We start from the raw sequence: 72,089 nt of genomic DNA on the forward strand, positions 1-72,089 counted from the left end.
CTCAGTTTAACTCCAATTATATTGCTAAATTTCTAGCTAAATTAGCTGAAGGGGGAGTTCAGCAAGTCCTGGAAGGACCACCCTCCCGACTGGTCCACGATCGGGATGTGACTTAACAGGATGTATCTCGATTACTTTTAATCAAATCTGGTAGGCGTCTGCCTAACTCCAGCTTGCCTTTCAAAAAAAAAAAACCTTTAGTTCGTGTTTGGGAGCCTTGAATGTGAGGTTGTGTTGTGGTTTCTGCCGTGCTCTCATAGCCTCTTGCTATTTGAGAGCAGTGGTGTTTAGGGATGTCAATGGGTCGGGTTTATCCGGACCCAACTCATATCAAACCCTATAGGGTTCGGGTATATTGATAAATAAGAAGACCCAGGTATGGATCCGGAGGACGTATTAATACATGGTAGTTTGTGAAAATTTATACCAGACCCAGACTCAACCCGAGTTTCGATTAAGACCCACTAATTTTCAATGTAAAAATGATAAAAAAAATATTTTATAAAGTATGGCCTGGGTCTGGTTCATGCAATTGATCTTATTGGGGCCAGGTATGATTTTTCTTATGATGGGTCTAATTAGACCTAGGTTCAGACCCAATACCATACCTGAAAATCAGAGTAAAGTCTGGTTCCACCTAGGTCCGAACCAAACCTGACCTGCTGACAGCCAGCAGGCCCAACACCACATTTCAACACCTTTAACAAGAGGATGTTTTTTTGGCCACTCCATCGCACGTTGGCAAAACAATATTCTGTCAACTCCATCCCATTGCAAGGCTCTCAAACATGGCCTTAATATCGAAATTAAAGAAACGGAATTTGTCAAATGACAGAGAAAGATCATAAAGATCAGACTCAATCAGAAATCATCAATAAAGCATCAAGAGAAAAGGATGATAAGGATAATGGTAATTTGGTGGTTAAGGATAACACTATCCTAAATAGTAGAAGTCCAGAAGATACAAGAAGTTCTAAATCTGGTATAACGTAGAAGAGTTCATAATATTAGAAGAGTTCAAAATATCAAGCTGAACTGATTTTTTATAAAACGATAATCATTATCGTTTAGCATTATCGTTTTGTAAGAGTCTGTTTGTTCCAGGTACTGTAATGTATTTTTTTATATATAAATATATGCCTCTCGGTGTACAAGAGAGAAAATTGAGCTTCTTGCAGTGTTTTAGAATTCGTTCATGGTATCAGAGCCCGCAACCTTAAACGAGTCATCAATGGCTTCTTCGTCGTCCCTCCCGTTCCCCATGACCCAATGGAATGCCATCACCGGTTTAGTCTCGATAAAACTAAGTCGAGACAATTACCTGTTGTGGAGATCTCAACTTGAATCTGTCATGATCAGCCAAGACCTCCTCAAGTTCGTTGATGTCTCTTGTCTTTAACCAGAACCATTCATTACTACAGTAGATGGAGGTAAGACCGAAAATCTAAGTTACCCTATTTGGATTCGTTTTGATCAATTAGCCCTCAGTTGGATTAAATCCATTGTGACTGAAGTTGTTCTCAAACAAATCATGAGAACAAAAATGGCTTGTGAAGTCTGGCTTGTTTTGAAAAAAGCATATGGATCTCAATCCCCTTTGAAACTCATGCTTCTAAAAAAAGATCTAACCTTTATTAAGAAATAGAGTATGGATATGTTGTCATATCTTGACTGCATAAAGTTTCTTGCCAACTCTCTTGTCGTTGCCAATCATTTTGTTGAAGATGAAGAATTAGTCAAAATCACTTTGAATGGCATCCCCCTTGAGTATGAAAGCTTTGTGACTTCTGTCACCACTAATATAGCCATGTATACTTTCACAAATCTATATGATATGTTGCTTAACTAAGAAAAATGTGTGCTTCTAATACATGTTAATCCCCTTGAAACCCTAGAACTGCAGCAAACTGCCTTCACAACATTCGGGGGGTGATGTCGTAGTCATGGTTTTTATCGCGATCGTGGAAGAGGACAAGGAAGAAACTTCTCACTGAACTCGTTCAATAATAACCCTGTCTCCCAAAATCAAGGTGGTCGTGAAGTAATTACATGTTAATATTGTGGCAAACGAGGGTATATTGCTAAAAATTGTTAGGATATCTCTAAAGCTTTCTCAGCCATGTCTCTTCAGCAATCCGTTGACGACATATCTTCAACTCACCATGGATGATCAACAACTCACCTATAAATCTCAATATCATGGTCGGTAATGGTAAGATGCTTTCCATCTCTCACACTGGTAATCTTACTTTGACAGCTCACATATCTTCATTTGATTTAAAGGATGTTCTTTATGTTCCTTCCATTACAAAGAATTTTTTATTTGTGGGTCAGTTTATTAAAGATAATGATTGTATCTTTGAATTCACTCATTCTGAATTCATTGTTAAAGATCGACAGACAAACAAGATTCGTCTCCGAGGACTGAAATCTAGCGCGGGACTATATCCAATCAAATTTGATGATACTATGCAGGTAGCAGCATATTCTAGTAGAACAACCTCTTTTGACACATGGCATCAACGCCTTGGGCATGCTAATAAGAAAATTGTCTCTTAAACTCTCACTATTCTATTTTTATTCTTAAAAATAACAAAATAAAAGTGTGTGAGAGTTGTCTCATAGGCAAAGCTCACAAACTTTCTTTTGGTCACTCTTGCTCCTCTATAACATCACATCTTGAACTTCTACATGCAGATGTCTGGGAGCCTGCTCCAGTTGCATCTCATGAAGGCTTTCGCTTTTATCTTCTTATAGTGGATGACTTTTCTTGTTTCTCTTGACTTTTTCCATTGCATGCTAAGTCACAAGTGTTTGAGTGCTTTAAGTCATTTAAGTAAGTCACCGAAAAACAATTTCAACTTGCTATCTGAGCTTTTCAAATTGACAATGGAGGTGAATTTACTAGTCGTGAATTTGAATATTTTTTACGAGACCATGGTATACTTCATCATTTTTTATACCTGCATGCTCTAGAACAAAATGGGCTTGTTGAGCGTAAACATCGACATGTCATTGAAACCCGACTTACTTTGTTACATACTGCCATTTTGCCTTATACCTTTTGGATTGATGCCTTTCGCATCGTTGTTTATATTATTAATCTACTCGCCCTTGTTCTTGATTGTAAAACCTCATATGAACTTCTTTTTCATAAAACTCCTGACTATCATCATCTTCGTGTCTTTAGTTCCCGTTGCTATCTCCCATTAACATCCTATCATACCTCCAAGTTTCAGCCAAAGACCACTCCCTATATTTTTCTTGGCTATGCCTCTCGTCGTAAGGGTTACCTTTATTGTAATCCCTCTTATCGTCGCACCTATATCTCTTGGCATGTTTACTTTAATGAATTCGTCTTTGGACCCATCACTCAGTCTTCTTGTTCTTCACTACCTAACCTTTCTGAGTGGGGCCTTTCTTCACTGGTTGTCCTACCTCCTCCTAAAAATATTTCACCGCCCCTTCCCCCACTGACGGCCTCATCTGATATCTCTCTGCCTCCTGCTTCACCCTGTCCATTCTCTCTTGTGAGCCCCACTCCTGCTCCTGATCCACCTAACTCATCCTTGTCTATGAACTCCTTTCTTGAACCTCTTATGAGTCATCCCTCTGACCATACTCACCCCATGATTACTCGGTCCATAACCAACTCTCTTAAACCTCGCATCTTCACCATCACCCACTATCCCCTTTCCTTTGATTTCTTTAGTTTTATCCTCCTCACACCCGAACCTTCTTCGTTTAAACAAGCTAGCCTTGACCCCAAATGGCGTGAGGCCATGATTGAAGAATTCCATGCTCTCCAACTTAACCACACTTGGCATCTTATTCCCCCTCTACCTCATTATAATGTTATTGGATCTAAGTAGGTGTTACGCATTAAACGACATGTTGATGGCCCTGTGACTCACTATAAAGCTAGATTAATTACAAAAGGTTTTCATCAAGAAGAGGGCATCAATTACTTTAAGACCTTTAGTTCTGTAGTGAAGCCCATCATCATTCGTGTTGTTCTTGCTCTTGTCGTTTCTTTAGACTGGCTGATTCATCAGTTGGATTTTAATAATGTATTTCTTAATGGACTCTTGACTGAAGATGTTTATATAGCACAACCTCAAGGTTTTGAAGATCCATCATGCCCTCAGTATGTTTGCAAAATTGATCTGGCATTGTACGACCTCAAACAAGCTCTACGTACCTAGTACGAGTGCCTCAGTTCCTACCTTCTGACTCGCGGCTTCCGTATCTCGCTTTCGGATACTTCAGTATTTATTTTTCGGGATAGAGGTTTAGTTATTTATTAGCGTGTCTATGTTAATGATATTATTATTACTAGCAGCTCTTATTTCTTGGGTATTGAAGTTCTTTATAAATCCTCTGGGCTTCTTCTTTATTAGCATACATATGCCCTTCAATTACTCCAACGTGCCTCCATGACTGCAGCTAAGCCGATCTCTACTCTATTAAGTTCTACTTCTTGGTTGGCCAAGGATGATGCTACTCCCTTTCATGATTCTACTTTATATCGCAGTGTTGTGGGTGGTCTCCAATATATCACCATCACTCGGTTAAACATTGTGTTTGCCGTCAACAAGGTTTACCAGTTCATGCATAGCCCTACGGTCATGCACTGGTCGGCAGTCAAATGCATTTTTCGGTATGTTAAGGCGACTATTCATCATGGGTTGTTCCTTGAACGGACTTCTCCTTTACATCTTAGTGCTTCTCTGATGCTTATTGGGCGGGCAGTATTGATGACTGCAAGTCCACAAGTGGTTTTGCAGTTTTTCTTAACTCTAATCTGGTTTTTTGGTCCTCCCTCAAGCAACGGACTGTTACCCAGTCCCGCACTGAGACTGAGTACAGGTCCTTGGCCTGTGCAGCTGCTGATATCCTTTGGCTCAAGTTACTTCTCACTGAACTTGACTTTGACACTTCCTCTCCACCAACTCTTTGGTGCGACAGTCTAGGAGCTTTATATCTCAAAGTGAATTCCGTCTTTCATGCACGCATCAAACACATTGAAATGGACTTTCACTTTGTTCGGGACCATGTGCAAAAGAGACATCTTCAAGTGCAGTTTATTAATTTCGCTAACCAGCTTGCTAATGGCCTGACTAAACCTCTTTCCAATTTACGGTTTACGTTCACTCGCGACAAACTCAACATTGTTGAACCCACGCCGAGCTTGCATGAGCATGATAAGGATAATGGTAATTCGATGGTTAAGGATAACACTATCCTACATATCAATCTAGAAGATATTAAACAAAAAACTGAATTCTAGTATCAACAAGAATTGGTTTTCCCTAAAGTCAAAGGTATTCTAGAAGATTGTAGAAGTCCAGAAGATACAAGAAGTTCTAAATCTGGTATAACGTAGAAGAGTTCATAATATTATAAGAGTTCGAAATATCAAGCTAAACCGAATTTTGATAAAACGATAATCATTATCGTTTTGTAAGAGTGTTTGTTCCCGGTATATATAAATATATGCTCGACCTCTCGGTGTACAAGAGAGAAAATCGAGCTTCTTGCAGTGTTTTAGTCTTTTAGAATTCGTTCAAAGGAAACCCCTGTCCGATCTTCACTGCGATCAGCAACAGGTGATAAGAGTTCCTCTCGACAGAAGATGGAAAGGAAAATTTGTTTACGCAGAATCAGTTGGCGGCTTTCAAGATTCCCATCTTTTTATGAATTCAATGGCAACGGCTAAAAAAATAGAAGCGAACGTAAGGTCTCTGAAATGTGAAAGAGAGAAAAAGAACCAAAAAACCAGAGAGAGTAGAGACATTGGATTTTTCTAATGAAAAAGATTTTAGAAGCCATTTTGAAATCCGGGAAGTTTTCAAAATTTTAGAAACTGGGATGTATACTTTGTTATTACAAAAAAGTTAAAAGCTTTTTTTAAGTACCTTTTGTTTTTCAGGGTAAAATGGTGATGACAGCATATATTTAACTGCAATCTTGATCCTTGAGAGTGGTGGGAAACGCTTTTAGCAATTTCTAAAAATGTTTGTTCAATGTTATCATCAAAATTTTTGGGTGCAATTTTAAAAAATTCTGCTCGTATTTTCATTGGAAAGAAGGAAGTTTTTCATAAAAATAAGAATGCAAAGTTGTATGGTGATTTATTGCGGTGTCACATCGTGGTTCGCATTGTGTCATCTCTATACTTCTTAAGAACGGACGAGGGGCAACTGTGAGACAAAAGAAAGGAAACTGTTCTTCACAATCTTTTTCAAAATGATACATTTTTCTACGTTGGAAGAGGTCTTGTCAGTTTGAGATTTGTTAGTTTTTTGGTATTTTCAGGTGTGACGGGTGCCATAGGTGTAAAAATAATGAAAAGTTTCTAGAGTCTTTTTTTAACTTTTTTTTTGTGTTGTGTCCAAGTATGAGTTTTCCTTTCCTTTGCAATGTCATCGTATCTAAACCCTACGAAGGTTCTGGACTCTCTCTCTACAATGCGTTCATCCACAAATCCTCATCCCATGTTTTTCTTCACAATTTTTTCCAATTTTTATGGTTACGCCTTCTTTTTCAGTGTTTATGGGATGTCTTTTATTTTGTTTTTTCCTTGTTTTCTCTATAATTTTCTTGTTTTCTATGGTTTTTCCTTTCTTTTTCTTTGTTACTATGATAATGGCAAATGCTTGATTTCAGGAAATGCTTCAGTCACATGTTACTTTCAAAGAGGTTACTTCACAAACGATCAATTTCTTTTCTTGTGTATTTTGTGCAAGTTTTTCCCATTTTTTTAACTCATCTCTTTTTTTTTCTTCTTCTGTCGCTACGTTAAATGCAAATGCTTTCACATTGTGGGGATGTTTTTGGCTGCATCTGGTTAGCCACATTGTATTCCATTCTTCATTTTTTGCCTGTTTTGCTGTTGATTTTCAGCATTTTGATGACTTCTTCCTGTTCTTTTCAATGTTTGGTTGAGAGCAGTACTTTTCCTGTTCTGTTCATGGTTTGGTTCAGACTTCAGAGAAGACTTCCATTGCCTAAGAGTTCGATTGGGCGTCTAATATTAGGAATGGTTGCAGCTGCGAGTAAAAAACCAATGGCAAAACAACCACTCTCTGAACTTGTGAAGCACAGACTTTCCTGTATTTTCTTTCATTCAGATGTCATTGAGTTTTCAATTGTGCAAGTTTCTTTCTGTATTTATCTCTGTGCTATTATTTTTTATACTTGAGATCACTGTCCTGACAGCGGAAAACTCCCTCAGCTTACCTCTTACCCTCAGGGAGTAGCTACGCTTGGGCAAGGGATGACGCCCATGGGATTTGAACCTTTGGCGTAGGCCCCATTCCACTTTGCCAAACTCCGTTGGGGCATCTGTCCTATTTGTTTGTGCTTCCGTGAGGATTGCATGTGCCAATATATAATTTAATCTATTAAAATATCCTATGTTTAGGTGCTTGTTGTATCCCAAGTTTCTGTGTTGTTTTATTGTACCGTTTTTATTCGTTTATCATATACCTTTTTCTTGAAAACTAAAAATGTTCAAATTGTTATACTCCAATATAATTTGTATTGAAAAGTATAATTTTTTATCTTCATGAAAGCTTGCTCTTGATCAGTTTTGAAAGAGCCTAGGATTCAAATAATTTTTTCCAATTTGGCTGAGGGAGTCTTATTATTGTGGTTCTGGTTTATTCTCATATTTTCAGCATCGATGGATGTCATATATTTGGCATTTGAATGTAAAACTAAATTGATTCTCATTTTTTCATATAAAGGAAGTCATCTTTTTGGATGTTCTCTTTTTTCTATGATTGCCTTTTTAATTTTGGTAACTTTTAATTGGTGGGAGTTATTTTTTTTAATTTGATAGGATTTTTTGAACCCGCTTGTGTGACCCTTGCTATTTATGATGGGGATTGACTTTGCTTTAAATTATCAAAGAAAGGGTTGCCAGTTTTACATTTTTAATGTAGAGAAAAACAAATCTTTTACATCTCTCTCTCTCTCTCTCTCTCTCTCTCTCTCTCTCTCTCTCTCTCTCGTTGTATCATGGTTGATAACGATATAGATCCAAATATTAGAACAGTGAATCGGGCTCCTCTCTAGACTAGAAGAGGTGGAATCTGATCAAGATCTGGTTTATGGGTTATAATATGAATCTAGCAAAGTGATTGAAAATAAGGATTTGTGAAAGCAAAGGGCATGTTGCATTTGATCTGGATCTGGAACCAACTCTGATGTAAAACACTGATCCTGACCTGAATCGCATATCTGACAGGACCTGTTTGTGTGCCCGAATCCAATACAAATAATCAAACAGATCCAATTACAGTGACGCAATCTGAGAGAAAAAGTGCTAGAATTAGAATTAGAGGTTGAGTTGAGCCAGATCCATTAGATGAAAGCTGCTCAAAGGCCAAAGCAGAGACTTTGACAATGCAACTTGCTGGTGCTATCTGCAAAAATGGGTCAGTCTATCTGGCATCTCATTATGCAGCTGTTTTTTTTTCTTTTGACAGAGAAAGCTGGGGTTAGGCAGACCCCTAACAGTTACACAACTACACCTTTGGGGTTCGAACTTGCAACATCCCAACACAAGGTGACGTGCACTAACCGCTCCTGCCAGACAAGGGCGCCCCCGTTGGTATTATGCAGCTGTCTTACTAAATCTCCAGCACACCTCTGAGTGTCAAACTCATGACATCCCTTCAGCTTGGTGCTGTTCATGAGTAGCCCTTACCAAACGATTGGAGCCCTCGTGAGCAGGGATTGGAACCTTTTACACCAATGGGCAAACGAGTGAGTGAGGTGTTGTCCCCTGGCTAATCGAGAAAAAAGAAAAAAAAAACTTTCATATAAAACATAAAGTTTCAAAGGAAGAATTAAACCAAGATCTTAGATGTTTGCGCCATCAAATCACCATGAACCTTAATACCAGAAAATATTTATAAGCAATTACTTCATCGCCTATGAGATCAATGTTCCCAAACATGGAGAGTACTACTTAGCAAGTTTTTTGTTCTAGTCAGAATGTGGGAGTAAAGAGATGATGGTTTAATGCAAGTCTTTTGAAGCTATTTATTGAAATTTAAGTCCATTGAAGATATTTTAGGTGCAATTTTGGCGGTAGCATACTTTTGAAATTTGTATTTAAATGGAACTTGAACTGCATATAACCAGCTTTGAAGAGATTTGGATAGGTTCATAGGTAAACAAAGCATGGCTTGATGTTATTTGTTGAAATTCAAGTCGGTAGAGTTATTAACCGAAACTTATTTGCAATGAAGATATTTAGGTGCAATTTTGGCGGTGGTATACATTCCAATTTCGTATTTAAAAGAGAACTTGGAAGCATATATGCAATAACCCTGCCCAGAGATTCAACCAAGTTCACAGGTAGAACATCAGCCCTTGGCGATTGGCTATTGAAGAATTCACAGTTTAGAGGACAGATCCAGAAATCGGCCAAGACACTTAACAAAGTACTCCAACCGGTGATGCCTCGCGTCCTAGGTCCCATCACCTCTGCATCCTTCGACAACTATTATATTCTCATCCAAGGAAAGCCACTTTTCCCTGAAAAGGATGCAGAGGGAAAGTGCTTCACTATTGGGGCGGTGTGCCTCGCAACATATTTCCCATGGAGATGTTTCTCACCCCCTCCCAGAAAGAAACCCTCTTTCCTATGAAAGAGACCTTTCATAGTAAAGGGCAAGAACAAAATGCCCTCTTAGGAAAGCCAAGAGAACATGAAGGCACCATGCTTTCCTACTCTATTCAAGAAATTAACCAAGTTGGTTATGCGGGTTGTGCTGACGTGGTTCAACTTCGACATGACTAGCAGGAAACACAAAAATCAGTAATAACTACAAAACTAAACGTACAGAAAATACAGGAAAATGGCATACATCTGGGAGGTGCAAAAAACTCATGCAAGCAGTGCCAAGCTCTTAAAAATTCTTACTTTTTCAATCAAACAAACCAACATTAACATAAAATTTTTGATGGCGGGTCATTCACTATCAGCATTCAAACAATGATGCCCGCATAAGTACCCCAAGCATGCCGATACACAAAGATGAGAATGACCGATATCGACCAGTTTTACAAGAGGACCACATAAACACCTCTCTTGAATGCTATTTTTAGGTTAGTCCTATGACGTGACATCCTAATCTATTCTTAAAACACACAAACTTTCATAACTATCAAAAAAGAACATCAGTTACTGGTGACGAAAAATAATGTAGATGAATTTTGCCCCAAGAACTAGACTGGGAATTCATATTGCATTTGACAGTAAGACTGACCTTTACCAAAAATAAACTTACTATCAATTATAAATTATATATTTTCATCACTGAAGTACACAGTTCTATTTACACATCCATTTCTATTTGGAGCTAAGAACTTTAGATCCTGCTATCTTTTCAATGAAGAAAAAGAGCTTGTGTTGTTAGCTTTGTACACGAATGATGATGATCACTTGATCTGCAGTACAGGTAATAAGAACGTAAGAAATTGCTATAAAGCCCAAGGCCTTGACCAAATGCAATGCCTGTTTGTCCCAAATAACCTTCAAATGCCTCACTAGTATAGATGCCACCTCCACCACTGCCATCACACCAGTATAATGATCATCATCATCAACAACCTACCACCACCACCGTCATAATCTCCATCATCATCAGAATGACACCACCACAACAAGCACCATAATCACCAAGGATCGCACAACTTTTTAGTTCGCCCTGCAATTATCCTACTCCATTCATTTTGCACCACTATCAAGATGCTCAAAAGTATAAAATGGTGAAAGAACATTATCCCACACAATAGGCATTATATTAGAGAGGCAAGGCATTATATAACAGTATATGACACGCAATCAACAAATAACAGTACCATCCTTGCCTTCTGACAATCGGATTCCTAGTGTTAGAAATCATGTTCAGCATCTCTCAGACTAATCTAGTCCAATACATAAATGAAGAGAAGAATGAAAGCCAACAGCCTGACATACAATATTAGATCCAGCAGTATGAGGAATTGCTCTCATATGAAGGGCAGGAAGAATATGTCTACGTTAAACACAGTCAGCTTAGAGAGAACCCCGAAATAATAGTACCCTTAAGAATTAACGAGCTGCTCATTGTCTATTCGCCAAACATTGCTTTATGTTCATGAATACATAGATCATCTCTTAACCATGCTATAATCAAAACTCTCCTTTCGGGTGAGATGCATCAATTAATATGTAATCACAAAGTCGAAGCTTTTAAACACCTTAGTTTTTTATGACAAAGTATATGACACGCAATCAACAAATAACAGTACCATCCTTGCCTTCTGACAATTGGATTCCTACTGTTAGAAATCATGTTCAGCATCTCTCAGACTAATCTAATCCAATACATAAATGAAGAGAAGAATGAAAGCCAACAGCCTGACATACCATATTAGATCCAGCAGTATGAGGAATTGCTCTCACATGAATGGCAGGAAGAATATGTCTATGTTAAACACAGTCAGCTTAGAGAGAACCCCCAAATAATCGTACCCTTAAGAATTAACGAGCTGCTCATTGTCTATTCGCCAAACATTGCTTTATGTTCATGAATACCTAGATCATCTCTTAAACATGCTATAATCAAAACTCTCCTTTGGGGTGAGATGCATTAATTAATATGTAATCACAAAGTCGAAGCTTTTAAACACCTTAGTTTTTTAAGTTCTAGCCGTGCTTGGACAGGACCAAGCAAGCCCACAAGCACCTATCCCCTTTACTAACAATCACCGATAAGCAAATGACTAACAGCACAAACCTAGAGGCGCTTGAATTAACGCGTGTCTCAGCCATTGATGTATTTTACTGTGAAGCAGAATAGACCATATGCATTATGGTTGTTCTAGCATAAAAAAATGCTTCTACTGATTGATATAAATGTCTTTCAAGTTTCAATGATTCATGTTTGTGGATCTCAATTTCATCAAACTCTGGATCCTATTGCTTGTCCCATAACATATCTAGCAGTAAACTGATTACCGAATATAATCTCTCACGTGAACGGATCTGATGTTATATTTACAGGTGGATTGTAATCATCATAGTCAGTGACACTAAAGACCAATATGTTTCAGTGGGAATTGACAATGTGTGTCTTCGTTCACGTGTTGGTACTGACCAATTCACTAGCAGACGTTAACAAGTTCAGACATGTTTCCTTCCTTACCTCTAAGGATTCATGAAATAACATATTGGAGGTGCCCAGAATTAGCTACTACCAAAAGTACTTTTAGTCTATATACACAAAAGTACAACTGACAAATGCACCTCATGCTCTTTTGAATAATAAAGTACCCTTGCAAGCCACCACCATTGTACTTCAAAAAGTTTGGGTGGAAAAATGGTTGGAAACTTGTTAATGTCCAAGAAAAGCACTTGGTGTGAACAAAAAGTATGTTGGGATCTCCATGTGCATGCATGTGCTTGGTAGTGGTGATACCATAAACATGGTTCTTTAGCTTAAAGATCACCAATACACCACCAGTTTCCAATCACACAAGCTTGTGTGCTGGTGGTATTGATGCCAACCAGCAAGGATTTCTAAAGTTGCATACCAAAGCCAAAAAAAGATACACCTGCCGGGGTTAAATCTGAGCACAGATGTCTAATCTATTCTTGAGCAGCATCTTACACAAAAGAAATGGAAGTTGAGGTACAGGTGAACAAATTGCACAATAAGAGTACATGTAAGTAAAAAATGTTGATGCAGCATGTAAGAACTTTACATTTCAGATATTAATATTGAGCATTTACATGGTATATTAACCAAAGATAACAGTACTACGTACATTTCGCACATACTTAAGTCCATATTGGGATGCAATAGCAATGACACTATTGACATACAGCCTATGTTTGGGAGCCTTGAATGGGAGATTGTGTTGTGGTTTCTGCCGTGCTCTCCTGGTCTCTTGCTGTTTGAGAGCAGTGGTATTGCTGAAACAATGCATTGAGACTGGTGTTGGCAGGCCCAACACCACATTTCAACACCTTTCACAAGAGGATGTTTTTGGCAACTCCGCCACTCAACATAACACATTGGCAAAACAATATTTTGTCAACATACTGAAACCGTGTTTCCATCCCATTGCAAGGCTCCCAAACAGTCATAAAAAAATCAACACAACCACAGTGAGAAACCACAGTGAGAAATATAATACACAGGAAATGAATCCATCATGCACAGTATTACACTAGCCTTCTAACGCACCAATCCATCATAAAGAATTCATATAGAAAAAAAGAGGGAACAGAGTGGAGCAGCATCACATAATGTTGCAACGAAAGCCAGCAGGTAGTGCTCAGGAACAGCTAGAATCTACTCAGTGGTACAAAATCTATAGACCCTGGTGCAAGATGAGACCCGAACCAGCAATAACTGAGTACTTCATCAGGTCATCAACCTTTCTCACCACCTGCTGCTCTAGCTACACACATGGAATTACACCTTGATATGCAATCAAACCAGAAAAATCCTTCTCCTAACAGAAAACCCATGGAATTGAAATGTAGAACACAATTAATGAAAAAGCACCTAAGATTTCTGAACTCACATGTTTTTCCAACCTCAGCAACACTAGGCCACGTCCTTCACAAATTTCAAGTGTTTCACCATCATGAGGATCTCATACAGGTCCAATGGTTCAGGCCATCCACAGCAAAAAACATATGCCACTTTTCATGTCATTTGGCCACCACTTTTCATGGCATTTGGCCATCACAAATATATGTATTAAATTTGTACACTGCTAAAATGATCACTGGCTGAACAAAAGCAATGGACAGCTACGAGGTTGACTGCTACAGAGAAGCAGAAGTCAAGAAAACACAATTCTGACCAATGAATTAGAGTACCTCCATGTTTAATTCAAAGTCGAACATTATACTCACACATCTAGATGGTGAGCTCAGCTTACTAATTAGTGTCATCAGTATTGTCAAAAAGAACATCAGATGCTTATCCAGCGTCAGCAGCAATCAGCTAGAATTTCATCAAATAATGAGAGCAATGTTGCTTCATACACTCTCAGTCATCACAGCTACAATCATGCTTTTCACGACCATATCACTACCAAAGTGAAGGATACGACCCATCACGAACATATCCTAACAGCTACATAGAAGATAACAGTAAATATGAATGAAAAACATCCAAATATGGTGTCTCAAAAAAGACATAGTTCAATGTCTAATCAACTCCACCTATATAAGTACATGAGAACAAAAACAAAACTTACGAATTAAAAGTAGTTTCAATCTACAACTATTCCCAATCACGAACTGCAAAAGTTTCTGATGGTTGATCAGCACCAACAAGCAGTCACAGAAACTAGAGTTCTATGGTGAAACTTGTGACTCTATGATAAGTCCCATAAAGTAAAAAAAACAAGCTACTTGCTCCGAACTGAGTTCATCACTGACAAAATTCATAACATAAATGCAGCAGACTAGAAAACACTGATTGAGCAACCAAAGTCCAACTGAAACAGGTTGATCAGGGCCATAGCAGCTTAATAATCCTGCAAAAGTACAAAATCAATAAAACAAAAAGATAGGTTTCACCATCAATAATTAACCTGTATCACATTTAATTTGTAATAAGTGGCATTGTTTCATGGAAACACACTCACAGATGCTGGAGACCTTTCGTTTGAACTTCTTCCAGAAGGACTGTATGGTGGGGACCTATTATCAGGGCTCCCCTTGGAAGGACTTTCATTTTGGTGGCTAGGAGGACTCTTGCTGCGAGATGGTCTTCTTCGAGGGCTAGGGCTTCTTCGAGGGCTAGGACTTCTGCGAGGAGGACTGCAACATAATAGCAATTTATTTGTAGTATGATGCTGTTAACACCCATATTTCTGTCCCTGAGCTTAGCAGAACCAAAACTCACCTAGCATAAGAGCCACTTCTGCTCCTTGGCTTATCAGATGCCTTTCCTCTATCACGCCCTTTACGATAATCAGGGCTCACACTCCGACTCCTGCTTCGGTAATGAGAACTCCTTTCCCTTCCACGGTCCCGATGGCGGTCATACCTTTCAGCACTGCGGCTACGACTTCGCCTCCTATAATCCCTATCACGATACCTGTACATATACAAGACTACCAAATTTGAGGCAGAACTATTTCATAGGTAAAACTGCTAGACAGATACAACATAGAAAAGGAAAAAAAAAGCATTTGAGGGTTCGTGATAAGGTAAGAAAAGCTATTTCCCATAATATGAAAGAGAATGAAACCAACAGAAACTATACTATAAATTATATGTGAAGTTAAAATTGCATAACTTTACCATATAAGTTTTATCTTTAATTACATCACTCAATATTGTACACAATCTAGTAAAACAATACCTGGGCCTAGGGCTGTAGCTTCTAGATCTGCCTCTTGACCTTGGGAAAATTTCAACAATCCTCCCCTTTTGTCTGATAATAAAAAAGGTAACATAAGACAAAATGTCATAAAGTATATGCTATTATAGCAGGCAAGCAAAGCAAACATGTTCAAACCCCAGAACTTGTTATTTGCAATGTTAATGAGAACTAACAGTTCAAGATGAAGGCAAAGAGATGATGACATAGCTGTCATAGCTCCTTACAATGCAAATTATAACAAAGTCAGGGCATGGACATTTATGTGCATATCTAAGTCGCTAATAGACACAAGATAATACAGACAGTAAGGTCAAAGATCAAGGGTCACAGTCTACTGGCATAAATAGAACAGGTGTCGGAGAGATGGTAAGAAGCCATTAAGGGTTCAGGCAACACATTAGTCACTACCAGTACTCCAGCTGAAAAAATGAGATGGTGCAAAGATTCAACCATTTACCGTTTGGCTAATGGAAGATCAATGCTAGAAAACAAAATAGCAGGAGATCGTAGAAAGCAAAGCCAGCATGGAAGTCTATTCAGAGTCAACTCCAGCATTCAGCAGCATTAACATTCCCCTTTGATTAGGAGTTAAATTATGCATGTCTAAAGGAAATAAGTATCACTCCCTTGGCACTTACCTATAAACCAGTTCAGATGCATCACTCCATAAAGAAACTATGAGAGATTTCATGCATAACACCTGTGCCATGAGAACTGTCATGTCAAGCCCATTATGGACAAGACACTGATCACCCTTGAGATGCCTCACAAAATTGTTTTCATATAATCTTACTTCTTTCAAAACTAATCTTGGAATGCGAACAAAGGAAGACATTTTGCAAAGGCCTGATTTGTAAGAAAACTTGTACATGACCTATTCCAATCAGAAAGCAGAGACAAAATTTTGTGTCTATTTTCCAAATCCTTGCACTCGATCACCATAATAATCAGCAATCACATTGAATATGCAGAAACATGTCCTCAGCACCATAAGAGTCATAACCAGACTGCAATTTTAAGTATCTATTAGTCATTCTAGATCCTTTTGATCTAGACCTATTAAGTTCTGAGGACAATATTCTTATTCTTGACTTCGTTAATGGCTTTCATGCATGGGATAGAGATTTTTTTTAGCGGATCAGAAGATGAAGCATACCGATGACATGGCCAAAGCAATCGCTCTAGATCCTTTTGATCTAGACCTATTAAGTTCTGAGGACAATATTCTTATTCTTGACTTCATTAATGGCTTTCATGCATGGGATAGAGATTTTTTTTTAGTGGATCAGAAGATGAAGCATACCGATGCCATGGCCAAAGCAATCGCTCTAGATCCTTTTGATCTAGACCTATTAAGTTCTGAGGACAATATTCTTATTCTTGACTTCGTTAATGGCTTTCATGCATGGGATAAAGATTTTTTTTTAGTGGATCAGAAGATGAAGCATACCAATGCCATGCCCAAAGCAATCGCTGATGCTAATGCAACAGAATCTTATATCAGAACCAGAAAACAATTCTACTAGAAAAATCGAGCATTGCAACTAGACTACTCCCTATTCTCTATACATAATAATAATGAACAAGATGCAGTAGAAAATGCAGGAAAAGAGCAGACGTAACTCCAATAAAACAGTGTTTTATGTGGTTAGCAGTTGCAAGGTGTTGCAGACACCAAGTAATGGCCATTAAATGGCCCATCTTAAGTGATGCTGCTCAAATAAGCAATCAGCACAGCTTTCTAGCAAGTTGGCCAGTCATAAATTAGATGAAAGGTATACTGTAGCAGGCTGAACAGGCAGGCAGCACATAAAGATAACAACACCAAAAGCCTGAGGATTCTCTTCTGAGGAGTAGATTATACCATCCAAAGAGTTAGGATGATCTCTAATTTAAATCAGGTAGGAACTTCCTTCTTAGTGTTAAAAATGTAATTCCTTTAGTCTTTTAGTCTAGTTGTGTTTTCTAGTTAGATTGTAATTAGGTTAGTTTTTACCTTTTTATTTTTTACATTCTTAGACCTTTTGCTTTTTGACCAAAAGTCAAAAAGCACTTTGTACCTAAGAGTCGTTGGACCGCTTCTTCCTTAGTGTATTATAAATATGGGGTGATACCCCCTTGTAACATATGACTCATGAGTGGGTGTTTTCCCATTTGAATAAAGATTATCTTTTTTCGCTGATTTGTGTACACTTTTTTTTGTATATTGTATGAACCCTAGTGATTCTTGTGAGTGTTTATTCTTTATGAACCTTCGTGGTTCTTATGAGAGATCTTTTGTGAGGATCATTTGAAGATTCGATTGTGGGTCTCATCTTCTTTCATGGTATTAGAGCTCGGTAGTGATCAAGCTATTTTTATGGGTGCATCAAGAAGCGTGCCATTCAAAATTTGAAAAGAAAAGTAACATTCTTTTCAAGTATATGTGAAGTTGTGATCGTGCAAAAGCTTGAGGAGCACTCGTACTCACTATCCATGGTGGAATACATATTCTCTCTTCTCTTCTTTTCCTTTACTCTTTTTTTTCTTTTCTTTATCATTTTCTTATCCAAACCTTGTAAAATGGATGATAATGGTAATGTCACCATTAAGATTCAAATTATGTTACATGGGCTTCAATTATGAAACACCTTACATAGAGAAAGGGGTTGCGGGAATTAGTGGATGGGACCGATTTAGAACCTATGCTAATTCTTACAAAGATTGAAAGAGAGAAAAAAATGTCTCTTATAAAAGTTGAAAAAACTAAAGTCATTACCAGTTACGAGGAAAAGTGAAAAGAATGAAGAATGGGACACACCAAGATTATGTCTTGCCTCATAAGTAGTGTGAATATGCTAATGATGCTTGAGACTATCTTAAGAGAATGTATTCTGTTAAAGATATTGCACATGTGTGCAATTTACAAAACCAAGTTCGAAATATGGTTCAAGGAGACAAAAGTATTAGAGAATACTACAATAGCTTGTCTGAATTATGAGAAGAGTTGGCTCTTCTTAAACCACAGCGGCATTTCCCACAAGACATAGAACTCCGCCAAAATCAAATTAATGCAGAGCACTTTTTCCAATTTGTTAATGTAGTAAGATCGGAATTCGAATCTACCAAGTTCATTGTTCTTCATCGATGGAAGGTTCCCTCAATAGAAGACACAATAGAAGAATTGAGCATGGAGGAAAATAAGCTCAAGAATAAAATCATCAAAAGTGACGAAGACTCGATTCTAGCCATATCTAGACCGGGAAACCATGTTCGTACATACAAACCTCCAAACTATGGAAGGACAAATGATAAGAGAAATGGAAATGAGTTTGAAAAAAGAAAAGTAATTGTTACTATTGTCGAGAACCGAGACATGTAAAAACTTATTGTCTGAAGTTGAAGAAACTATATGAAAAGAAGGTTGCCTCTGTTGGACCTCCTCAAGAATCAAGTGAACCATCCATCAAAAGCATTTACTTAACACAATTGGTGAAAGCATTTCAACCTCTGCTCAAAGGAGCATCTTCATCCATTGGAGTCGTCGTATCTTTCGTTGGCATCTCCGACCCTTGTAAATCTCTTTGGCTCCTTGATTCCGATGCTTCTTTTCATATGACACCAAACATTAATATATTATCCGAATGTGATAACTCAAATGGGTCAAATGTTTTTACGGTTGATGAAACATCCCTTGAAATCAAAGGAGTAGGAAATTTTGAAAGTAAATCTCTTTGGCTCTTTGATTCTGCTTCTTTTCATATGACACCAAACATTGATATATTATCTGAATATTATAACTCAAATGGGTCAAATGTTTTTACTGTTGATGGAACATCCCTTGAAATCAAAGGAGTAGGAAATTTTGAAAAAGGTTTTCAAAACTCAAAAAGATTTTGCATTCCACAAGTTAGATATATTCCTAAGCTCAACATAAATCTTTTATCTGTCTCACAATTATTTAACCATGGATGTAATGTTTTCTTCTCTTCTCGTGGATGTCGAGTGTAGGATCACCAGTCAGGGAAGCTGATTGGAGAAGGCCATAGAGAAGCAGGTTTGTACTACATGGATTTTTTGAAAATACCCTACAAGACATTGTTTTGTAATATTCAAAAAGTTGACTTAGATCCATGACACAAGAGACTTTAACATCCTAGTGTATCCAAGCTCTAATTTTCTTCAAAAATGAAATATTTTTGTAATTTTGAAACTTTTACATGTGAAAAAAATATATTTTTGAAAAAATGAAAAGATTACCTTTTCAAGAAAGAACCTTTGTCTCTTTACGTTCACTTGAGTTAATACATTCGGATGTACGAGGTCCCGCACCTGTTATTTCAAAAGGTGGCTTTATGTACTATGTAATTTTTGTAGATGATTACACAAGACATACTTTGATCTATTTTCTCAAACATAAATATGAAGTTTTCTCACTTTAAAATAATTCATAATCTAGTTAAAAATCAATTTAAGAATGCTATTTTAATTTTTCGCACTGATTCAGGGAAAGAATTTTTGTCAAAAGAATTCAAAGATTATTTGAATCTATATAGTATTACGCATCAAAAATCATGTCCTTATACCCCTCAACAAAATGGTTTAGCACAAAGAAAACGTAGACATTATTGAAACAACAAGAATTTTACTTATCACACATCAAGTTTCAAAGATTTTTGGGGTTGAAACTACTTTAACTGCAGTTTACCTTATCAACATAATGTCATCTTCTTCATTAAACAATATTTCACCTGTCGAAAAACTTTTTAAACGAATCTCAGATTACTCTAGGTTAAGAGTTTTTGGTTGCAAATGTTTTATTTTTTTCGACAAAAATGACAAACTCTCTCCTCATGCTATCCCGTGTGCCTTTTTAAGATATGCAAGTCATTAAAAGGGATATAGATGTTTTGATCTCAAAACCAAAAAATTTTATGTATTAGGGAATGTGTCCTTCCTAGAAAAAGAAAGCTTTTTTAAAGTGAGAACTCTAAGAAAATAGATGAATATTCATTTATGTTGGACTTAGTTCCAAAAATTGATGAAAGTAATATAGATGAGAGTCAAGAAGAGCAACATGACACGACAAATACAGAATCATTTAGTAACCATCCAGATTGTATTAAATACTCTAGACGAGGTAATTTAGAGAAACCATGTGCTCTTGAAAATATAGTAAAGGACAGGACCAAGTGTCCACTAGAAAGTTGTCTAAAGTGTCTAAAGCTCTCAAAAAAATTGTCATATGAGTCTTTTTCACCAAAATATCAAGCCTACATTGCTTTAATACACTCCTATGTAGAACCTTCTAACTATGATGCAGCAAAAGAACAATCTGAATGGGTCAAAGCAATGATAGCACAATTAGAGGATTTAGAAAAAGCAAATACTTGGGCTATTGAAGATATTCCACTAGGTAAAAAAACCTATAGGTTGTCGATGGGTGTATAAAGTTAAAACCAAGAGCGACAGCACTCTTGAAAGTTTTAAAGACCGATTAGTCGCCAAAGGCTATTCCCAAGAATATGGAATAGACTATGAAAAGACTTTTGCTCCAATTGCTAGAATGACCACAATTAAGATCCTAATAGCTCTAGTGTCTTCAAAGAAATGTCATATATATCAAATGGATATTAAAAATGCATTTCTTAATGAAAATCTAGCTGAAGAAGTATATATGGAACCACCGCCTGGTATCAACATTCCAAAAGGAAAGGGTCTTCGATAAAATAAAGCCTTATATGGGCTTAAGCAAGCTCCAAAAGCTTGGTATGATAAATTTAGTCAAGTTATGACCGACTTTGGTTTTCAATCTTGTCTTACTTACACAGCTTTGTTTGTTAAGAATTCTAATGCAGGTATTATCATTTTTTTTTTCATCATGGGAAGTGATAAGCAGGGAGTTGACAACATTAAGAAATTTCTCAAAACACATTTCGAAATGATTGATTTGGGTTTTTTTTTTTTAAATCTTGGTATAGAAGTTGATTATTCTTCTAGATGCTATTTGTTAACCCATTCTAAATTTGTCGTGGATATTGTTGACAAGTCTGGTATCTCAAATGAAAAACAGGTTGACACTCCTGAAGTGGTGAACATCAAAATGAAGATTAATGATGGAAAGCCACTTGAACATCCAACACCTTACAGACAATTTGTCGGGGCGCTGTCTTATCTCTCTATTACAAGACCCGACTTTGTGCATGTTGTCCACACTGCAAGTCAATTTTAGCATGCTCTGACCTTTGTTCATATGAGAGTTGTTTTACACATTATTAGATATATTAAAACTTTCATTTTTAAAGAACTTTTTTTGTCTACTTCCTCCTTAGATTTGACCGCTTATACTCATGCAGATTGAGGACGTGATCCCAATGATTGACACTCAACCATTGGTTTTTATGTGTTTTTAGGTGAATCATTGATTTCATGGAGGTGTAAAAAACAAGAAAAAGTCTTTATCTCATCAACTGAAGTCGAGTACAGGGCGATGGCTACAACCACTATACAAATAGTCGGGCTAAGTCATTTGCTTCATGACATGGGTGTTAAAAGTACAAGAGCATCAAAACTATGCTGCGACAACAAAAGTTCTATTTATATTGCCAGCAATCGGACATTCCACAAACGCACCAAGCATATTGAGATGCATTGTCACTACGTGCAAGAGGAATTTCTGCATGACACCATTGATCTTCCCTATGTTTCCTCAGAATATCAACAGACAGATTTCTTTACCAAACCTCCCGTTGCTCCTCGTTTCCACTTTCTCTTGAACAAACTTTCGTTTATTCAACCCCAAGTTTGAGGGAGAGTGTTAAAAATGTAATATTAAATATAATTCATTTAGTCTTTTAGTCAAGTTGTGTTTTCTAGTTAGATTGTAATTAGGTTAGTTTTTACCTTTTTATTTTTTACATTCTTAGACCTTTTGCTTTTTTACCAAAAGTCAAAAAGCACTTTGTATCTAAGAGTCGTTGGACTGCTTCTTCCTTAGTGTATTATAAATATGGGGTGATACTCCCTTGTAACATATGACTCTTGAGTGGATGTTTTCCCATTTGAATAAAGATTATCTTTTGTCATTGATTTGTGTACCCTTTTTTTTGTATATTGTATGAACCCTAGTGGTTCTTGTGAGTGTGTATTCTTTATGAACCTTCGTGGTTCTTATGAGAGATCTTTTGTGAGGATCATTTGAAGATTCGATTGTGGGTCTCATCTTCTTTCATGATATTAGAGCTCGGTAGTGATCAAGCTATTTTTATCGGTGCATCGAGAAGTGTGCCATTCAAAATTTGAAAAGAAAAGTGACATTCTTTTCAAGTATATGTGAAGTTGTGATCGTGCAAAAGCTTGAGGAGCACTCGTACTCACTATCCATGGTGGAATACATATTATCTCTTCTCTTCTTTTCCTTTACTCTTTTTTTTCTTTTCTTTATCATTTTTTTATCCAAACCTTGTAAAATGGATGATAATGGTAATGTCACCATTAAACTCAACGATTCAAATTATATTACATGGGCTTCAATTATGAAACACCTTACATGGAGAAAGGGGTTGTGGGGATCAGTGGATGGGACCGATTTAGAACCTATGCCAATTCTTACAAAGATTAAATGAGAGAAAGAAATACCTCTTATAAAAGTTGAAAAAACTAAAGCCATTACCACTTACGAGGAAAAGTGAAAAGAATGAAGAATGGGACACACCAAGATTATATCTTGCCTCATAAGTAGTGTGGATATCAAGAAATGTTAAGTCTTGCAAAATTTGAATATGCTAATGATGCTTGAGACTATCTTAAGAGAATGTATTCTGTTTAAGATATTGCACATGTGTGCAATTTACAAAACCAAGTTCGAAATATGGTTCAAGGAGACAAAAGTATTAGAGAATACTACAATAGCTTGTCCGAATTATGAGAAGAGTTGGCTCTTCTTAAACCACAGCGGCATTTCCCACAAGACATAGAACTCCGCCAAAATCAAATTAATGCAGAGCACTTTTTCCAATTTGTTAATGGAGTAAGATCGGAATTTGAATCTACCAAGTTCATTGTTCTTCATCGATGGAAGGTTCCCTCAATAGAAGAATTGAGCATGGAGGAAAATAAGCTCAAGAATAAAATCATCAAAAGTGACGAAGACTCGATTCTAGCCATATCTAGACCGGGAAACCATGTTCGTACATACAAACCTCCAAACTATGGAAGGACAAATGATAAGAGAAATGGAAATGAGTTTGAAAAAAGAAAAGTAATTGTTACTATTGTCAAGAACCGAGACATGTAAAAACTTATTGTCCGAAGTTAAAGAAACCATATGAAAAGTAGGTTGCCTCTGTTGGACCTCCTCAAAGGAGCATCTTCGTCCATTGGAATCGTCGTATCTTCCGTTGGCATCTCCGACCCTGGTAAATCCCTTTGGCTCCTTGATTCCGATGCTTCTTTTCATATGACACCAAACATTGATATATTATCCGAATGTTGTAACTCAAATGGATCAAATGTTTTTACTGTTGATGGAACATCCCTTGAAATCAAAGGAGTAAGAAATTTTGAAAGTAAATCTCTCTGGCTCCTTGATTCTGCTTCTTTTCATATGACACCAAACGTTGATATATTATCTAAATATTATAACTCAAATGGGTCAAATGTTTTTACTGTTGATGGAACATCCCTTGAAATCAAAGGAGTAGGAAATTTTGAAAAAGGTTTTCAAAACTCAAAAAGATTTTGCATTCCACAAGTTAGAGATATTCCTAAGCTCAACCAAAATCTTTTATCTGTCTCACAATTATTTCACCATGGATGTAATGTTTTCTTCTCTTCTCGTGGATGTCAAGTGTAGGACCACCAGTCAGGGAAGCTGATTGGGGAAGGCCATAGAGAAGCAAGCTTGTACTACATGAATTTTTTGAAAATACCCTACAAGACATTGTGTTGTAATGTTCAAAAAGTAGACTTAGATCTATGGCACAAGAGACTTTAACATCATAGTGTATCCAAGCTCTAATTTTTTTCAAAGATAAAATATTTTTATAATTTTCAAACTTTTACATGTGAAAAAAATATATTTTTGGAAAAATGAAAAGATTACCTTTTCAAGAAAGAACCTTTACCTCTTCACGTTCACTTGAGTTAATACATTCGGATGTATGGGGTCCCGCACCTGTTATTTCAAAAGGTAGTTTTATGAACTATGTAATTTTTGTAGATGATTACACAAGACATACTTAAATCTATTTTCTCAAACATAAATTTGAAGTTTTCTCACTTTCAAATATTTCATAATCTAGTTAAAAATAGTCAGGTTAAGTCATTTGCTTCATGACATGGGTGTTAAAAGCAGGGTTACCGGAAGCGCCTAGCTAAAAGGGGAAGCGCGCTTCGGAAGCGCGGAACGTCGCACTTCCGAAGCGTGGGGGGAAGCGTCCCCCTTTTTTGGGAAGTGCGCTTCCCTTTAATGGGGGACGCGTTTCCCTTTAATGGGGGACGCGCTTCCCTTTAATGGGAAGCGCGCTTCCCATCACGCTTCCCCCTCGCTTCCCTTGTTTTTTTTCAAATTTTTTTGTATTTTTTATTTTTTATTTTTTATTTTTTTCGCTTCCCCCTCGCTTTCGAGACGCTCCCTGGGTCGCTTCCGAGACGCTTCCTAGGTCGCTTCCGAGACGCTTCCCGAATCGCTCCTAAGTGGTCCCACGCTTCCCCCGCTTCCTAAAATTTTGGAAGTGCCTCGCTTCCCGCTCCCGCTTCCTGTATCGCTTCCCGCTCCCGCTTCCTCAACTGGCAACCATGGTTAAAAGTATAAGAGCATCAAAACTATGTTGCGACAACAAAAGTTCTATTTATATTGTCAGCAATCGGACATTCCACAAACGCACCAAGCATATTGAGATGGATTATCACTACGTGCAAGAGGAATTTCTGCATGACACCATTGATCTTCGTTATGTTTCCTCAGAATATCAACTGACAGATTTCTTTACCAAACCTCATGTTGCTCCTCGTTTCCACTTTCTCTTGAACAAACTTTCGTTTATTCAACCCTAAGTTTGAGGGAGAGTGTTAAAAATGTAATATTAAATGTAATTCCTTTAGTCTTTTAGTCTAGTTGGGTTTTCTAGTTAGATTGTAATTAGGTTAGTTTTTACCTTTTTATTTTTTACATTCTTAGACCTTTTGCTTTTTGACCAAAAGTCAAAAAGCACTTTGTACCTAAGAGTCGTTGGACCCCCAACGGCTCTATTTAGAGTCGTTGGGAGTCCAACGACTCCCTCTTGGTTTCTTCATTAGTGTATTATAAATATAGGGTGATACCCCCCTTGTAACATATGACTCTTAGTGGGTGTTTTCCCATTTGAATAAAGATTATATTTTTTCCATTGATTTGCATACCCTTTTTTTTGGTATATTGTATGAACCCCAGTGGTTATTGTGAGTGTGTATTCGTAGTTCTTTTGAGAGATCTTTATGAGGATCATTTGAAGATTTGATTGTGGGTCTCATCTTCTTTGACTTAGGACTCCAGCATGCGAACGCAATGAACACACACTATTGGATTCCCTTGTCAGACAACACAAAACATACTTAAGGTTGGGTTCATGTTGAAAAGCACCAACCTGATCACGATGTGAACACGCAGCTTGATCACATTGTGATTCTTCCAGGTCCTGATAAGGACGCTCCCCCAGTAACCGAATCCAACATATTCGGTTCCACGTTTGTTGCTTGACGCCTTTTTTATCAGTTGGTTATTCTTATCTCTATTCATTGTATATCCCCACCGAGTTTGTAATCATAAGTACATTTGGTCCCTAGCACCTTGCAACAAGTTGTTGCCGCCTATAGCTCCTTATATATATCCCTGTTGTAATCAGTGACTTATGACAACAAAAATAATATGACAGTGCGCACTTTCTCCCATGGATGTAGGCTTAAAGCCAAACCACATTAACTCATATGTTCTCTTCTCCGCTTCTTTTATTCTTTTTATTTTATTATGGTATCAGAGCATTTATCATGGTATCAGAGCAGGCTCAAACTAACATGTAACCACCACAACACACATCTCTATCACTAGTCGATGACGGAAGGAGAGAACGAGTTAAGTTGCATTGGTTCTCCTGCGTGCGTCGCGTTGAAAATGGTAGTGCAAGAGCAAAACCCAACGCTAAAGATCACCACCATGCCATTGAATGGATCCAACTACATGACATGGCTGAAGGTTGTCACTCTCTTCCTCAACGGGAAGTTCAAAGTGGGCTTCGTCAATGATAAGATCATTCCTCCAAAACTTGAGGACCCAACCTATGATTAGTGGAAGTTAGGAACCACCTCGTCATGTCCTGGTTGTTGAACTCCATGAACCCCAATATAATTGAGGGATTCCTATTTCTCGACACTACCAAAGACATATGGGACTCCATGAGAGATATTTATGGTGAGCAGAACAACCTCGCCAGAGTTTACCAACTCTGGCAGGATATCGCTCACCTGACCAAAGGTGATAAGTCATTTCACTCCTATGTCACATGGGTGCGGGTGCGGCACTTTCAAAAAACTTGGGTGCGGGGGTGCAGGTGCAGCAAATATATATATATATATATATATATATATATATATATATATATATATATATAATTTGTGCAGGGGAGGGGTCGAGCCCCTCCCTCTGCTCTCTGTGTGCAGCTCCCTGTCCTCCCTCTTTGTGCAAAGGAGGGGTCGAGCCCCTCCCTGCGCTCTCTGTGTGCAGGGGAGGGGCTGAGGCCCCTCCCTGTCCTCCCTCTTTGTGCAAAGGAGAGGTTGAGCCCCCTCCCTGCGCCCTCTTTGTGTTGGGGAGGGGTCGAAGAGGAGAGGAGGAGAGCAAAGGGAGTCAGGGGCATAACTGGAGCGGTCGGCGGCAGCGGAGTGGTCGGCAGTGGCGGAGCGGTCGGCGGAGAGGAGGAGGTGGCGTCGAGCTCCCCTGAGAGACGTCGGGAGGAGAGGAGGCGAGCGAGAGAGCAGAGGAGCGCGGGAGAGGAGAGGATTAGGGCAAAAAAAATTGCCCTAATCCTCTCTTCGCAGCCCATTTCATCAGGCAAAAACTTTTTTTAAGTCCAAAAATTGGACCAAAATGACCCTGGGTGCATTGACTGCACCGGGTGCCGCACCCACACGCGCACCCGCGTTGCATCGACGCGGGTGCGGCACCCGGTTTGCCGAGTCCCTGTGACATAGTTTCACTCATACCTTAGCTCCCTGTGTGGCAGGTGGGATGAAATGAATCTATATTGTCCAATCACTAACGATATAGAGATCATCAATAAGCGTGTAGAGAAGGACAAGGTGTTCAAGACCCTTGCCGACCTCGGACAAGACTATGACAACATGAGGAGTCAGATCCTCATGTCCAGGGAATTGCCTCGCTTCAATGAAGTTTGTGCCATCATCCAACGTGAAGAGACACGCCAAAAAGTTATGGGTTCTGAATCCAAGCCCCCACATCAAAACGCATGAGAAAGCTGCTTTTTCTAACAACTCTAAGGAGAGTTTGACCAAACCCCCACCCGAACATGCGGGGAACGAACACCCACCCACGGGGCCGAGTGAGGCCTCGCTGCAGTCACTGAAAGAAACTTGGTCATATAAAAGATAAATGCAGGGACCTTTATGGGCGCCCTGGGCAACAAAAGCAGCAGACCAATAACAAGGGCTCAAAAACAGAAACCATCGTGGATAACCTCGCGCAACTTTTATAACAAATCAATAAATCCAACTTAGTGGTGATACTCGAAGGTGAACAAAAAGAAGCTACAGATAACATGTCTTAGCTCCAAACTTATCAATTCCAGATGGGTCATCGACACCGGCACTACTGACCATATGACGGGCAAGGTCGATCTGTTGACAAACCTATGATCGACCAACAAAGGCCCCGTTAGCATCGCTAACGGATCTCAGATCCCGTCCAAAACATTGGTGATGTCTCTCTCCTTAACGGCTCAGGCCCTTCAGAATCCTTATACATTCTCTCTTTTTCTTCTAACCTCATGTCTGTTAGTAAGATTACAGAAAGTCATAACAGTGTTGCGATTTTTTCCTCTAAGCATGTGGTTTTTCAGGATCTGAACACGAGGAAGGTGATGGGTAGAGGACACACAATGAATGGGCTCTATCTTCTTGATACGGAAAGTTAGGCCCACATTGCTCGTAAGACGACTGACACAGACAGGAAGTGGCACTCAAAACTTGGACACCCCTCACCAAATTTTAAAAAGGATATTCCCTGATATCCCACTGTCTCAAATGTCGTGTGATGCATGTCAATATTCCAAACAAACCAGAATCCCTTTTTCTTTGTCTAAAACAAAAAGTGATGAGAATTTTTCACTTATTCACTCTGATGTAAGGGGGTCGACTCCTATTGAATCGTATTCTAGTTTCAGATACTTTTAACTTTACTGATGATCGCTCACATGCAACGTGGGTATATTTGCTCAAACACAAGGATGAAGTCTTTGATACTTATAGGGAATTCGAGAACATGGTCAAAACCCAATTCAGTGCCAAAATCAAAACCTTTTATTCGGACAATAGGACAGAGCATGTCAACACCAAGTTTGTTGAACACCTTACCAGTCGTGGCATTACCCACCAAACCAACTCCATCGGCACACCCCAACAAAATGGTGTCGCCGAGCATAAAAATAGAACTCTCTTAAACATAGCCAGGGCCTTCATGTTTCATATGAACGTCCCCAAGCGCTTCTGGGCAGATGCCATATCCACTGCCTGCTATGTGTCAAACCGTCTACCCAGCCAAGCCATCAACTACATGACCCCCATGAAAATGATTAGGAGAAAAAGTCTACACTTGTCACATCTACGGGTGTTCGGGTGTAAGCGCTTCGTCCACCTACAAGAGCGGCATAGAGACAAAATTGAAAAAAGGGCAACTAAATGCATATTCCTGGGGTATTCTTCTGTAAAGAAGGGATACAATTACTACGACCCCCTGAGCAAGAAACTCTTATTCTCCTGAGATGTCGAGTTCTTTGAGGAAGAGCCCTACTACCAAGATAAGGATTCATCCTTTTTCGACAACGAGCTCTAGGGGGAGTGCACACCACAGAATACTGCCCCGGTCCTACCCGCCATAGATGTCAAAGATGTAATACTTACCAAATCACTGACAATGCGTCGTCTGAGCGTCCCAACACCAACACCTCCACTAGTCCGGGTGCACAGATGTCTGTTGAAAGCCCCGTTGAGAAAGCCGTCATACCACAAAAATCCGGCAGAGCTACCAAATGCCCCAGCAGACTGAGAGACTTCTACACCTACTTCGCCTCTAGATCTACCAATCACCCTATTGAGAGGCATGTATCGTTCGACGACTTCTCAAACGCATATCTCTCATACTTATGCAACGTATACTCCAATACAAAACCATCAACATTCAAAGAAGCCAATGCACAAGAAGTGTGAAGAGCAGACATGGATGAAGAACTTGCAGCTCTAAAAAAAATGGGACATGGAAAGTCATCCCCCTCCCCTCGGGCAAGAGACCAGTGGGTTTCCGATGGACATACAAAATCAAGTATCGCAATGACAAAACTATTGAACGGTATAAGACGAGACTAGTCGCAAAAGGGTATACCCAGGTGAAAGGAACCGACTATCACGAGACTTTCACTCCAGCTGCCAAAATGAATTCCATCAGCAATCACTTGTCTGCCGCCGCAAATCAAAGATGGCCTCTATATCAACTTGATGTCAAGAATGCTTTCCTACACGGAGAACTTCAAGAAGAGGTATATATGAACCTACCACCAGGACACCCCAGTACGGGCAACAAAAACCATGCTTGTCGATTAAAGAAAGCCATGTATGGTCTCAAGCAGTCATCCCGTGCATGGTTCGCAAAACTCAGTGACGCCCTCACACAGTTTGGTTTTCAAAGAAGCCCATCTGAGTACCTCATGTTCAGCAAAAGAAGCACCGCAGGTACTGTCATTATCCTCATCTACGTAGACGGCATCATCATAACAGGGGGCGATCCAAGGTTAATTAATGCAGTAAAGGACCATCTCCGTCAAAAGTTTAAAATCAAAGATCTTGGAAAACTCCACTACTTCCTTGGTATAGAAGTCGCACGGTCAGATAAGAAAATATTCCTGTGTCAAAGGAAATACGCCATGGACTTACTCAAAGAAGCTGACATGCTTGGAGCCAAGCCCATCAACAGACCAATTGACCAGAACCACAAGGCCAATAAGGATGAGGGAGAACCCATACGTGACATCAGCAGCTTCCAAAGACTCATGAGACGCCTAATCTACCTCACCATCATGAGACCCGACATCACTTATGCGGTCAATCTCGTCAGACAATTCATGCATGACCCAAGGATCCCTCACTCGGCCATTGCTCATAGGATCCTAAGCTAAGTCACAAGGATTCGGACAACCAGGTGCCGCACCCGCGTCGACGTGGCACGATGCAGGTGCGGCACCTGGTGCGGTCAACCCGACCCTGGGTGCGGTCAATGCACACAAGGTCATAATTGTCCAATGTTTGGACTTTAAAAAAATGAAGCCCGATAAAAAAGGACTGAGAGGAGTATTAGGGCAATTTTTTTTGCTCTAATCCCGACCTCGACTGCGCGACGACCCGACCCGACCCTGACGCCGGCGATGACCCTACCCCGACGTCGGCGACAACCAGTCTCCCTACCCCGACGCCGGCGACGACCTCGAGCGACACTGTCCGGTATGCATTCTCTCTCTCTCTTGTTCTCCCCTTCAATCTCTCTCATTTAGATTGATGAAATATCTGTAATTTTAGGTGTTGAAAAATATGGTTTTTATTTATAGATGTTCACGTTGGGTTTTAAAGCAACGATAATTAGATTTTTTTTATAGAGGTTCATGTTAGATTTTAGGGAAAGATATGGTGTTATTTATAGATGTTCACGTTGGGTTTTAAAGCAACGAGAATCAATTTTTTTTTACAGAGGTTCATGTTGGATTTTAGGGAAAATCTGGTTTTATTTATATTATAGATGTTCACGTTGGGTTCTAAAGCAACGAGAATCAGATTTTTTTTATAGAGGTTCGCGTTGGATTTTAGGGGAAAATGTGGTTTTATTTATAGATGTTCACGTTGGGTTTTAAAGCAACGAGAATCATATTTTTTTTTAACAAAGGTTCACGTTGGATTTTAGGGAAAAAAATGGTTATATATATATATATATATATATATATATATATATATATATAATTTTTTATATTTTTGCCGCACCCCCGCACCCAAGTTTTTTGAAAGTGCCGCACCCCCGCACCCGCACCCACACCCATGTGACATAGATCCTAAGATATATCAAGTCATCACCAGGCAGAGGAATCCTCATGCGCAGGTACGGTCATACGAAAAGTCACAGGATACTCGGATGCCGACTGTTAGGAGATCCAAACGACAGAAGGTCCACATCAGGATATTGTATGTTCGTAGAAGAAAATTTAGTTATATGGAGAAGCAAAAAACAAAATGTTGTGGCCAGATCAAGCATAGAAGTCGAATATCAGGCAATGACCTTTGCATCCTGCGAGCTTATATGGATTAAAGCTCTCCTACGTGACATGGGAATTTCCAACCTCGAGCCCATGAAACTAAGATGTGACAATCAAGTGGCCATCTACATCAGGGCAAATCCAGTTTTCCATGAGCGAACAAAACACATTGAAGTTGACTGTCATTTTGTGAGAGAGAAGATTCAAGCAGGGATCATATCCACCTCGCACGTCAGGAGTACTGACTAGTTGGACGATATCTTCACTAAAGTTGTCCGGAGTGATAAACTTCAAGACACTGAAACCAAGTTGGGACTAGTCAATATTGAGTTCCGACTAGAAGGAGAGTGTTGAAAAGCGCCAACCTGATCACGATGTGATCCTTCCAAGTCCTGATAAGGACGCTCCCCCAGTAACCGAATCCAGCATATTCGGTTCCATGTTTGTCACCTACTGTCTCCAGACGCCTTTTTATTAGTTGGTTATTCTCATCTCTATTCATTGTATATCTTCACCGAGTTTGTTATCATCGGTACATTCGGTCTCTAACACCTTGCAGCATTATCCTTATCAAGGATAATGTTGTTGCCGCCTATAGCTCCTTATATATATCCCTGCTGTAATCGGTGACTGATGACTGCAGAAATAATATGACTGTGAGCAGTTTCTCCCGTGGATGTAGGCTTAAAGCTGAACCACGTTACACCTGTGCTCTCTTCTCTTCTTTTATTCTTTTTATTTTATCAGTTCACTTATCAAGCACCCTCCCTTCTCAACCAAATATATGAGCACCTAAGCCTATGACATAAGTATGCAAAGATGGCATAATTCCGTTGACAGTGTAATGAATTAGATTCATGGTAAAGGGAAAACTACAGCTTCTGGTACAAAAGAGAGATAAGCCACAGATTAGCAACATATACTGCAGTAAGCTTTCCTTATAGAGTCCTTCACCCTTCCCCTCCATAAATTCTAACATGGTCCATCAGGCAACCACTTTCTCACATCATTGTTTGCCCGAATCAAGACGTTGGACTCCATAACTGAAAAATATCCATAAGAAAGATTTGAAAGCACAGAATAAGAAAAATGACAAACGAAACAGAATATAACAAAGATCCCATTCATCCCCGCAATGGAAAAGTGTCTTCCTTGAACATGGAGCTTCTAATACAACAAAACTTACATAACCATTTCTAAAACTTGATTGTCCTGGAGTGGATGCAAATGTGGTCTCCTCCTTCCAAACTAAACATGGCCACTAACTTCTTGTTTTTTGTTCTGCACTCCGGCAGTCTATCCCACACAAGCACTCCTATTTTACCTCCATCAGCCCATGATGTGTCGCCCCTAATTGTCCATACTCCTCTAAGTAGAAACCTCTATAAAAGAAGCCATAACCCATTATCCGTATGACACCAGTGGCAGTTCTTCCGCTTATTGCAGAGGAAGGAAAGATTAGATCATTGGATCTTAAGCTGCCACTAAAACATTTATTGGGTCTACGATCTACCATATCCGAGTAAAAAATTGAACTTTTAGTAATTATTTAAGGGTCGAATAAATCCTACATATCCCCAAGTCATGTTCACCTGATACTAGATTCCTCCAAATAATGAAAAACATGAAATTTGAATTTCAATAGTCCTAACAACAAAACAAACTAATCGAACAAATCCCATGAATAAGCCCTGAATGGCCTGAACCGCATTCACGCCCTAAATTGGACAAGGACAAGAAAAAAACATTCAAAAGGATAGCCAAAAGAAAAGGGGGCGAAAAAATCCTCTTGTATGTTCATCACATGAAGCTAAGAACTAAAAAAAAGAAAGGAAGAAGAGAAACCAACATGCGCTCCGCATTGGGGCCGTATTTCGCAAACTGCACCATGATTTCTCTGCCGTCCACGGTCCTTCCTGAAACGGTGAAGACATGGAAGGGGAAAAGAAACGATCAAAATGCAACCTTTTTTTTCTTTTTATTTAGAATGATGAAAGAGAAGATGAAAGAAAAACTACCATCGAGCCGGTCGACTGCCATCTGCGCCTCATCTGCATACTTGTACCGAACAAACGCAAACCCCCGCGATTCTCCCGTCCTGTAGATGAAAGAGAACACCGATTTTTTCAGAGATTAAGAGGGGGGAGAGAGAGGGGGGATCGTGTACCTCTTGTCCCTTGGGATGAAGATGTCGACAACCTTGCCGTAGCGGTCGAACAAGGGGAAGAGATCGTCCGCCGTCGTTCCTGTTTCAAATAACACCCACCATCATCAAAATAGCACCAATAAAAGACAACCACCATCCTATTTCTTCTTCTTCTTCACGAAAAGAGAGAGAGAGGGGTAGGTATTACGGAAGGTGATGTTGAGAACAAGAAGGGAGTAGGTGTCTTTGATATCTGGAGGGCCTGATCTCCCAAAATGCGACATCTTCTTCTCCTTTTTGTTTCTTCACGCACGCAGAGAAAGAGAGAGAGAGAGAGAGAGAGAGTATATGTAGACAGAGACTGGGGCTCCAAGCTCATCATCCTCTCTAGAACTTTACTTGGTTGAACCGTCTTATTATTTTTCTTCTTTATTTTTATTTTTTTTTTGTTATTCGTTTGTGCATTTTCTTCTGTTTTTAATGGTTCGGGAAACTGGACCAACCCAGACCCGTTTTTTTTGTTCTGTGACGAGAATTTCAATGGATGGTTTCCAACTAGTTTGGGTGGTTCTGAATAGTTATACCCTCATTCGCCTGGACCGGAACCGTTTCAATACCGATACCATTGCTTAAATTTTGGTTATACTTTGAATATATGTTTTATTTTTATCCCAGACAAAAATTAGTCACTCATTACACATGTTATCTTTTAAGAGATAGTTGACTTAGAATCAAGTATGTGTGCAAGTAATATTTGTACAACTTCACTCACATAATACAACCAAGTTTTGCAAACTCATAAACTTTTATTCACATTTTACCTTGAATAGCCTTTTTGACTTAGTTAGGTAGACTTATAATTAACTTGAGCTATAGTTCAAGATCAGCTTAGGTTAGTCGTTAGGCTTAGAGTAAAACATTGACAAAGACAAGGTCTAACCATACTAATGAGAGAGACAAGAAGAGCACTAAGAGAGAGAGGAATGAGAGTTAAGTAATGAGAAAAATGAGAGAATTGAGATATATATAGGCCTCCACCAACTAGCAACAAAGGGTCTAGATTGGTTAAATGACTAGCTTTAATAGCCCAAACGGCTAGTCAAAGAAGGTTCATTGACTAAGTGCAGTCAACGAGCAAAAAGAGTATAACCCTGGTCCAAAACAATCATATAAAGGTTACGAATGTCCAAAAATTGAGTCTTGATCAACAGCGGTTAGAGATGTTGGACAGATCAAGGGTGGCTCAAATGGGTAGAAAAACAAATATATATATATATATATATATATATATATATATATATATATATATATATACTAACAAATATATATATTTATGAAAGAACCTTATAAATACTAAACCCTAAACAAAAAAATCAATATCGAATGTTAAATAAAACACATGTAAACATATATAAATCTTCAATAACAACTAAACACAAATAATACAAGGTTTATTTTTATTATTATTATTATTATTATTATTATTATTATATATTCACAAAGTTTGTACTTTGATTGCATAGGCCTTATTAGACGGTGAAAGTCGAGGACATTAACAACTGGTGTTTGCAAATATTGACAGACATTTGTGAATCTCCTTGAAGAGTATTTACTTAAAAGAGGTTCACATATTATATTTGCTAAATTAGTACTGTGTTTATGAAAGCCATACTTTATTTGCAAAAGGTCTCATTAGAGTGAAAAAGTCGAAGACATTCACAACTAGTATTTGCAAATTTCGATACACATTTGTGAATATCCTTGAAGAGTATTTACGAAGGCCCTCAACAGGTTCACATGTGCAAAATGCAAAAAATTCTTTAAAAAGTCAAGATCTGTGATTTTGGATATGCGAGAAATTTTGTCAATTGCTAGGTATTTTGAAAAATACATCATTTTGCAAGGACAAAACAATTAATTTATGTTACATCTTTATGATTTAAAAGTCTCACTACCAAACAAATTTAGAACCACTATAACATAAGAACTAATGTGTGAATCATTATTTTTATGGATTTTTTTTCTTTTCTCTTGAATCTAAGTGTACCGATGTGATCTACATGCTTGGATTTATAAGAACCCGCTCTTTGAATAATTTGATTTTGACGCATAAACGTGTTTTTTTTAGGTTTTAAAATCAATGACTCATAATCTTCATAAATATTCAAGTATTCAAAAATCACATTATTTCATCAAAAATGTATGATCCAATAGTTGATTCCTACCAAATTCACCATGCCAAGCACGTCCACATGGTTGGATTTGCAAAAAAAGTATTGAAAATGCTCACATTTCTAGTTCTCATATTCTAGTTACTCTATATATCAAATATATATGGTTAGATTCACTTAAAAAAACTTAACCCATAAAATATTGCTTATTTCAACTTAACTCATATATGATAAGGATATTGTTGAGCATGACACCCTTAAGAAATCTAAAATGACAATCTGAAAGAATCCATATACGAATAGTCCAACTCAAACAAGAGACCCATGAGCCAACCGATCGGATAATCTGATAAAGATTATCGTGAATGATAATCTGAAAATATTATAGAAAGTGTAATTGTTTATGATAAAGATTATCGTGAACGATAATCTTGAAATAGTCTAGAAAGTGTAAACTGATGGAAGTATCCTAGAAATTAATATGTTTGTTGTGATAAGGATCATCATTAATGATAATTCACAATTGTATGTTGTATTATCTTGATTCTAATATTATAAATAAAGGTGCTCAACCTCTCAGTGTACAAGAGAGCCAAAACTGAGCTTTTCAATATTGTTATAGTTTTTCATGGTATCAGAGCTATCAACCTTTAACGAGTTGTTAATGGCCTCTTCATCATCCTTTTTCTCTTCCACAACCTACTGGAATGTCATCACCAGTCTAGTCTCGATAAAACTAAATCAAGACAAATACCTGTTGTAGAGATCACAACTTGAATCAGTTATGATAAGCCAGAACATCTTCAAGTTTGTTGACAGCTCTTATCCTCAACCAGATTCCTTCATTGCCGCGACAGATGGAAGTAAGACAAAAAATCCAAATTATCCTACTTGGGTTTGTTTTGATCAGCTAGCTCTCAACTGGATCAAAGCCATTGTTTCTGAAGTTGTTCTCGCTCAAATTATGAGAACAAAGAAGGATTATGAAAACAAAGACGACCCATGAAGCCTGACATGTCTTGGAAAAAGCATATGGATCTCAATTTCCTTTGAAACTCATGCTTCTCATGAAAGATCTGACTTTTATCAAGAAAGAGAGTATGGATATGATATATTATTTAGATCGTATAAAGTTTCTAGCCAACTCTCTTGTCGTTGTCAATCATCCTATGGAAGACAAATAATTATTTCAAATAACTTTGAATGGCCTTTCTCTCGAATACGAATGTTTTGTGACTTCCATCACTACTAATTCGGCCCTGTACACCTTTACCAATCGATATGATTTACTTCTTAACCAAGAAAAATGTGGGTTTTTTACTCATGCCAAGCCTTCTGAAATGCCAAAACCTCAGCAAACTACTTTCACTTTCTTCAGAGGTAGAGGGCATGATCGTAATTTTTATCAAGGTCGTGGCAAATGACAAGGAAGAAGTTTTTCTTTAAACATGTTTAATAGCAACTCTATTTCTCAAACCCAAAGTAGTCGTGGGCCTATCACTTGTCAATATTTTGGAAAATAACGACATATTGTCAAAACGTATTGGGATATCCTTAAAGCATTCTCGGCCATGTCTCTTTAACAATCCATTGATGATTATGGGTATCCTGGCACTAGTGCTATGAATCATCTAACAATGGATGATCAACAACTCTCCAATAAATCACAATATCATGGAGTTGAGCAAATCATGGTTGGCAATGGTAAGATGTTTCCTATCTCATACATTGGCAATCTTATTCTGAAAACTTGTGGCTCTTCATTTGATTTAAAGAATGTGCTTTATATTCATGTTATTGTAAAGAATCTTTTATCTGTGGATCAGTTTACTGAAGATAATGATTGTATTTTTTAATTCACTCATTTTAAATTCCTTGTTAAGGACCGACAGATAGGCAAGATTCATTTCAAGGGACCGAAGTCTAGTGCGAGACTCTATCCAATCAAATTTGATGGTCATATGCAAGTGGCGGCATATGCAAACAGAATGTCACCTTTTGATATATGGCACCAATGTCTCGGACATGCGAACAATAAGATCATTTCTTATTTAAACTCTTACCATTCTATTTTTGTTAATATTTCGTCTAAAGGGACCGAAGTCCAGCGTGAGACTCTATCCAATCAAATTTGATGGTCATATGTCGGTGGTGGCATATGTAGACAGAATGTCACCTTTTGATATATGGCACCAACGTCTTAGACATGCGAACAATAAGATCATTTCTTATTTAAACTCTCGTCATTTTATTTCTGTTAATAAAAATAATAAAATAAAAACGTGTGAAAGTTGTCTGATTGTCAAAGCTCACAAGCTTCTTTTTTTGTCAATCTTGCTCTTCTACAACATCTCCACTTAAACTTTTATACGCCGATGTCTAGGGACCAACTCTAGTATCTTCCTGTGAAGGATTTCACTTTTATCTTCTTATAGTAAATGATTTTTCTCGATTTTCATGTTTTTTTCTCATTATAAACTAAGTCTCAAGTGCTTGAGTGTTTTAAGTCTTTCAAGCATGTTATTGAAAAGCAACTTCAACTCTCGATCCAAGTTTTTCAAACTGATAATGGAGGCGAATTTATAAATCATGAGTTTGAAAGCTTTTTGCGTGACCATAGCATTTTTCATCGATTTTTGTGCCTGCATATACCATAACAGAATAGACTTGTTGAGCGCAAACATTGGCATGTCATTAAAATCGAGCTTAGTCTGTTACATACTTCCTCCCTGTCATACACCTTTTGGGTCGATGATTTTCGCACTGCTATTTATGTTATTAGCCATCTTCCAACTCTAGTACTTAATCGTAAGGCCCCGTATGAACTTCTAATTCATAAACTGCCCGACTATAATCATATTTGTGTCTTTGGTGCATGTTGTTATCCTCTATTAACTCCCTATAATAACTTAAAATTCCAGCCAAAGATTACTCTATGCATTTTTCTTTGCTATGCCTCTCGTCATAAAGGCTACATTTGTTTCGACCCTTCTCACCTTCATACATATATTTCTCGTCACGTTTACTTTGATGTGTTCATCTTTGACCCCCCCCCCCCCCCTCTTCGTCCCCTCGTTCTCCATCACCTATTTTTTTTTAGTGGAGTCTTTCTCCTCCTATCATCCTCCTACCTCCTGATCCTCTTTTGTTACCTCTGTCTCAACCAACGACTCCTCTTGATATACCACCTCCCAATCCCCTTTCTTCTACTTCCCTTACACCTTCTTCTCCCGTAATCCCCATTCCCGATCCGCCTAACTCTTCTTCGCCATTGTCCTCTACTTTCCATCTTTTTGAAGCTATCGTTAGTCGCCCGACTGATCACTCGCTCTATGACCAACTCTCTTAAACCCTGTGTGTTTACCACTACCCGTTGTCCCCTATCCCTTACGTCATTTAGCTCTATCTTGGTCACGCCTGAACCTACTTCGTTCAAACAAGCTAACCTCGACTCCAAATGGTGCATGACTATGGAAGATGAGTTTCATGCACTTAAAATTAATCACACTTGGCACCTTATTCCTCCTCATCTTCATTATAATAGCATTGACTTCAAATGGGTTTTTCGTATCAAATGACATGTTGATGGCTCTATGGCATGTTACAAAGCCCACTTGGTTGCTAAGGGCTTCCATCAAGAGGAAGGCATTATTTTTTTAGACTTTTAGTCCAGTTGTGAAGCCGACCACCATTCGTGTTATTCTTGCTCTTGCGGTTTTGTCAGATGAGCCTATACATCAATTGGATTTTAATAATGCTTTTTTAAACAACCTCCTTTCTGAAGATGTCTATATGGCACAATCCCCAGGATTTGAAGTCCCTTCTTTTCCTCGGCATGTATGCAAGCTAGATCGAGCCTTGTATAGTGTCAAACACGCTCCACATGCCTGATACTAGCGACTTAGTTCGTATCTTCAGTCCCATGGGTTTCACATCTTTCTCTCTGATGTTTCGTTATTTGTCTTTCAAGACAAAGGTTTGGTTATTTATTTATTGGTTTATGTTGATGATATCATAATCACTAGCAGTTCCACCATTGCCATTAAGCAACTGATTCAATGACTCAGTCTTGCCTTTTCCATCAAAGATTTTGGACACATAAATTATTTTTTAAGAATTAAAGTTCATTATACTTCGTAGGGCTTCTTCTCTGCCAGCGTGCCTATGCACTTAATTTACTTTGTCATGCCTCTATGGATGATGCAAAGCCGATCTCGACTCCTTTGAGTGCCTCTGCTTGGCTATCTAAAGATGATATACCTCATTTTCATGACTCCACTTTGTATCAAAGCATTGTGGTCGGTTTTCAATACCTCATCATCACACAACCTGATATTGCCTTTGTGGTCAACAAAGTTTGTCAGTTCATGCACCAGCCCACCGTTGCCCACTTGTCTGCTATCAAATGTATCCTTCGATATATCAAGGATACCATTCATCATGGCATGTCCCTCTCGCGATCTTCCTCTCTCCAACTTAGTGCCTTCTCTGATGCAGATTAGGCTGGTAGCATTGATGATCGCAAGTCTACAAGTGGGTTCACGGTTTTTCTTGGATATAATATAGTTTTTTGGTCTTTTCGCAAACAACGAACCGTAGCTTGGTCCAACACTTAAGTTGAGTATAAGTCTCTTGCCTGTGATACGTCCATTTTTCTTTGGCTCAAGTCTCTTCTCACTGAACTAGGCTTTGCCCCTACTTCTCCACCCATTTTATGGTGTGATAATCTTGGAGCCTTATATCTCGCAGCGAATCCTATTTTTCATGCTTGTACCAAACATGTTGAAATTGATTTTCATTTTGTTCGAGATCATGTGCAAAAGGGACATCTTCAAGTTTGATTTATCACCTCCTCAGAACAGCTGGTTGACGGTCTTACTAAACATCTTTCCTTTTTGAGGTTTGCTTTTATTCGAGACAAGCTCAATGTCGTTAACCCTGCATTGAGCTTGAAGGAGCATGATAAGGATAATGCTGAGCTTGACTCCCTCAAGAAACCAAAAACGATAATATGAAAGAATCAAGATACGAAGAGTCTAGCTCAAAGAGGAGACACATGAGCCAACTGATCGAATAAGCTGATAAAGATTATCGTGAACGATAATCTGAAAATATTCTAGAAAGTATAATTATTTCTAATAAAAATTATCGTGGATGATAATCTGGAAATAGTTTAGAAAGTGTAAGCCGATGAAAGTATTCTAAAAAGTAATTGGTTTGTTGTGATAAGGATTATCGTTCATTAACGATAATGCACAATTGTACATTGTATTATCCATGATTTTGATATTATAAATAAAGGTGCTCGACCTCTCAGTGTACAAAAAAGCCAAAAATTGAGCTTTTCAATATTGTTATAGTTCTTTCAATTGATACTATGTATATCCACACACACAAGAAAATGTTTGTTATAAGCATAACCTAACTCATTTGGATCTCTATGGTGCTGGTTGTTTTGACTCAATTGGACCTCATAGATAAATTCAGCAGGTCTAAAATAGCCAAGACCTGCCTTTGAATCTTATTTTTCAATAAAAAACACGATTTTGTAGCCTTAACACATTGTAGGCGGTTGATTTGTTAAGACTTATAAAATCCTACCGACTTCTCGTACTAGGGTGTCATGAGAGCTTATTCTCACTAAAAAAATTATGTAGATCACATCTGTAAGTTTAGTTTTATGAAAAAAACCATAAAAATAAAAATTGAGAAAAGAAGAAGAGGCATTTGTACATCCAACAAGTGGTTGTAGCAAACATGATATATATATATATATATATATATATATATATATATATATATATATATATATATATATATATATATATATATATATATTCAATAAAACGCACGATTTTGTGGCCTTAACACATTTTAGTCTTTTGATTTTTTAAGACTTATAAAATCCTACCTACTTCTCATACTCTGGTGTCACGCGAGCTTATTCTCACTAAAAAAAATATGTAGATCACATATGTGGGTTTAGTTTTATAAAAAAATTCATAAAAATAAAAATTGAGAAAAAAAGAGAGAGGCATTTGTACATCCTACAAGTGGTTGTAGCAAACATGATCCTTTTATATATATATATATATATATATATATATAGAGAGAGAGAGAGAGAGAGAGAGAGATTACTTCTGATGTAAAATAAAACTAGAAAAAAAACAGCCTTTAAGCCAACCCAGTCAGGCCAGAAGTCTCTTCAAACTACCAGGCAGTTATTCAACCACCAAATACCATTTACCATTGGGGTTCGAACTTGCAACGTCCCATCACATTGTGACTTGCTCAAACTGCTCCTACCATATGGTTGGACTGCCCGTTGGTAGTTTGTCATGCATCTTGCTGGGCCTTCTTTTTAAAAACATTTTAGTCAGAAATCAAATCGAATGGGATTGTATTTTTATTTATTATTTAATCTTTCTAAAAGATTGATTCTTTATATTTCTTTTATAAATATATGTTTTTAAAAACGACTAATTGATTGACCGAGGGTAGAATCCGCCATTTCAACAAAAATAATCTATTTTTAAAAAGAACAAAATAGGGATGCCAACTGGTCGGGTGCAACTCGACACCCGACCTGAATCTGGGTTCATTAGGCGACTTTGGTATCCAAATATGGATCTGATTAATGATCAGATCTGTGTTTATTATTAAGCTTTGCATTCAAACCCGAATCTGAATCCAACTAAAAACCCTGCCCCATTAAGTGTGATACCGAGTTTTAAGCTAGTTGGATATGGGTTTGATTTTATCCAAATTCAAATCCGATTAGGCCAAACCATATTAAGCCAGATTTGGTAATGCCTAGATCTGACCCGAATCTGACCCCTTTTACAACCGTAGAACAAAATGGACCCTCATATTGTTTTGACAAAAGGCCTATTTAGATTGATTTCAATAACATTGGTGTGAACGATCTTATTAAGCACCAAACACCGAGTGAAATTAGTGGTGAGATATCATAAACACTTTTTTTTAACATTATTTTCCCAAGGTGTGTTCTGGGAAAGAATTTTCGGATGAGAAACCCTATTTCCCGCAGTACTGTGCGCTTTGAAAACTAGGGTCGCTTTGGTATCAAAAGCGTACGAACCCATTTTCACACCCGGGTTCGGATCATGTCATTTGTCAAATGAAGATTGATCTCATCTCACAATACATACTACGTTTATGATGACGACACATGGCAGCTATTCTCCCACCCAAAGCATAACACAGACAGAGTAACGGCGTTACGCCGTTACATTTTGAAACATAAAAAAAAAACTGGAAAAAGTAAAAAAAGAAAGAAAGAAGGAAATCGAAACTTTCCTCTCTCTCTCTCTCTCTCTCTCTCTCTCTCTCAATCAACCCCATTTCTCTGCAAATTTTACGGTGGTTCGATGGCATTCGGCGGGGCAGAAGAAGGCCATCTCTCTCTCTCTCAACCCCATTTTTCTGCAAATCTTACGGTGGTTCGATGGCATTCGGTGGGGCAGAAGCAATCCATCTGTCTCTATATATCTCTCAGGAGACCAGATTTTAGATGGGTGCCTTCCAACAAGACATGCAAATCCATTAAGCTCATCTCTTGAGTTTTAACCACTTGCCATATGTGGTTGATTGTCTTGTGGGTGGGCACAAACTCTTCGACAAAATAGCACAACTACTTACATTTGTGTCAGATTCTCTTATATCTGGGTACATTGAGCAAGGCCAGTACGAGGATGCAATGGTTCTCTATTCCCAAATGGATGAGATGGTTGTTGAGCCTGATAATCTCACATTCCTTCACTTCCTCAAGGCGTGCACCAGTATCTGGTCATTACATAGGAGCCAAGGTGGAGTTACTGTAACAACCCGATCTGGGGCCTCTAGAGTCCAAGTTCGTGGTCACAATGCTTAATAGTTCCAGCAACCACCACCATGGAGCCAAGGTGGAGTTACTGTATGTGAAATATGGCGAAACTGGTCCTTGTTTGACAAAATGCTTGAAAGAGATGGTTTCATGCAACACGATGTTAATCGGATACATTGACATGGGTGTTTGGATTATGCTGTCAATGTGCTGCTTGTTATGGTTGCTAAAGGTTTCAAACTAGACAACATTGTAATCTCTGTAAGCTGCAGTGAAATGTATGTCATCAACATCATTGCACCAGCAGCCCCTTGGACTATTTACTTAATTTGGCTTGTTAAGGTCGTATCGTCTCCATTCTTTATTAAAAACAAACAATGGAACATGCACCAAAAGGGCTGTAATTGTTTGGTTCAGGCGTTTGTAGAGAAATCATTGACTTTAATGAAATTCTTTAAGTTTATTGAATGTGAAAAGTGCATTAGCTTGAAAGAGGCATGGGTGGGATTGACATGAGAGAGAGAGAGAGAGAGAGAGAGAGAGAGAGAGAGAGAGAGAGAGAGAGAGAGCAAAGTTTCAATTCCCTTTCTTTTTGCTTTTTTCAGTTTTTTTAGGTTTCAAAATGTAACGGCGCAACGCCGTTATTCCGTCTGGGTTATGGTTTGGGCGGGAGAATTGCTGCCACACGTTATCATCGTAAAGGTGGTATGGACGGTCAAGATTTTCAGATAAGGTAACTCTCATTTGACAAATGACCTGATCTGAACCCCTCGAATCCTGTTGACCGCGGGCCCCATAAAAATCCCCCGCTGTCCGTGTTCGTTTCGCCATCACGGGAAACTGTTGCTTTTCAGACGACATGAAGCTATTTCGTATGAAAATAGCGTGAAACAAACGCCCCCATGCCATAGCAAGCCGTTTGGCAGTCCATTTTCCTGCGCGTTTGCTTCACCACCGCGGGGAAACCACCCATCTTCTATGCACAATTTTGTAGACATCGGTCGGATGCGAGGGATTGGGTTAATCGGATATTTTTCTCCGTTTCTGTGCCTTTATAGGTCGGGATCGAGGGAAAGGAGATCGATCGATTGGTGGTTTGGGTCTTTATGATGGTGGAAACGATGAATGGGGAAGATGGCTGCCACCAACTCGTCGGGATTTAAAGGTTAGCTTTGCGACACTGATATCTATTGTTACTATGAAAACTTCTTTTGCAGTCTCTTTTGCTGCATCAATCTTTGCACTTCATTGGTGCTCTCCCACTGTGTTCCTTCAACCAATGACCCCCTAGACTCTTTGAAACTGATGCTTGTTTTTTAGTCTCTCTGGTTTACGGTTGCAATAATCTGTCGAGAGATTCATTGCTATCTCCTAACAAGCTCCCTCTGATATACCCATTTATGGTTTCTGTTGTTTGTTGTTCCTCTGGTGTCAAGAGACCCATCTTTGAGATTGTATGCTTATCTCCAAAATTGGTCTCTTTTTTCCTTTCCCCCAAAAGAAAAAGAGGCCCATCTTTGAGAGAAGCATACGAAATGTCTAAATTCCCTGAAGTAAACAGAATCTGCTGCTCTTCAAATATCTTGAAGGCTTCAATTACTTGGTCCTTCAGATCTTCAAGTTCGGTCCTCAAGTTAGAATGTTCCAAGTCTGATGCCCAGGTGCGTGAAAGCCTAAAGCTGGATAACGATGAACCACGAAGCCCTGAAGAAATTTCTGTGATTTGAACTTTCAGAAATATGGTTCTCAAAAGAACTCGTCCCTCATTAAGACATTAACTATGAAAATCGTTGGGATTGAACGTCTAGCAGAACGGAGGTGTCGATACGTTGACGCACAGAACTAAGTAAATATAATTGAAACTGTTGGAAATCTTGCTACATCAGTTATTGGAGGAGCAGACAATTAGTTACTTCAAGGTGCATGAAATGTGATTAAAATCATATTACTGCATTTTAGGAGAAGCCTATTTTTTTTTAGAACCTGTTAGGCCGATCTGAACCTGTTTTCTCAGAACTTGATCTTTGACTTAATCCAAGCCTACCCTAACCTAGTCAAACCTTTAAAACTAAACCTAGGCCCACCAGAACATATAGCTTTGGTATCAGAGCAAACCATGCCGGCCAAGTCAGTCCACCCGCAATGAATTCCAAAGTCATCCACAAGTTCGGTGGAAGGCCTAACACCAAATCCGATGGTGTTCTCAAGGCTGAACTCAAAGCATGTTTTTAGCAAACCATCAACTTGACACAGCAAGTTTTAGAGGACGTGCAAGACACCCGACAATAGTTCAAATCTCTTTGCAAAGGGGTTGAATTTCTTGTGGTGAAGCATGATAAGCCGAAGGAGGAGAACGTGCAAGAAACCATTTGTGAAGATTGTGCAAGAACGGATCAAACTCTCGTGGATGTGGAGCTTGATGATGTCCTTGCCGATCCAACGGAGACACAAGTGCAGCAAAAAAGGTGTTTCATTTTAGCAAGCGAAACAAGTTCTTTTTCTTTCTTCCTCTTTCTCTGAAATGAACTTACTCGTTGAGTTAAGTGATATAAGGCGGTGTATAAGCCTAACGAATCCTCGCAGCTGCAGTTTAGGGTACACCTTAGATCGCTCCAATGGTGAAAGCTTAGAGTGTAACCAATAACACAAGCAGCCCTACAGGAGTTTGGGCCCGCGTATTTCAAGGACCCATGTGTCTGTTAAAATATGAATGATTAAATGTGTATATATATAATGCCCAATAGGGGCATTTTGGTCATTTCACATTATGTAACTAGGTTAGAAATATGTTAGTTAAATAGTCTTTTTTTGTTTTTTTAATAAATGTAATTTATATTTAATGTTAGGGGCTCTATGGGAATCTCCCATAAAGATGTTGGGATAGCTCCCAACGACTACAAATATAGCCGTTGGGAGCTCCCAAGGCACCTTCTATCTTGTATAAATAGGGACATAATGTCCCCATTTATTCTTAGGCTTCTCACTAAGCTTTTTGACAATAAAGAATATTTTTTTTTACATTTTGTTGCAAGCCTTAGTTGGCTAATTGTGTTATCTTTAAAGTGGATTTGTGGTTGTATTGTGTGTTTGTATGCCCTTCGTTGGCTTGTATTTATTTTTCGCTCATTTTATTACATGGTATCCGAGCTATAGGGCTCTCGATCTTGAGGAAAGTGTTTGTGTTCGTGAAAAGGCATCCAAAAGTGTTCGTGAGATCGTAAGTAGTCATACTCTTCTACATCTCTCTCCTTCTCTTTCTTTATGATTCAAATGGGGCATGAATAAAAAATTGATCTTTCCTTCAAACTCAATGGCACCAACTACATGATGTGGGCCTCCACTATGGAGAACAACCTCAAAGGAAAAAAGCTTTGAAGATACGTGATGGGCATGATTCCCGAACCTCAACTCAAACTCACTAAACTTGAAGGGGGTCAAGAAAAGGCCCTTGAAGGAGATGCTCGATCAAAGGTCATTGAAGAACATCAATCGAGAATAGAAGATTGCGAGAGTAATCATGCTAAGATCCTTGAATGGTTCATGAATAATGTGGAAATGCAAAATTGTGTTAATATTGCCAAATTTAGAAAGGCAAATGAAGCTTGGTTGTTTATAAAAGGCATGTACATTAAAAAAGATCTTGCAATACAATATTACTTGCAAGAGAAAATTAGAACAACCAAGCAAGGGGACATGAGTGTCCATAATTTTTTTAATACATTATCTCCTCTTTGAGATGAATTGGCACTATTAGAGCCTAAGTGGGTGGCCACCGAAGACGTGGAACTGAACAAATGATTTTTTTTTTCCAATTTTTGTATGGATTACGTTTGGAGTTTGAACAAGTAAGATCTTTTCTTCTTCATATGACATCTTCACTTTTCTTAGAAAATGTTGTTGTCGAAGTATGCCAAGAAAAACCTCGTTTAGGCATGCTAAAAGAGGAGATGAAGTAATGCCCGTATCTAGGCCCGAAAACAATGTTAAACCATATAGACCTCCATAATGGGAGGCAAAATGGCTCATGGAACAACAACTATGGAGGATCAAAAAAGCCTATTTGTCACTTTTGCAACAAACTAGGTCACATTAGACCTCTTTGTCCAAAGCTTAGAAACAAAGTGGCTTCCGTAGAAGAATCTACACCAAAGAAAGAGAAAGAAGGCAAAACTGGAGGAGAGCTAAAGGACACACTTTGTCTATTAACTATGATGCTTCAACAAATGCTCAAATCTTTATCTTCTACATTCGGTGCCACCATTGCCTCCTCTTCATATCCCAGTGAGTGTTCATGGGTTCTTGACTTTGGAGCTTTCTTTCATATGACTCCACTTGAGATTACTTTATCCAACATATGCACTAACCCAAATTTGTCTTGTGTTTCCACCACCGATGGAACGCCTTTAAAAATTAAAAGTATTGGAAATTTAAAATCTCAAAAATTTTTTGTTCAAAAAATTAGGATTGTTCCTAAGTTGATTTTTTTTCCGTTTCTCAAATTACCGACCATGGATGCAAAATCTCCTTTTCATCTAAAAGTTGCTTTGTTCAAGATCTCTGGTTCGAGAAACAGATTGGGTAGGGCCATAGGAGGGGAGATCTCTATTTCATGGGCTCTTTATCTCTTCTACCAAAACCTTTTTGTAATTATGTCCAAAATAATGATATTGAAACTTGGCATAAAAGACTTGGACACCCAAGTTATTCAAAAATATATCTTTCCTTTTGAGAAAAATTTTTGTAAAGAAAACAATATTGTGTGCAAAGATTGTATACTTGGCATAATGAAATCCATTCTGTTTCTAAATAGAACTTTCATTTCTAAAAGACCTTTTGAGTTAGTGCACTCGGATTTTTGGGGTCCTTCTCCGGTTCTATCAAAATGATGTTATTCATATTATGTGACATTTATCGATGACTTTACTAGATATGTATGAGCCTATTTTCTCAATTTAAAATCTGATGTATTTTCTTTCTTTAAAGAATTTCATATGATAGTCAAAAATCAATTTCAAAGTAACATTGTCACACTTAAATCCGATTCGGGTGAAGAATATTTATCTAAAGAATTTTAAAACTGCTTAAAACAAAATGAAATTTGCCATCAAATATCTTGTCCTAGAACTCTCTAACAAAATGGGCTAGTGGAAAGAAAACATAAACATATTATGGAAACCGCTAGAACCCTCCTTATTTCTAAGAATATTCCAAAATCCTTTTGGGCCGAAGCCGTGTTGACTTCAACATATTTAATAAATCGAATGCCATCATCATCATTGCAAAATATTTCTTCTTGTGAAAAGTTATTTAAAATACACCCGATTTCAAAAGATTACGAATTTTTGGTTGTAAATGTTTTGTACTCCTATACAAGAGAGATAATTGTACTCCTATACAAGAGATAAATTATCCCCAAAAGCCATTGAATGTGTTTTCATTGGATATGGGGAAGATAAAAAAGGATATAAATGTTTTGATTTTAACAACAATAAACTTTATGTTTTCAAAGACGTGACTTTCTTAGAAAATGAGAATGACTCTAATCAAAGGAATGAAAAAGAGGATAGTTTTTTATTTGATCTCGCTCCAAGGAATGATAATGAGACTTTAAATAATGATGACCATTTTAGTGATGAGAGTATAGAACCTTGTGATCATCATACTATAGATAGTGATATAGTAGATAAGAGATCTACTAAAGGCATACATGTTTATGCCCGATGTGAGGAAAATAATCCTTAAAATGCTTTAGAAAAATATTTTTCTTCTGAAGGAGAATCATTAGATGAAAATTTAGAGGTCAACCATAATCCTTCTATAGAAGAACCCAACCTTAGAGGATCTAGTTGTCCATCCAATCCACCTAATAGGTTTGTGTCTTATGACTTCTTGTCCCTACACTATAGAGCATGCCTAATAACATTACATTCTTATCGTGAACCATTTAATTATAATGAAGCTAAAAACTTCTCTCATTGAAAAAAATCTATGAAGATGGAATTAGATGCCCTTATGAAAGCCAAAACATGAGAAATAATTACTTTATCGTTAGAAAAGAAAACTATAGGTTGTAGATGGGTGTTAAAAGTTAAAACCAAAAGTGATAGAAGCCTAAAAAGATATAAAGCAAGGCTAGTTGCCAAAGGCTATTCTCAAGAATACAAAATTCACTATGAAGAAACTTTTGCTCCTATAGCTAGGATGACTACTGTTAAAACCCTAATAGCCGTAACTTCTATACAAAAATGACCTATTTATCAACTAGATGTTAAAAATGCATTTCTCAATAGAGAATTAATTGAAAAAGTTTGTATGGATCCCCCATCGGATTTTAGTATTGATAAAAAGAAAATTCTTAGATTAAGAAAAACATTATATGGTCTCAAACAGGCCCCAAAAGCCTGATATAATAGATTTAGTAGTGTCATGATTCATTTGGGATTTCATTCTTGTTATACTGACATTGCTCTTTTTGTTAAAAATATAGGTACCAATATTGTCATTCTTCTGCTATACATAGATGACATGATAATAATAGGGAATGATGAACAAGGAGTTATTGAAATTAAAAATGTTTTAAAAGAAAATTTTGATATATCTGACTTGGGTTTTTAAGATATTTTTTAGGTATTGAAGTCACCTACTCTCCCAAGAGCTATATGCTTTCTTAGATGAAGCTTTCTGCTGATATTTGTGCTAAGTCTGGTATTATATATAGGGATGGCAGTGGACCGGGGGAAAGCGGGGCCCCACCCCGCCTCGCCCTGTTTGGACCGGGGATGAAGGGTATGAAACGAGGATGGAGGCGGGGACGAAGGTTAAAATCCATCCCCATTCGGGGATGGAGGCGGGGATGGACCGACACTTTGCCCCGCCCCGCCCCGTCCCCGCCCCGCCCGTTAATGATATTACTAAAATACCCTAAATCAAAAAATAAAATTACAAAGTACCCACCTTCATAAATACTCCTCTTACTAACCCTAACCCTATGTTTTATCCGTCGGAGCTGTCGCCGTCCAGAGGAGAGGGAGAGAAGGTAAATGGGTTTTTTTGCTCTGGTTGAATGAGGAAAACAGATCATAAGTTTATTCATGTCAGTGATCTAGCTTGCAATGTTTATAAGGGTTATTCACTACAAAAGAAATTAGAGGACTTACTTTCTGCTCGTGGAATGAAAAATGCATTCTATTCAATCAGTTCAATGGATCTTATGGCGGAGTTTTTCGATGCTCTTGCACCTTGTCGAGATCTGGTATGTTTCTGAACTTATTTCTATAGATGTGGAAATGCCTAATTTTTTGTGTGATCTAAATGTTATATTTTTGAAACCTATTTTTTGCAAGTTTGCCTTATGTTCTATTGTGTGATCTATAAATAATTTTTTTTAGTAAAATATCTTTGTTTATTTTTTTTTCCGGTTTTTTGCATCATGGCTCTGTTGGTGTTGTCGGAGATTCCCATGGTAATAAAGAGGTTTGTCTTTTCTCTTGCTGTTGTTCTGTGAAGGCTGGCTTCATTTGTTGATTTTATTAAAAAGTTACAAGATGGTGGTGTTATTGCACATATACTTCATAAAGGAAATGATCTGATACTCAGGCAGACAACTTGAGTTGGATGGGTACCTAAGTCACAGGGACTCGGCAAAGCAGGTGCCGCACTCGCGTCGACGCGACGCGATGCGGGTGCACGTGCGGCACCGGGTGTGGTCAACGCACCCAAGGTCATTTTTGTCCATGTTTCGAACGTTAAAAAAAAATGATGAAAAGGAGGATTAGGGCAAATTTTTTTTTGCCCTAATCTCTCCTCTCCTCTCCCGCGCAGCTCAGCTCGAGCTCTCTCCTCCCGACGCCTCGACGCCACCTCCTCTCCCTCGTTGCAGGTACGTACCCTCTGGCTCCCTCTCGCTCTCTTCTTGTGTCGGCAATGGAGGGGCCGAGCCCCCTCTGCTCCCTCTCGCTCTCTTGTTGGGTCGGCAGGGGAGGGGCTGAGCCCCCCCTGTGCCCTCTCGCTCTCTTGTTGGGTCGGCAGGGGAGGGGTCGAGCCCCCCCCCCCCTTTCTCGCTCTCTTGTTGGAGAGAGAGAGAGAGAGAGAGAGAGAGAGAGAGAGAGAGAGAGAGAGAGAGAGAGAGAGAGAGAGAGAGAGAGAGAGAGAGAGAGAGAGAGAGAGAGATTCTTTTCTCAAATCTCCCATTTTATTATATAGTTATGCAAAAATAAGAATACAAGGCGCAAGAAACCTTATTTGCTTTCCTTGTGAGCTGAAAGGTCAAAGCAAACAAATGACAAACCCTGCTCGCTCGAGAGCTTGATTGCATGATGATTGTTTGTGGCAAATGAGCTTCAATACCATTTCTGCAAGCCTCATAGACCCCGAGGAAGCAAATCTCAGGATTTATTCGATACCAGTATACCACCCTTCTTTTATTTTACATTTTTTTCGTTTTCTTCCATGGGAATGAGTCACCCATCAACTAAAAACCAGATGGTAAAAAGGTAGATGAATGAACTGCCATTGGTTATGCACAGTGAATTTTGGGCGCTCTCGTATGTGAATTGAAGGATAACCAATCGGAGAGATCAAGTGCATAATTGTGTTGAGCTAAATGAACCGGTTGAGCAGGTTATGAAGATTTTAGGACAGCAGCCAGCAACTTTTGGCTCAAGTCATGGACCTATACTGCAGAATTTTGAATGTCTGCCACTCTGCCAGGACCAGAATCGAGCTCCCTTTTCCTTTTTCCACTTGTAGACATCTATCCTTTCTTCAGTCCTGCAAGTCTTCAAGCGGGGAGGATGCACCAGATGAATCACTTTGATATGGTGTAGTCTTCAAAGATGGTTGATGAGCAACGCCTGAAAAAATGAAATAGAATCATGTGCCAAGTTTTCCATATTTCATACTTTTGCTAGCACCTCTCTATCTCCAATCTTTTTTACCATATCCATATTATGAGCCCCTTTTTTCTTTATTTTCTTTGGATACTTAACAATGGTAATCCACTGGTTCAGGTTGTGGAGCTCAGGAGAGAATGATGCCTTGTTGTACAGCCACCCCGCTCACCCGTCAAGGAGGCTGCTGCTTCAGCCTGGCAGCAAGGGACACACACCTGGGTGTCGAACTCTTGACGTCTTTCAACTTGAATTGAATGCCTTAACCCAACCCACCTAACCAAGTGTGTGGAGCCCTTGTGGGGCCATGTTCTTAGTGTCACAAAGAAACTACACAACATTTCTGAAACAGAGTAAAAGTTGTATGGTATGTAAGATACTGGTATAAAAGCATAGAAATCACAACCTTTCGGTCGGGATGAACGAAACTTCTTGGTATGCTTCGTGATGAGTCTCTTTGCTTTTGTTATGGTCAATTGCCTAGCAAAGGGAGAGAACTCGACATCACTTTTGCTCCAGTCACCATAAAATTCATTTTCTCCATCACCCCTCAGTGCGCGAAACCAAAGCCTTGGCCTTTCGACGCTGAGAGTTGAACAACCCCCTAATGGAGGTGACAAATCCATCACCTGCTCCATCACTTGACCTCGTCAACAAGGATACGGACAATTGATCATTTTTTCCAGTCTGACCACCATCGCTGTCACTAAGGTTTGGATCACTCTCGGGAGAACCACCACCACCACTGGTCTGCCTCTGACTCAAGATTTTGTGTTTGAATTTCTTACCCTGCAGGTAAAACAATACTCGATCAAGATATCTACCTATTCTCTCACAACAGTGTAGTTTCAACAAAACACAGCTACATGCATGATAAATCCAAATTTTGGGATGTAAACCCAGAAGAGTGTGACTTCGAGGGAAAGCATGTGTAAAACCCGAAAATTTTATAAAATTTTGCAAATTGGGCCTGGATCCAAATTACAGATCCAGGACCCATAAAGGGGTTTTCCGCATACATCTACCTCGTAAATTTGATATATACGTATAAGTACAATAATTTTTAAATTATTTAATAATTCGGAGAATAATCATTCAATAGGGGTGCGTAGATGGGTATGGGATCCATATACTGGATCCATATATATATATATATATCTAAATATATATATATATATGTGTATACTCATAAATAAATAATATTAATATTGGTAATACTATAGAAATATAATATACATATATATTAAGTGGACTCGAGGATCCACAGTTGGACCCACATGGATCCGACTTGCGGATCCATATTGATGGGGGTTAAAAAAATTTATGTATAATGTTAAATTCAGAATTTTATAAATAATTAATATTAATTATAAGAAAATTTTGGAACAAGGGGGTCGGACCCACCGTTGGATCCACCCGGATCCAGCTAAGGATCCGTTACTATTGACGAACCGGGTCCATTTTAATAATGGACCCAGCATCGCGGGTCACGGGCTCGGACCCGGACCCGAGTTCTTTTTAAAGGGGCAACCCGATAAGGGTTGCCCGATAGAACCCTTGCAGGATATGGAAGGGGGGCAGGGGGGGTTACGCAGGCCGTAACCGACCTCCCCCATCTCGGCGAAAAAGGAGGGGCCTGGGGCCGATAAAGGAGGGGAGTGGAGAGGGGATCTCGCCCTCTTCACTCAGCCTCATCTCTCTCCCTCGTCTCTCTCTCTCGTTCGGTGCGCACGCGCTGGAGGCAGGGAGGTCGCCGACAAGTTTTGGCCATCACAGACCTCCGGCGAGACTCCTGTCACGGCAGCAGCAAGGTGCAACCCCCAGCCGACCGTGCCTATGCGCCTCCAGCCTTAGGTCGCCGGAAAAGCTTCAAAACTGGTACAGTACTTCTTGGAATCGGGGTGAGGAATCGAACATGGGTTCGATTCCACGGGTGGATTGAGGGGAGGATTCGGGGATGAGGTTGTTTCCCCATTTCAAAAAAAAGACCAAACGATTTGGGGATTTACTGTACCTACCCCCAAACCGTAACAAAGTTCATCCCAAATCGATTTGGGGGTTTTCTTACCTTGCAAAAATCCCTAGCCCAAACGATTTGGGGTTCGGCTGTGGTATCAGATTAGTCCCATTCGTGGGGTTTCCTATTCTTTGAGATGGATAACCCCAATTTTTTTTGGATGATTTCTGTTTTGGGACCCAATAACCTAATTACTACAGGGGAAAGAGGAAAACAGAGTCTGTTTATTTTGGGTGCTGTGCACCTTTTGAACCGGGCCATAGCAGGCCCAGCTGACCCAGTTAGCTGGGAGCTGGCCTGTAACTCGGCTTGTGTAGATCTTCTCCTAGCTGTATTATTAACTCTTGTAATGACATACTGTCAGATTCGCTAGTGGTTTGGTTTTGTTACATTTGTGTGTTAGCATAATCTTTCTCTGGGATATCCTTGTAATCTTTGTATGCCGTTATAGTAGTAACTTTCATTACGGATGTTTCCTTTCCACTAAGTATTCAAAATTCTGTTTCTGGAGGTGTATTTGGATTTTCTCTCAAGGATCTAGACTGTTTTGCATATGGCTTGAAATAGCATACCGACCTCTGTATTTCATTTAGAGTAGTTCCCTCTTTTTCTTTTTCTCCATCATATTCCTGGAGATCTTGTGGTAAGTGATTTATGGTTTTATGTGGTAAACTGTGTAAATATGTCTAGACTTAAGGCAGATTGTATTTGCAGATGCTGGTCAAATATTTACCATAATCTCTTGATTCAGTAATTTAGTTCTGAGGATCAACTCGTGTAGAAAATGATCAGTTTTCTTATTACCAGGATTGCTTGGTTTGGTTTTAGCTGCAAGATAGCATCCTATTATTGAATAGTCTGAGAACTGGGGTCATCCATGTTCATACAGTAGGTTAGGTGCATAAAATTAGCATGTAGTATTAGAAAGAATTGAATATCCCTTTTAAAAGTTTTTGTTGGTCGCCTTTGTATTTGAAAGTAGGGAAGTTGACTTTGTTACTTTTCCCTTTTTCCACCTCACCAGCGCAAAGATTCTGGGTCTTGTCACCGTCACATCCAAAATTTTGAAAGTTTTGTTGCTGGTCATCAGTCTGTCCAGTTTTGGAAGCCTTTTGGCAAGACCTGAGCTTTTTCATCTTGGGATTGTACCAAAAGGATTCAAGCAAAGTTGCTAGAGTTTACATCTGTGCAATTAGTTTTGTTGAAGAAAGAAGCTTCCATCCATTATATGGAAGTGATGCTTTGGAATATACATGTTAGGGCACATGGTTCCTTATAAGTTTAATGTCTACTTGCATTTACCAACATGTTCTGGAGAGGTTGTGTACAAGTCTTACTTGGATCTAGTTGCAGGTTTTCAGAAAGTTGTCTTATCATGAGCAAAGATTTAGCTCAGTGATATGATGATGATCTGTTAAGGGATATTGTTTGTTATGCAATGTGTCTTTATATATGGATGGGTGGGTCCAGCCTATTAAGATGACTGATGGACTTAAATTTGCTTTTCCCCATTAGTGCATATGAATTTACAATGGTTCTTGAGTGGGGTTACGCTCAAAGTTTGTAAGATGTAGCGTGGGATCATTGCAACATTACCTGAAAAATTTTCAGTTATGTATAATAGTGCTCATGTTACACTGTTTAGGGAGGATGGATACATAAAACTGAAAATTTATATATGTAATGTATCTTGCTTGGATGTCCCGAGCTGAACATTTTATTTTGGCTAGAATCCATGTGTTAATTAAAAGTTTGTGTATTGGATTGAGAGAAAACACTTGCCGTGGAGGTTATGCTTTCACTAACTGTTATGATTATGGTACGCATGAGCGTGAGCATGATTCAATTATTAGTAAGTCTTCTTGAACATGTACACTTGATTTATGTGTGAAATGGTACATGTACACTCACACACTTAAAGAAACCATGGATTGGTTAAGACCCATATGTGATGTAGGTAACACACACATATTGAAAATGCATATGAATGAATTATGACATGCATGTGTTTGGGTTTATATTTGCATGAATATGTATGTTGTTTGGCACTTTGGCTTAGTGTTATAAATAAAACACTACTTTTGTTTTGTGATGTGATGCATTGATGGCCTGGTTGGACCATCATTGGCCTGGAGAGCCATGAGTTTGGTTTGCTTTCACATAAGTTTTAAATACATCACTTAAACCACATAAGATGGTTTGGCACTTTACTACACTGTTCTAGTGGCTTATACGGGCTGGAGTCCCGATTGGGTCCCCGCAAGGGAGGATGCGGGTTTTCACTTTTCTTTTGCATATGGTGTTGCAAACTTAAAAGATGAACTTTAAATAAAAATATAATGAATAAGAACAGTGTAATACACCTTCTGGGATATCTCATCTGGAGTATGAGAATCTTAGTTATCCGGTCTTGGGGAGACTGTGAGGATACAAAAACTCCGTGTGCGTTGTTGCCCCTGAACCCGATATTGAGGTTCTTCTCCTGGCCACGGTTTTAGGGAGAGCCCGCCACTTTACCCTGGAGTGGTGTGTTAGTCACAGCTGTGAGTTTATGGTACCAAGGAAGTGGCACTTGTGGGCGTGGGGTGTCCCTTGTGTCCCCGACATTAGATGTGGATGTCTAATGTTCCGATGGATGATGCTGTTTCCTGATATCGGTCGAGGGCTAAGTTGGAACCCAGTAATAAAATATAAATTGTGTGTTAAGCTACCCTGAGAACCTACTTAACCTCGGGGTTTGTACCCGTTTGGTGTATCCGCGGGCCATGGTAATTAAAAAGAGGAACTTAAGGATGTGTGCATGCATATGGAAAGATGGAACTTAAATGAAAGATAACAGAAGAAATCATGCATTGCACATAATCATGCATTTTTCTGTTATGCATTAGATCATGCATGTTTGACTCATTCTTGATATCATGACATCACTTATTGATAGCATATGACTTACTTTGTGAAATCATGCTGAAAGGTTTTATCATTTAGTTATTGATCTATGACACTGTTTACTGTTCTTGACTGGTAAGTATATGCAACTGTTGATAGTTATAGATATTTAAATGTTGCAAATTTTATATCTGCACTCACTCAAATCACTGCATGAAATCTAATCCATGTTCTTTCTCTCACCTGGTTTCTTTAGAAGTAGCTGTGCTCAGAATTTCGGTTCTGACACCCTACTTTGTTGGTTTTTCACAGGAAATGGTGAACATGGAAGTTGGACATGCATCTGGGGATGGATGAGTTATACTTGGGCTTGTCGGCTTCAGTAGAGGACTTAGTGGCTCTATCTTTTGTCTTTTAGTTCTTTTAATTTCTGAAATTGTTACTTTACTTTCAGTTGAAGAAAACCTTGTCTTTGAAATTTGCTTACTCATTAATAAAAGAATTTTAGTTGGTTGATATGGATGATAATTGCAACTTCATTTGTGGTGGATGGGCTATCCAATGGAAAGTGGAACTGTGAGGACCCCAGATCTCTGGGAAGGTTTCCGCAACTCCTTAAAAAAAAAAAAATTTCGCATTTTTAAAAGGGTCTGGATTGGGGTCGTTACAGCATGATTTCAACATAACAAACATAGATTTAGCTGAGCTCAGTATTCCTTCTAATGATGCATTTGATGATAAAGAAGAAAATTATTAAGATCCATTACTTCATCAGGATATACTTTGGTATGTAATTTAGTTTTTACTGCTTTACTTATTTGATTGATATTTAGGTTGATTTATGTAATTGCTTTACTTATTTGATTGATATATTGCATGCATGATGAATGATATTATGACAATGTTAACTGTTAAAACTTCAAAATTATATATATATATATATATATATATAATTTTTGCCCTACCGCACCCCCGCACCCAAGGTTTTTGAAAGTGCCGCACCGCACCCGCACCCATGTGACATAGTCTGGTACTAACTGTGGTCTTGCTGAGGTGTTCATTTTGATTTATTTTATTTATTAGTGTGTCATAAGTCCTTTAGATGTTTTAGCGTATGGTGAGTCCTTTAGATGTTCAATGAATTCGGCAGAGACAAGATCAGGGATGTCAATGGAAGACATCCATATTGGTGAAGGGGGAGCAGACTGAAGATGGGAGAAGAGGGATGGGGACAGGGCAGGGATGTGGCGGGGGCGAGGACGAGGGTGGGAACGGGGATGGAGATTCATATTTTGAGACGGGGTGGGGGTGGAAGTCCAAAGTCTCCCCGGCCACGGGGATGGACCAGGGATGAAGGTTAAATTTTTGAGACGGGGCGGGGGTGGAGACCTTGTCCCCCGCCTCGCCTCGGTCCACTGCCATCCTAATTATAGATGACAAGAAAGTGGAGACACCTGAAGTTGTCAATGCAAAGCTAAGACTTGAAGATGGGACAGTTCTGGACGATCCTACTCTATATAGACAGTTAATTGGGTCATTTACGTATTTAACCATCATCAGACCAGATATAACTTATGTTGTTCACTCTGCAAGTCAATTTCAGCATGCTCCAACCACCGTACACATAAGTGTTGTGTTGCGGATTGTGAAATATATAAAGAATTCCATAAATAAAGGGCTTTTCTTATCCTCATTGCTGGATTTACTTGCTTATAATGATGTTGATTGGGGAGAAAATCCAAATAATAGGGTCTCAGCTACTGGTTTTTGTGTTTTTTTAGGGGATTCTCTAATCTCATGACGGTGCAAGAAGCAACAAAAAATTTCACTCTCATCTACTGAAGCTGATTATAGGGCTGTGGCTACAACAATTATGAAACTTGTATGGTTGAGAAATCTTCTTAAAGATATAGGAATAGAGTCTAGACATCTCCAGACCTTCGAAGATGTGTTGCGACAACAAGAGTGCTATCTACATTGCCAGCAACCACACCTTCCATGAGCGCACCAAGCATATCGAATGGACTGTCATTATGTACGAGATGAATATTTGAAAGGAATTATCGAGCTTTCATATGTTACGTCTGAATATCAACTTGCTGACTTCTTCACCAAAGCTCTTACATCACCTTGTTTCATATTCTTAACAAACTTTTAGTGTATACACCGTAAGTTTAAGAAGGGGTGTTAAAATATGAATGATTAAATGTATATTTATATATATTCTTAAATATAAAAGAAATATATATAATGCCCACCAAGGGCATTTTGATCATTTCATATTATGTTACTAGGTTAGGGATATATTAGTTAAATAGTCTTGTTTTTTTTAATAAATATAATTTACATTTAATGTAAGGGGCTCTATGGGAATCTCCCATAGAGACATTGGGATAACTCCCAACGGCTACAAATATAGCCGTTGGGAGCTCCCAACCAGAGTTACCAGTCGAGGAAGCGGGAGCGGGAAGCGATACGGGAAGCGGCAGCGGGAAGCGAGGCACTTTCAAAAATTTAGGAAGCGGGGAAACGTGGGACCACTTAGAAGAAAATTTCGAACCGCCTCGGAAGCAACCTAGGAAGCGAACCGGAAGCGAGGGGGAAGCGGAAAAAATAAAAAAATGGGGAAGCGTGGGGGAAGCGCGCTTCCCATAAATGGGAAGCGCGTTTCCCATAAAAGGGAAACACGCTTCCCATAAAAGGGAAGCACGCTTCCCAAAAAAGGGGGACGCTTCCCCTCACGCTTCGAAAGCGCGATGTTTCGCGCTTCCGAAGCACGCTTCCCCTTTTGCCTAGGCACTTCCGGTAACTCTGCTCCCAACGTTTCTATGGGAGCTCCCAAGGCTCCTTCTATCTTGTATAAATAAGGACATAATGTCCCCATTTATTCTTAAGCTTTTCACTAAGTTTTTGACAACAAAGAATATTTCTTTTTACATTTTGTTGCAAGCCCTAGTTAACTTATTATGTTATCCTTAAAGTGGATTTGTGGTTGTATTGTGTGTTTTTATGCCCTTCATTGGCTTGTATTTATTTTTCGCTCATTTCATTACAGTGTCATACACGAGGGTTGAGCCGAACCCACCTCGGTAAGTGGGAAAAAACCTAGGAAAGTATGGTGGATCAAGCTCATGGCTCGTAACCCCCAAATCCTAGAAGGGCACTTCGCCAAATCTAGAATAGAGAAGAATCCACAAAAAATTTCAGCCTTCATAAAGAGGCCTAATCGACCCTTCCGATTGGTCGAAGGTCCGCAAACCAAAAAAAGAGGTTCACATCGGGTTTGGAAACAAGTTCACCAAACTGTGAAAGTATCTTCAACAAGATACTATGATCAAGACTTCAATATTCTTGATAAAGAATGACACACATGCATAATAAGAACACTTAGAACACTTGTGCATAAAAGCACAAATTCACAAACTCTCACAAATGCTCAAAAAGCGTAAAAATAAATAATCAAACTTTATTAGAAACTTGGCTTTGATCCAAAGCCATAAAAAAAGGAGGTGAATACCCCTTTTTATAGAGGAGTGGATGCCTTGGAGGGGCTCCACTTCTAGTCGTTGGAGCCCCTCCAACGGTCACAAATGTGATCGTTGGAAGGGGCCCAACGACTAGATGGTGGGCCCCTCCAAGGTGTACACCACCTTTTACAAAAAAGAAGAAGAGAAAAATAAAAGAAAAGTAATTACAAACATATTCAAAAAATGAATATGTGTAAAAAGACTAAACTACCCCTATGGCTAACAATAGAAAAATATATATTATATATATAATAAGTAGATACATATACATATATATATATATAAAATATATGTATATGTATTACTTTATATATATAAAATATATATTGGGTTACATGAGATTGATTACATAATTTAACACCCCCCTCAAACTTAGGGCACAATGATTGAGAGTTTGCCAATGACGAAGTTGAATCGTGGAGCACACAAAGCTTTATTGACAAAATCTGCCAGCTGATACTTTGACGTGACATATGGAAGGTCAATGACACCTTTTAGATACGCCTCACGAACATAGTGACAATCCATCTCTGTGTGTTTAGTTCGCTCATGAAAAGTGTGATTTTTAGCAATATAAATTGCACTTTTGTTGTCACATCATAGCTTGGTAGACCCTTCTATTGTGATCCCCATGTCTTCTAGCAACTGATGGATCCATACAATTTCTATGGTAATAGTCGCCATAGCACGATATTCGACTTCAATTGATGATAGAAACACTTTTTGTTGCTTCTTACATCTCCATGAAATCAGTGAGTCTCCTAAGAATACACAAAAACCAGTGGTGGAGTGACGGTTATTTGGGTCACCTCCCCAATCAGAGTCAATATAAACAATTAATTTTAAATCAGAAGAAGATGACAGAAAACTCCCTTATTTAGAGTACCCTTTATGTATCTTACGACTCGCAAGATGACAGTCATATGGACTGATGTTGGTGCATGCTGAAACTGGCTTGCAGTATGAACTGCATGAGAGATATCTGGTCTAGTAATACTGAGATACATCAATGATCCTACAAGTTGTCTGTAGTGAGTAGGATCTGAAAGAGGAACGCCATCATTAGTCTTCATTTTAGCTCCTACTATAGCAGGAGTTTCACAAATCTTTTCATCCGTAATACCTGACCTGTCAATGACCTCAGAAGCAAGCTTAGTTTGAGATAAGAAATACCCTTTATGAGAGTATGCAACTTCAATACCCAAAAAATAAGTTAGAAAACCCAAATCAGACATTTCAAATTTATCTTTCAACATTGATTTTATGCTTTTAACTGTAACGCCCAAAATTTTTTAACCTTGATTATAGTTCAAATATTGAAATTTCGAGACCATTTTTTTTATAAGTATAAGTAAATCAGATCTTATAATGCGAAAATGATTTTAAAAATGGGTAAGACTTTGGACACGGTTACACTAAAGATAGCAATCAAATCAAAATGTACGGGATATACACATTTCAAACCACATACAATATAAGACTGAAATATGAAGAGTTTTAATTTCATTTCAAATCAGAGTATGAAAATAATATTTCAGTCTCTACATGATCAAGTACTTAAAACGAAAAGATCATGAATACCAAGATTGCAAGGTAAGAGTGAACCCTCGAGAATGCAGCTCGACCAGCCTTTCGCTCCAACTACTCATCATATTTTACCTGCATTACCTATCCCCCATAAAACATGGTCAGACTCGCTAAAGTCTGGTAAAACAACCAAAACTCAAACTTAAAGAAAACATATCAAGCATTTAAAGGTAAAGATATATTATTTATCCATCGTCAAGTGATAGACAAGGGAACAACGTCCTATGAGTCATTCATTTCAAGCATTCGAACATAAAGCATTTAAAAACATTTTATCACTTAATATTCTATTCAACCTTAACTCACGTAATAAAGCATAATCTATATGCATTCAAGTCATCGCATAAATATAAATATAAATGCATCTAAGACATTCAGATCATTGCATCATTTTCATATGCATTCATAATTCTTATAAACAATAAGTCAAATCACATTTGACCATTCCAACGTGAAACACACGCACACACCTTATAAGTAATTTAGTTAGATATTCATGATACACATCAATCATGATACATAGGCGTGATATATTTACTCAGCCAATTATTTGCAATGAAACTATGTAGGCGTGATGCATCGTTCACCTAATAAGTCAAAATTAGTCATTTGTTGGCGTGATGTGTCATTCACCTATACGCTAACATAAACATCACAATCATAACCTAATATCAAGATCTAAAATCAATAAGGATCTGATTATCATATTTGAATTCAATATATAATCATGCTATAATAGAAAAGCCAAATCTATAGATTTATAACTGACTATCTCAATCAACTCAAAAGATCATCACAATTCATCATAACATTTCATTTATTCATCATAAAGATTTACAAAATCCATGCCGGATCACTTGGTCTGGGAAATGTACAACCTTACAAGGAGTTACCGCCCTATACAGATGGTCTGCCTAGTCTTGGACAATGCACTTCCTCACAAGAATATACCGTCTTCGTGGGCTACTCACTCTTGGACAATGCGCTTCCTCACAGAGACTTATCGCTCTAGCCGGATTACCTGATTTGGTCATGCAAACCTTCACAGAGAATCCTTTGAGAACAGTTCCTCAACGGATACCATATCCAGTGAAAACTATTGTGATACATGCATCAATACAATTGACCACTCTCAGGGTCGATAGCCATCAACACGGGCATAAGCATGTATACAATCAAAGCATCACACCATACATCACTTCATATGACATTAAAATTATAAAATCACACATTTAACCAATAAGGCTTTATGAACCAAAGTTCACTATTGAACTTAAACATTTATCGTATGCATTCATAATTTTATTTCACGTGGCATTTAAATCATATTATACATAAGCATATTATCCTACACATCATATCATCGCCACAAAGAATATTGCACTTCGTAAATTGAACCTTGAAGCATGTGTAAACAAAACATGAGTTCTATGCATGCATATGTGAACATGCACATTTTATAATATGAAGCAACTAAACCTCAACATACATAACTCTTACGTAGTTCGAGATTTGCACACACGATAAAAGTTATATGCATTTTTCAACACATGAATCGATATATCACCTTAGATATAATTGTGCAAGGGTTAGTCAAAATCTCTTTGACCATCCTACCGTACATCATACACATATATTTCTCAAGCAAACAAGACATACAAGTTCAAAACAATTTATAACACTCGCATGCTTTCTTCTATACAAGAATAAATGAATCCATCATATGACAAGACAATATATATAACATTCACAATATGCATCGAACACGACTTATATATATATCCATAGTAGTTATATGTGCACCATGTATCAAATTCATACAAACATACAAAGCAACATAGTATGCGCAAACCAAAGTATGAAGACACATTGCGTACATATTATACATTCATAAGTGTACATGCATTCAAACCCACACACAGGTGTACCTACAACAAACACACTCCATATTCTGCTAACTACAATCATGACAAACATGATCTACGAACTACAATCACAAGAGTCCTAGATATCCACAACTAAGTGAAGTGTGTGAGCATAACTTGTATTTGCAATTCATTTAGATATTCAGTACAACATCATGCTTACACAATTAGTGCCTAAACATGCTCTCTATAAGTTCAGTTAAGGTATCTTACCTTAATAATGTGAAGAACAATTAATCGAAACTCAAAAGATCGAGGAGTTTCGAAGTCCGCAAAGACCGCTACCCTAGCAATACAACGAACCCTTATTGTGCGATCTCAAATGCTAAAAACTCAAAAAATGCTAATTATAACAAGATTAGCCAAAAATAGCAAATTACCTTATAAATCATTAGCAAGAGCCAAATAACACACAAATACACTCCAATAATTTACAAACTCCATCAAAAATATATTTAAATATAATATATATATATATAGTGATTTATAGCCCAAAATAGTTTTATAAATGCAAATTATACCCTGATTGGCTTTAATGAACAAATGAATATGTAATAAATAAATAAATGAAATTCAAAAGCTAGAAACACATTTATAATTTGGAGATAAAAAAACGAGTTCTTTATTTATTAATAATCCTTAAAAGTTACGGGTTTTACATTAACTCCATTAGAGTCACTTCCAGTGATGAGCATGTCATCCACGTACAACAACAAGATCACAATCCTTGCATTGGATTTTCTAACAAACAAAATAGTGTCACTAAAACAGGATGAAAAACCATTTTCTAACATTACAGAATTAAACCAGTCATACCAAGCCTTGGGAGCTTGTTTCAAACCATAAAGTGCTTTCCGAAGGCGAAGCACTTTCCCTTTGGGAGTCTCTATTCCAGGTGGAGCATCCATATAAACTTCTTCATTCAGATCGCCATTTAGAAAGACATTTTTAACATCCATTTGATATACGTTCCACTTGTTGATTGAGGCAACAATTATGAGGCATCGAACAATGACCATACGAGCCACAGGAGCAAAGGTTTCCTCATAGTCAATCCCATATTCTTCACTATACCCCTTTGCAACTAATCGAGCCTTATATCTCTCAAGGGATCCATCACTCTTAGTTTTAACCTTAAAAACCCTTCTACATCTTATTGTTTTCTTACCCTTAGGAAGGTCTTGAAATTCCCACATCTTGGCTCTTTTCAGAGCTCCGAATTCATTTTCCATCGCAACTATCCATTCAGAACTTTTTCGTGCTTCCTCAAAGTTTCTAGGTTCTACGTAAGAATGGATGGCACTAAGGCAGACTCTATATTTGGGTGAAAAAGAGTCATACGATATGAACCTTGAGGGAGCTTTCCTATGTCTTTCGGTCCTTCGTAGGTTCTCCTCACTTTGAGGAACAACCTGACTATCATCATATTTTTCAAGACCACTTCTGAAGGTGATTCTATCTCTATGGACATAGGTGATGGGATCTCTAGATGGTCCCTCATTGATATGTTGATGAGGGGAGGAAAGCAGCGGAATGATTTCCTCAATTTCATTATCACTTGAGTCATTCTGATTTGATTCATCATCACTAGTATCATCATCTTTGGCTAATAGTTCAAATAAAAAAGAATAGTCAACATTCTTATTATGTGATTCTGGACTTTCAAAACCACTAAGATTTTTAAAAAAACTCACATTTCTGGAAACATACAATATGTCATTTTTAATATTATAACATCAAAAACCCTTTTGGGTTTCTGAATAACCAAGAAAGACACAAGGAATGGCCTATGGGGAAAGCTTATCATTTCTATCCGTAAGGACAAAACATTTACATCAAAAAACCCTTAACCTGCTATAATCAAGTTCTTTTCGTATAACTTTTCAAAGGGAGAAATTTTATTCAAATTTTTTGATGAAAGTTTATTTATGAGATAGACTAAAGTAAGGGCGGCCTCAACCCAGAGTTTCTTTGGGATGTTTTGCGAAATGAGCAAGGTTCTAGTTGTTTCAATAATATGCCTATGCTTTCGTTCGGCTAACCTATTCTGTTGTGGGGTTTTCAGACAAGATTTTTGATGGACAATACCATAACTTTCAAGATAACTCTTGAATTCATTTGAAATGTATTCACCTCCAGAGTCGGATCTAAGAATTTTTAAACTTCCATTGAATTGATTTAAAATCATCATATGAAACGTTTTAAACGTTGAAAAAACTTCATGTTTATGCTAAAAAAAGTATATCCAACAAAATTACATAATATGAGAATCCTCCTTTAGATATCACACTAGTGAGACCCCATACATCAGAATGAACAATTTCAAAAGGTTTTGTTGAAAACATGGATCTTTGAGAAAAAGGTAGACTTTTCATCTTTCCAAGAATACATTCATTAGATACAAAATCATCTTTACAAAGATGTTTAATAAAAGGTAAATAAGAGATTTTAACAATGTTGGGATGTCCCAGTCTCTTATGCCATACTTGAATATCTTTGTTTTGAACAACATTACAAAATTGATTCTTGAGAACTTGAAGAAAATCAACGTAGTAGAGGTCTCCTCTCCTAGAGCCTTCCCCAATCAATCTCCCGGACCGACGATCCTGAATCCAACATTTATCAAAAGAGAATTATATATCGCAACTATGATCCGAGAGTTGAGAGACCGAAAGTAAGTTTAAATTTAGTTTTGGTATAAGACGAATTTTTGGAATAAAAATATCTTGTTTTTCAAAATTTTCTATTCCTTTAATTTCAAGAAGTATTCCATCCGCCGTTGAGACAAAGGATAGAAGAGAGTTTTTAGAAAATTCGAAAAGAGAACAAACACTTGGGGTCATATAAAAAGATGCGTCAGAATCTAAAAGCCAAGATGTCTTATCAGGAGGTGAGGATGTAGACATAGCGGCTCCGGAAATGCCTCCCTTGAGAAGAGGTTGTAAAGCTTCTACGAATTGTTGAAGAGAAAGAGACCCATTTAATGATGATGACCGTTCCTCCGGTTGAGATGTCATAGCCATTGCAAGTAATTTCTTCCATTTTGGGCAAATAGGTTTAATGTGCCCCAGTTCTTTACAAAAGTGGCATGTAAGCTTGCTATAGTCCCTCTTTGCTCCTTGACCACTTGAGTTTTGATTCTTGAGGTGAGGAGGCTTGTAGGTCCTTAAGTTGCTCCCTGATCTTGAGACGGCATTAACACCTTCATTTTCTTCATTGTTGGAAGGTGTAGCTAGAACACTTGGATTGTTCTTGCTTATACCCATCCGAGTCTCTTCCCCACTAAGTTTAGTAATTACCTATGTCACAGGGATTCGGCTAGGAGGGTGCCGCACCCGCGTCGACGCGACTCGACGCGGGTGCGGGTGCGGGTGCCGCACCGGGTGCGGTCAACCTGATCCTGGGTGCGTTGACCGCACCCAGGATCATTAAGGTCCATTTTTTTTAAAAAAAAAAATTGCCCAAATGGGCTTCTCGATTTTTTTTTTAAAAAAAAATTATGCTGAGTCAGCTGTGCTGACAGCTGTCAGCAGCAACTGTTCTGTCAGTTGCTGACAGCTGCAGCAGCTGTCTGTCAGCAGCTGTCTGTCAGCTGCTGCAGCTGCAAAATAAAAAAAAACCCCTATTCCCCGACCCCCTTTTATATATATATATATATATATATATATATATATATATATATATATATATATATATATATATATATATATATATATACATTTTTGCCCCTACCGCACCCCCGCACTCGGGTTTTTTGGAAGTGCCGAATCCCCGCACCCGCGCCCGCACCCGCACCCATGTGACATAGGTAATTACATCTTCAAGAGAGGGGAAAGTGAAGGCAAATAAAAGGGAAGACCGGATTTGTTCAAATTCGAGCCTAAGCCCATTCAAAAAATTGAAAAATCTATCTTCTTCCAATTGTTTATGACGAAGCTCTATGGCTTCTCCACTCCACTTAGGTTCAAGCATAGCAAGCTCGTCCCAAATAGAAGAGAGCTCAACAAAGTACTCTCTTATAGTCATCTCCCCTTGTTGAAGCTTTAACACTCTTTTTTGGAGATAGTACTTATGGGACAAGTCCCTAGAGGTGTACATCTTCTCAAGATATTCCTATGCTTGAGAAGCCTTCTTGAACTTGATGATATTTGCATTAATTCTCATTTCTACGAATGAAAAAAATCCAAGAGAGGATTTTAAAATTCCTCATTTCTCATTCTTCATGTTTTTTCGTATATTCTTCAAGGGCCTTGGTTCTTTCATCACCTTCAAGAATTTTTATCTCTCCTTTCTCTAGCAAGGTTATCTTGGGTTCCGGTTCGGGAATCGAGCCTTAGACATAGCCCCAAAGCCCTTTTTCTTTGATGTGAGCTTCCATGTTTTCGGCCCAAACATGATAGTTGGACCCATTGAGTTTGAAGCCAAGAGAAAAATTGGAGTCTTTTTCACCCATTAGAGAGGAGAGAAGATAAAAAACAATACGTACCTCAAAGGCTTTTCAAGTCTTTCTTGACAAAGGAGGCTTCTAAAATATTGCCCAAAGAAGATGATCCACTCCAAATTTCAATAGCTTGGAGGCACATTTTTTGAGGCACTCAAAAATAAAGAAATGCACGATCCTCCTTCAAACGAGGTTCTGATACCATGTGAAAGTATCTTCAACAAGATACTATGATCAAGACTTCAATATTCTTGATAAAGAATGGCACACATGCATAATAAGAACACTTGCGCATAAAAGCACAAATTTACAAACTCTCACAAATGCACAAAAAGCATAAAAATAAATAATCAAACTTTATTAGAAACTTGGGCTTTGACCCAAATCCATAAAAAAACGAGGGGAATACCCCTTTTTATAGAGGAGTGGATGCCTTGGAGGGGCTCCACTTCTAGTCGTTGGAGCCCCTCCAACGGTCACAAATGTGATCGTTGGAAGGGGCCCAACGACTAGATGGTGGGCCCCTCCAAGGTGTACACCACCTTTTACAAAAAAGAAAGAAGAGAAAAATAAAAGAAAAAGAAAAGAAATAAAAGAAAAGTAATTACAAACATATTCGAAAAATGAATATGTGTAAAAAGACTAAACTACCCCTACGGCTAACAATAGAAAAATATATATTTTATATATATAATAAGTAGATACATATACATATATATATATATATAAAATATATGTATATGTATTACTTTATATATATAAAATATATATTGGGTTACATGAGATTGATTACATAATTTAACACAAACTTCCCTCCTCACCTTCCCATGACCCTCGTATCCCCTTTGAGGAGCATTACTTCGTGGCCCTATGAACCACTTGCAAATTAGGACATCCTCTAATGTTCTACTGTGGCTGTGATGTGAAAGAACAAGGAAAATGTGTGAAACTCGAGAAGACCGAGGCAATGATCTCTTGGCCTAAGCTCGCACTCATCATGTCCTTGAGAAGGTTCCTTGGACCCGACAAAGATAGTCAAGAGTTCGTAAGAGGATGCAAACTTATGGGGGCCCTCTCGGAAGTAGTGTGGGAAAGGAATGTCCTTATTTCCTCTAATAGAAGCAAACTCATTTTCATGAAAATCGAGCAAGTCGTGCGCGGGGCTTACTTCCTAGCCTTGCTCGAAAATTTTGAAGGGTGCATTGCTAAGTCCGAGGAAGGTGACATTGGGAATGGAGTCCACTTAATGATTGCGAATTCCGATGTGGGTGACATCAGGAATGAAGCTTATTCAATGGAAGGACACTCAATGACTTTCGTAAACCTCGCCAACTGTGCCAAAACTTTGCCAAAGAACGTTAAAGAATTAAATGTCTATGAGTTGACACAAAGGAAAAGAAGACCGGATTCTCATTAGAGGCACTACGTGAGCTTCCAATGTCTCATGGATAGGCATGCCTCAACCTCACTCCAACTAAATTAGGTCTCCAAATTATCAGTGGCGCAACAGAAGCAAGGATGACTTTGGAATCCGAGTCAACCATGCCTTATTCCGATGAACTATAAAGCCCGATTTGAAAATTCTTTTTTGTAATGTGAAAGGGGCATGTAAGAAGAAAAATATGAAAAAATCATTTGAGTGAAAGAGGACCATTGAGGATGCTCCAGAAGCCCTACCCCATTGCCAAGTGTTGGGTAAAGAGGACTACTATGCGGGAAGCTCCCTATTTTCTGGCAATGTTGAGATCACCTACCATCTCCTGTCAGTCCTTTGAAGTATTCTTGAAGTGGGTCCCAAGACCCTACAAGGAACCAAGGGCGAGTTCAGTTGACTCAAGAAAGTGCTTTGGATCGTAGACTCTGCTTCAAATTTTTGTAAGTTGAACAAAGGTGAGGACTTGTCCCACATTGGTGCACTGAAGTTCAATAAAGGTCTTGTGATGGTAAGGCCCTCCAAAACTCCAAGAAACTAGAAGGAAGTGTGGGCAAGCATAAATCAAAGTTACAACTTGGCCCTTGACTTCACTAACTTCATTTTTGAAAGGAAGCTCTTGAATTCACAAGTTGACTTTTTGATATTACATGTTATAGCTGAATGCACCCTTGTGCAAGCTTTCTCAGTTTTGGGTCCCAGTAGTATATTTGCAAGTGGAAGTTCAGTGGCAAGGATCTAGATAGGCGACTATGCATGAGTGCGGATATATTGGACGCGACAGGATTTTCTAAGTATGGGTACAGGAGTACAACTGTGCATGCATATATATATGGGATTGGGCGTAATGTCGAGCGCCCAAAAGCCGGACGAAAATCGGGCGTGGGCACATCCAAGTTTATTGTAAAAAGACATTTAGTGGCGGTTTTTGACCACTGCTAAATGTCTGGGTGGAAAAAATAGATTTAGCAGCGGTCGTGACCGCCGCTAAATTTCATATTTTTTATGAACATGCGTGCACAGTCAGCGATGCATGCACGTCCACGTAACGTCAAACTCTTTGTGAGTTCGATGCTACACCCTACTCTCTTTCTCTCTCTCTGTATATATATATATATATATATATATATATATAGAGAGAGAGAGAGAGAGAGAGAGAGAGAGAGAGAGAGAGAGAGAGAGAGAGATTGTACATAAAAGTTTTCCTCTTTCTGCTAATGACACTGGCTTAGATCAATGCTTCCAGATCAACAAGTGTTACCAATAATTACA

The 72,089-nt window shown here is 38.3% G+C and overlaps 1 protein-coding gene across 3 annotated transcripts; it reads right to left on the minus strand.

Annotated features, from left to right (window-relative positions):
- Window positions 1-13,700: 13,700 nt before the first annotated feature.
- Window positions 13,701-34,469, minus strand: LOC149813623 (uncharacterized). Of its 3 annotated transcripts, none has more exons than XR_016428363.1 (9): window positions 34,306-34,469; window positions 34,119-34,197; window positions 33,970-34,049; window positions 33,801-33,867; window positions 15,396-15,467; window positions 14,934-15,128; window positions 14,674-14,848; window positions 14,281-14,562; window positions 13,701-14,156 (listed from the first exon to the last, which is right to left on the minus strand). XR_016428363.1 is itself a non-coding variant. In XM_089992254.1 (8 exons), the coding sequence occupies exons 1-8, from the start codon at window positions 34,379-34,381 to the stop codon at window positions 14,554-14,556; spliced, it is 753 nt and encodes a 250-aa protein (XP_089848380.1). In that variant the 5' UTR covers window positions 34,382-34,468; the 3' UTR covers window positions 14,182-14,553. The 3 variants fall into 3 exon arrangements, 1 of the variants encoding a protein (XP_089848380.1); XR_016428364.1 differs by having other exon boundaries at window positions 13,701-14,149; window positions 34,306-34,468; XM_089992254.1 differs by lacking the exon at window positions 13,701-14,156 and having other exon boundaries at window positions 14,182-14,562; window positions 34,306-34,468.
- Between the last annotated feature and the right edge of the window lie 37,620 nt (window positions 34,470-72,089).

The sequence above is a fragment of the Nuphar pumila genome, chromosome 16, assembly GCF_984573655.1.
Source record: "Nuphar pumila chromosome 16, dmNupPumi1.hap1.1, whole genome shotgun sequence".
Lineage (NCBI taxonomy): Eukaryota > Viridiplantae > Streptophyta > Magnoliopsida > Nymphaeales > Nymphaeaceae > Nuphar > Nuphar pumila.

What these genes read in the sequence shown, in the direction of transcription:
- LOC149813623 (XM_089992254.1), bottom strand. Translation starts at nt 34,381, where the DNA reads ATGTCGCATTTTGGGAGATCAGGCCCTCCAGATATCAAAGACACCTAC. An exon ending in GGCAGTCGACCGGCTCGATG is followed by an intron (nt 33,868 to 33,969) that starts GTAGTTTTTCTT and finishes TCACCGTTTCAG; the next exon opens with GAAGGACCGTGGACGGCAGA. An exon ending in AGCTACAGCCCTAGGCCCAG is followed by an intron (nt 15,129 to 15,395) that starts GTATTGTTTTAC and finishes GTATATGTACAG; the next exon opens with GTATCGTGATAGGGATTATA.